At 36.7% G+C, this 72,089-nt stretch overlaps 1 protein-coding gene across 1 annotated transcript; it reads left to right on the top strand.

The window, feature by feature from the left end:
- Nucleotides 1–14,579: 14,579 nt before the first annotated feature.
- LOC145734950 (uncharacterized) lies at nt 14,580–35,827 on the top strand. The gene is made up of 3 exons (XM_081988625.1): nt 14,580–14,733; nt 14,853–15,041; nt 24,747–35,827. The coding sequence occupies exon 3, from the start codon at nt 30,851–30,853 to the stop codon at nt 35,825–35,827; it is 4,977 nt and encodes a 1,658-aa protein (XP_081844751.1). The 5' UTR covers nt 14,580–14,733; nt 14,853–15,041; nt 24,747–30,850.
- Nucleotides 35,828–72,089: the final 36,262 nt, after the last annotated feature.

The following is a 72,089-nucleotide window of genomic DNA, read 5'->3' as shown; positions in this document are numbered from 1 at the left end:
ACTCAAACTGGCATTATTAATGTCAATTTAGACAAGTAAAATATTAAACAACACACTAGTATGTTATAATCTATAATTCACTATTGATTTATGGATTATAACTTACGTTCATATTTAAAGTAGTATTCTATATATTTATTGCTATTACAAGCAGAATTCACATTGATATTAAAAGTAAAGGAAACCGCTAACGATTTATTCTATTTTGAAGTCATTGTACAATTTGTTATTGGAAGACGCCGACGCTTTATAACCTTGTATTTTTGCAATTTATATTATGTTATGCATCTTTTAGGTATCCTTCTGCCATGGTCGAGAACTTCTATCTTTCGTGACGTTTCAATGTAGTCATGTTAGTCCCTGCATTGGCCAAAAGAGTCGCCGAAGAACTTTTCAGGCAGTGACCGTTGTAGAACGCTGGTTCCTCCAATTTCAAAAACATTACAATTCTTCAAGATATCTTCGACAACGTATTTATTTCCACACACCGGCTGGTACACCTCCCATTTTTATAAAAAAACAAAAAAGGGGATGGAACTAGTAGGTATTCTTTGGTCTCAATAACATGTATTTTTTACATAAATTGATCGGGTTGATTGGAAATACCTCAAATATGCTGAAACGTGAAAATATTTCTCTTTTTCTTGAATATTTTCTTTTTTCAAATTAACCAATTCATCGTGTTCAGGCTGAAGAGTTGAAATAAGTGTGTGTGCGTGTAGTAAAATTGGCCAATTGCCAGACTTATGCAAATGGATTTAAAAGCGTCGTGACAGTTGATAGTGTAGACAGTTGACAGAACCTTAACCTAAGAGACAGAGACAGAACGTTGCGAAGGTTTATTGAGATGCATAAAAAATATGTAATCTAATATGTAAAATTCTTTTTCTTAATTTTCCATGCTAAATATTGTTACGATTTTCCCGTGGGTTTACACAAGTCCATTTAACAACAAGAAATAAATTTATTTACACTTCAAAACACTCTGTACAATAATTAATTCAGCTACAAAAAACACTACTACAATTCCACAATTATTCTACTATTTAAACTTTACCGCGTTTCCAAATCCACTACTCTTCACCGTCGAAACTTCACCGCTTCTTTTATATTCGGTAAACCACGTTCTAGAACTACTACAAAATGCTTCGCGCTTTGCGTCGAACATCGAAGATGCTTCTCGGTGCATCGCTTTCTAACGGTGGCCTACTTTAACACGCGCCCGGCCAGATATTGCGGCGCATCGAATCCATCCCGAATCGAGTGCGCGTTCAGTAAGTATCGAGCATAGTAGGCCCAAACCGTAACAATATACTTCCTATGCTTATATTCATCTAATCTGTTTCATTTGAAGTGGTACCAGCGAATTATCTATACAGGGTGTCCCACGACGAAAGACATCGATTGATATTGGAAAAAGTATAAACGGGAGAGTTTTGAAAATTTGGCAGGATACTAATGTGGGCATGCCCAATCCAACTAAAATATTTTCAAGATGGTTGCACTTCCGTTTATACCGGAAGTCGATCACAACTTTCTTATTTTAAATAGAACACCCTATATATTATTACATATTTGGATTCCTCACAAAATTCTGACCAACTTTTGTATAGAATGCCCTATGTCTATCTCTAGCCGTTTTCGAAATATTTGATGTTTTTCCAAAAAAGTGACAGTTGCAACGCTCAACATATTTTTGTACTATGTTAAAACCGTATTTCATTTTGCAATTAAACTTTGGGTTATTGTAAATAAAGGATCGTTTTATTAAACTGAGGGTGCGTAATGACTCATTTGTATACAGGGTCGTCAAAAAAAAATCATAAACTTGCCACTAAAAAAAATGAAAAATCTCAAGTTTTTTAAATAGAATTAGACCCACATTTTTTACGACGGAATCATTTTGAGCATTAAAAATTACTATAAGTTTCAATTTACTTGCCTATACCTAAATCCAACCCATTTCGTTTTATTTGAGAATAAACATTTTTTATTATAAAAATTCCAGATTTCTTGAAAATTTCTCTCTCTAATTAAGTGTGGATTTATGTCTATTGAACATTCCATTTTTAGTGAATTTGGCCTTGTCGCTCCAAATAATATTATTCAAAAACAATTCATCTCCATAGTGACTAGTCAGCAAAAACTCACTAAAAACAATTCTCTTCGGAAAGTCAACCTCTTTTAAGTGTTGCACTAATTTAAATGAAAAAGGGTGAAATTTATGTTTCTTCAGGATCCTCTGAATTGAGCTTTTGGATATGCCTGATTCTGTGGAAACTTGTCTTATTGACAAAGTTGGATTTGCAGCAAAATAGCCCAAAATTGCAATTTCTACATTTGTATTATTAAGGATTGGTTTTGTTTTAATAGCTTTTATCTTCACATATCCCGTATTCTTAAAATGTTCAATTATTTGCTTGACAGCTTTTGGTGATGGCTTTGGTTTTTCTGGATAACGAGCGGCAAATACCTCACATGTTCTACTCACAACTTTACCACATTCTCCGTAAATAATAAACAGATTTAAGTAATCTTGGTTTGAATAACGTAACCGCAAGGCATATTTGCAGTTGTCAAAACACTCAAAACTAGTGTTATTAACATGCCCTGCAGGTCTCCAATATCACCGTGTGTCAAAAGCATGACCAACTAGAACACCACAGAATCCCAACCGTGCAGCATAATAAAAAAATGTTTATTCTCAAATAAAACGAAATGGGTTGGATTTAGGTATAGGCAAGTAAATTAAAACTTATAGTAATTTTTAATGCTCAAATTGATTCTGTCATAAAAAATGGGGGTTTATTTAAAAAACTTGAGATTTTTCATTTTTTTTAGTGGCAAGTTTATGATTTTTTTTTGACAACCCTGTATACAAATGAGTCATTACGCACCCGCAGTTTAATAAAACGATCCTTTATTTACAATAACCCAAAGTTTCATTGCAAAATGAAATACGGTTTTGACAGAATACAAAAATATGTTGAGCGTTGCAACTGTCACTTTTTTGTAAAAACATCAAATATTTCGAAAACGGCTAGAGATAGGCATAGGGCATTCTATACAAAAGTTGGTCAGAATTTTGTGAGGAATCCAAATATGTAATAATATATAGGGTGTTCTATTTAAAATAAGAAAGTTGTGATCGACTTCCGGTATAAACGGAAGTGCAACCATCTTGAAAATATTTTAGTTGGATTGGGCATGCCCACATCAGTATCCTGCCAAATTTTCAAAACTCTCCTATTTATACTTTTTCCAATATCAATCGATGTCTTTCGTCGTGGGACACCCTGTCAGTCCACCAAGAAATAACCTACACATCGCATCTACAAGCACCGCTAATTCCCATTATCAAAGCCATTTTTATCAACAGGTATAAACTTCTTAAACTCGTATTAAACTTCTCTATTTCACGTCGTTCTAATGTCCTGGACTTCTCTTGGTTTGTATTCCTGTGATTTGCTTTTCAAAAATCTCGTTAGTTTGCCATATTTTGAAATGTCGATTTTTTGATAAAATCGAGGAAAGCATCGAGTATTTGGTACATAGTGACGATGGGGCTATTTTTTTGCAAATAAAAAATAAGCTAATAGAACATTTTTATCGATAACTGTTATCTTCCGTAAACTCCTTGTTGTAAGCATCTCGGGACTTTTCTGGCAAAATATGCATCGTTGCTTCTTCCGCTTCTGTAAGGATATTCTCAAGAACGTAATTTTCATATATATATATATATATATACAGGGTAATTCAAATTCGACCCTCACCATTGGGATCTCGGAAACTATAGGAGATACGAGAAAGTTTAAATTGGGGCAAAGTTGCGCAATGTAGAGCTCAACCAAATGCAGTTTTAAAAATTTCGATTTTCCGAGTACTTCCGAAGATATCCGAAAAAAACTGAAAATTTGATTTTTTGTTTTTATTTATTTCTAATCTTATTTGAAGAGATATTCCAAAACTAAAAGCACCTTTTCATTGCCACTTTTTCTCAGCTATTCGATGATGGATTCAAAATTGCCACACGACGTTTCGTTTTTTGGCAGCCATCATCAACTTTCTTTTTTCTTATGGGCGCCATATTGGATTTTTAGCCCACCAAATAGTACGTTTTATTCTGATTTTAGTGATGTATAATAACTTATGATTTGCTTCATAAATAACAAAATAATTCAATAAAAACTATTTTTACTTTAGTTATTGGCTTTGAGTTAATGGGCCGTTTCATAAAATATCATTATTTGACAGTACTTGTCAAACACGATAATTCGGACGATCATTAGAGCTTTTAGAGATTTTAACTTAGTTAGCTTTGAGTTAATGAGACGTTTTATGAAGATTACTTGGTATAGTCAAAATTTTACCCTTTGGGAATGACGTCAAGCAGGTGAAAAAACACGCATGTCTGGAATTAGATCACAAATTCAAACCTACAAATGCTTTGAAAAATGAGTGATCATGAGAGTTTCAGTTGACATCTGGAAACTGTTTCTTTTCGTACTCGAAAAAAGCAGCACATTTAGAATTAGCATTTGGGCCTTTTCATTGTAGCACAGCATTTTTATACCTTTGATATTCGTTTAAATCAAAGTGACAGTAAATGTCAACGTTTTTAATTTGACAGGACGACAAAATTAACAACGTGCCTTTTTGGCTAAAATTGTTTATTTCATATGTTTGATATGCGATAAACAAAGATGTAAAAAGATGACGTCATTCTCAAAAGGTAAAAATCCAACTATAGTACTTGTCACACGCAATTGCCCTGAACATACTTAGTCACAAAGGTGTACACGTGACTTAAACCGGTTTATTCAGTCGAAGAGCTTAGGCCACTCGCTACGCTTGTGGACCTAGTTGTTCTTTTCGTGAATAAAAAATGGTTTAAGTCACTTGCTGCAAAGTAACTATTAAATCACTCTGAATGACATCCGCCTATTTACAGATGTAAACAAACAAACATCAATGTTACATCTACGGGGCGCGGTGCAAGTTTAATAGAACTGTAATTTTAGTTTTTTTTTAATATAAGAAGTCGAAATTGAATAAAATACTGTATAAGACACGTGACTTAAACCGGTTTATTCACTCGAATAAATATGAATGAATAAAAAATGGTTTGTCACTTCCAAAATAAATAACTATAAACTTGCACTTAACATTATAAAAAATTGAAATTTGGCAAAAAATTAAGTTCCTAAAATGATGATCTTTCTCTTGGAAACATAAATAAGCCTTTTAAGTTAGAGATAATGCTAACAAATCTCTTTTTCTGATTAACCTAAATAGTTCAGCAATGCTTGTATAATAATATTTTCTGCGGGGGTTTATTTTCTAGATACATTTTTAACTATGATTGACGCTCTAATGGTCGTCCGAATTATCGTGTTTGACAAGTACTGTCAAACAATGACATTTTTTAAAAGGGCCCATTAACTCAAAGCCAATAACTAAAGTAAAAATAGTTTTTATTGAATTATTTTGTTATTTATGAAGCAAATCATAAGTTATTATACATCACTAAAATCAGAATAAAACGTACTATTTGGTGGGCTAAAAATCCAATATGGCGCCCATAAGAAAAAAGAAAGTTGATGATGACTGACAGAAAACGAAACGTCGTGTGGCAAATTTGAATCCATCATCGAATAGCTAGGAAAAAGTGGCAATGAAAAGATGCTTTTAGTTTTGGGATATCTCTTCAAATAAGGTTAGAAATAAATAAAAACAAAAAATCAAATTTTCAGTTTTTTTCGGATATCTTCGGAAGTACTCGGAAAATCAAAATTTTTAAAACAGCATTTGCTTGACCTTTATATTGCGCAACTTTGCCCCAATTTAAACTTTCTCGTATCTCTTATGGTTTCTGAGATCCCAATGGTGAGGGTCGAATTTGAATTACCCTGTATACCAGGTGTCCAAGAGCACCCTGGACATAGGAGATTAACATGGAAAAACGGTTTTTATTTTTTTGCGCCTGTACGGTTGATTTGATTGAAAAATCGTATTAATGAAAGTTGTAGTACCTATCACGGATTAGTTTTCTGCATTTTTTTCAGATCTCTAACTTGAGCCTTTTCGTCGTAAAACACGAACAAAAATGAGAAAATTGAAACTTTTTACCAGCACACAAAGAACTTTTATCACTAAGAACGGTGTATGCAGATGACACTAACCTCTTAGTAAGCGGAAAAAATTTAGGGCAGTTATGTGATCGCGCTGAAAACCTTTGTTTCGTAGCAAATTCGTGGTTCAGTAAAAACAACCTATATCTAAATAGCGAAAAAAACGAGTGCTATTTTGTTTAGAACCAAACTAAATAGAATGGTAGTACCCGAATCTCTCAATATTAATGGAAATCAGATAGAACTTAATATTGCTACAAAGTTTCTAGGTGTCACTATTGTCGAATTCTTAGATTGCAGTGAAAATATTGAGAGATTAGGTGGGAAAAAGCACACCCTCAGAACATTGTATTTTGCAAACTTCGAAAATATAATGAGACATGGTATAATTTTCTGGGCGTCAAACAGTTCAGCACAGAGTATTTTCGTAATTCAAAAACGAACTATCAGAGTGATTTATTACATGTCTCATTTGCAATCCTGCAGAGTGTTTAAAGCAAATAAAATACTAACTACTTTTGCGTTATATAGTATATTTGAGGTAATTTTGTTAACTTATAGGAACAAACATAATGTTGCAAAGCGAACTTTTGATTATTAGTTAGGATTTCTTTAGTTATTTGTTGTTACCCCTGTATGTTACGTTGCTTTGTTTACGTTCTACATTCTTTTGTCTGTGTTCTAGAAAATCCTGGCTCCGTTGCTTATATAGAGAGAGATTTATGTTATAGCTTAATGAGTGTGAGAGAGAAAGTCAATTTCATGAATATTTGGGAATTTTCTAGAAACCATGGAAGCCTATATAAGCAGCTGAACCAGGCCTGGTAGTTAGTTGTTGAGTTGATGGTTGTAGTGAAGTCGAAGTTGACAGTTAGCGAGGTTAAGTGTCAGTGTCAGTTTATTGTTTGTAAACAATATACAGTGTTGTGCAAGAAGTGTGTTATTAAGGAGTACGACGGTACATTTGGTGTCAGAAGTGGGATTGGAGAATCGAAGAAGAGATCCAGAGGAAGACAGAAGCAGAAGGTGTGTTGAATGTCTGTGAGTACACGACAACAAAGCGCCAAAATGGATGAAGGAATGAAACAACTTATGGAGATGATTCAAGCGATGAAAGCAAGTCAAGACCAAAAGTTCGAAGAAATGAAAGCGAGCCAAGACCAAAAGTTCGAAGAAATGAAAGCAAGCCAAGACCAAATTAAAGACCAGTTTCAACAACAAGATGAAAAATTAGACCGAGTAATAAATGAAATAAAAGGAGAAATGGACAACAGGATGGAAATTTTGGAAGAAAAGGTAAATGAGAGGATAAGCGGTATGGAGGAGACCGTTCAGACCTTGCGAGAGGAATTTGACAAACTACAGGAAAAGTCTTCAAAGCCAACCGTAGTCGCCAGTTCTAGTGTCTGCTCAAATATTAAGCCACCAGTTTTCGACGGTAACACCTCATGGCAGGCTTACAAAAAACAGTTTGAGGCTGCCGCAGAGGCCAACAATTGGACATCAAGTGACAAAGCCACTGCCTTGGTTTTGTCACTTCGAGAAGAAGCACTGGAGGTTTTGCAGACTTTGGACGAGAGCCAGTACAAAAACTACGACGACTTAATCCAACATTTGGAGATGAGATTTGGAAATAAGCACCTAGAACAAGTATACGAAGCTCAGTTGTCTAGTAGGACCCAAAGAAGCACGGAAACACTTCAACAGTATGAAGCCGACATTGCTCGATTAGTTTGTCTGGCCTATCCAACGGCCTCTCACGACATTAGAGAGCGAATGGCAGTACGGGCCATTCGCTCGAGGTCTTAAAGATTGTGACACAGAGCAAGCAATACGATTAGCGAGATGCCAAACATTGCATGATGCTCTTGCCTACGCTTTGGAGTTTGAGGTGGTCAAGCAAGTATCACGAGGACATACTCGAGTGCGTCAAGTCAGAAGCCTTACACCGGAACCGAGAAACCGATATTCCAATTCAGATCACACAACTCAGTCAGACTTGAGTCGTCAGCTGGAGACATTTCGAAAAGAACTAATGGGAGCGTTAAATAGAAGAAGTCAGAACAACCGAAACGCTCAAACCACCACGTTTACTCGGTCATTGGAATGCTGGAACTGTGGAGAAAAGGGGCACATTCAATCGCAGTGCCGCAAACCTAGAAGAATGCAGAACCAGGAAAACGAAGAGTAGCCAGTTTTCCGGGGCAAAAGCTGGCTATCCAACACTGTCAAGCTCCACCAACCATAATTAAAGTAGCCCGTCTTCAGCACGAAAACACCAGCTTAATAGTGACCGGTAAGATTTGCGGCCGGGATTGCCAAATGGTTGTTGATACCGGTTCTTGCCATACTATCGTAACGCCGGACATAGTGAAACACTGCAGGATTAGCGACACTGGTACAAAGTTTATATTGGAAACTGCCGCTGGTGAGTCAATGCCTGTTCTGGGAATCCATGAAGCTGAAGTGGAGCTTGGGCGAAATGTCTTCAACCATACCGTTTTTGTGGCCAACATAACTGATGACGTCTTAATGGGCTTAGATCTTATGGAGCAACACAAGTTCCAGCTGGATTTGGAGAATAGACTGATCAAGACTGGACAAGACGAGATTGTTATGATGACACCCGAACAAGATATGCGTGTGAGGAAAGTCACGTTGCAGGAAGATGTCAACTTACCTGCAAGATCAGAGACCATCGTTAAAGTTAATTTGGACAGAAAAACGGAATTGAGCAAACTTCAGCTGATATAACCGAGTTATGAAGAGGAAGATGATGCTGTGAAGAAGGGAGTTCTTGTAGCCCGCACCCTAGTCCAGCAGAAAAACGGCCAAGCATACGTAAAAGTCGCCAATTTGAAAGAATGTGGTCAAAGATAAAAAAAAGGCGATATAATAGCCAAATCCGAACGAGTACTTATGGTGACTAAGGAGTCGCACGAAACAAAACCAAACCCCGACAGTGACCTTCCTGAGTGTTTGGTGCACTTAATGAAAAAGACGAGCTCAATTTTGACTGATCAAGAAAAACAGACTTTTGGCCGTTTGCTTCACGACTACAAGGACGTGTTCGCCTTAAATGAAACGGATTTTGGAAGAACTCATTTAGTGAGGCATAAAATTGAAACAGGGGATTATTTGCCCATTAAACAAAGACCCAGACGGCTCCCGTTGGCTAAGCAGGCAGTAGTGGAAAATCTTATACAGGACATGGCGGATCGCAGCGTCATTGAGCCATCCACCAGCCCTTGGAGTTCTCCTGTGGTACTTGTTACTAAGAAAGATGGGTCGACAAGATTCTGCGTGGACTATAGAAGACTAAATGAAGTTACTAAGAAAGACAGTTATCCCTTGCCCAGAATAGATGACACCATAGACACTCTGGCTAACGCAAAGTGGTTTTCCACCTTGGATCTAAAAAGCAGATACTGGCAAGTGGAGATGGATCAACGGGACAAAGAGAAAACTGCCTTCTCAACTGGAAATGGCTTGTGGCATTTTAACGTCATGCCTTTTGGACTTTGCAATGCTCCGGCAACCTTCGAAAGATTAATGGAAACTATTCTACGAGGATTGACTTGGAAAACCTGTCTTGTTTATTTAGACGACATCATTATTATGGGCAAAACATTTGAAGAACACCTGCAAAACGTTGAAGAAATCTTCAAGAAGTTCAGAGGGGCAAACCTGAAATTAAATCCGAAGAAGTGCAGCTTTTTCCAAGAAGAAGTCGAATACTTGGGACACGTTATATCGTCAAAAGGAGTAAAAACCGACCCGAAGAAAACTGAAGCTGTAAAGAATTGGCCTGTTCCGAAAGACAAGCACGAATTGAGAAGTTTTCTGGGATTGTGTTCCTATTACAGAAGGTTTGTTCGTGGATTTGCTGATATAGCCAGACCCCTACACAAATTGACGGAGAATAACCAGCCCTTCGAATGGACTACAACATGTCAGGAAGCCATGGAAGAACTGAAAGTAACCCTTTGTTCTCCACCAGTTTTGGCTTTTCCACGACCTGGGGAAGAGTTTATTGTGGACGCAGATGCTAGTAATATTGGTTTAGGCGGAGTTTTATCTCAAATCCAAGATGGTGAAGAACGAGTGATCGCCTATTTCAGCAAATCACTATCAAAGCCAGAGAGAAATTATTGCGTAACCAGGAAGGAGCTGTTAGCCGTAGTGAAAACAGTCGAGCAGTTTCACAAATACCTGTACGGACAACGATTCAGACTAAGGACGGACCATGCCTCTCTGAAATGGCTATTTCAATTCAAAAATCCAGAAGGACAAATAGCTCGATGGTTGCAAAGACTTCAAGAATATGACTTCCAGATTGAACACAGGAAGGGACGTTTGCACGGAAACGCGGACGCAGTGTCACGAAGACCTTGTGTGGAAGGTTGCAATCACTGTAAACGCCTGGAGATAGCTGAATTTGGAAAGCCTTGTCGAAGGATCGCTCTGAAAAATGACATCGCATGGGATCGGGAAAACTTGGCTGCCGATCAACGAGAAGACCCCGATTTAGGACAGATAATTAACTGGAAAGAGCGTGGAGAAAGACCAAATTGGGAGGAGATTTCCGCTAAGTCTCCAACATTAAAGGGATATTGGGCATTATGGGAGTCCCTTATTATTGATGGAGATTTACTAAAAAGAAAATGGGAAAGTCCGGATGGGAAAGAAGAACGACTACAGGTAGTTCTGCCAAGAAACCGAGTTAGTGACGTACTGAAAGAAGCCCATAATGGAATTGGTGGAGGGCACTTTGACATCAACAAAACTTTAAATAAAGTTAGGGAAAGGTTCTATTGGCTACAAAGCCGCTCAGATGTAGAAGATTGGTGTCGGCGTTGCGCAGACTGTTTCAGTAGCAAGGGTCCCAAAACTCGAAGCCGAGGATGTATGAAGCAGTATATTGTCGGAGCTCCGTTTGAGAGGATTGCCGTTGATGTAGCTGGACCTTTTCCCAAAACTAATTCCGGAAATCGCTATGTCTTGGTCGCAATGGACTACTTCAGTAAATGGCCAGAAGTGTACGCAATACCAAACCAGGAAGCCGCTACTGTAGCAGAAGTTCTGGTTGACAACTTCTTCTGCAGATTTGGAGTACCGAGGGAGCTGCATTCGGATCAAGGGCGTAATTTCGAATCGGCAGTATTCACGGAAGTGTGTGACCGATTGGGAATTAAGAAAACCAGAACTACTCCATTACACCCACAGTCAGACGGAATGGTGGAACGTTTCAACCGGACACTAGACAACTACCTAAGGACAGTCGTCGATAACAATCAGACAGATTGGGATCAGCACATTCCGTTGTTCCTGATGGCTTATCGATCGGCAGTACATGATTCCACTGGCAAAACACCAGCTAGTGTTGTCTTTGGAAGGGAGCTTCGTTTGCCAATGGATCTTCTTTTTGGACGACCGGAGGAACCCCCAGCCTCTTGTGATAGCTATTCAGAAAAATTGGCGCAACGCTTGCACGTGATCCATGAGGAAGTCCGGCAGAAGTTGAAATTTGCAAGCGACCGACTAAAGACAAGATATGACAAAAGGGCCAACAGCAGCGGATTCCAAGCCGGTGATCAGGTCTGGTTATACAATCCTGCTCGAAAGAAAGGAAAGTCACCGAAGCTACAGAGGTCATGGGAGGGACCCTACGACGTTATAAAGCGTCTGAACGACGTCGTCTACAGAATACAGCGAGGACATCGGGCGAAAATGAAAATAGTTCACCTGGATCGACTTGCACCTTACCGACCACCCAAAGCTGGTGGAGTTGATGATCGGGACGATCAACTCTAGGAGGGGGGCAGTGTTGCGAAGCGAACTTTTGATTATTAGTTAGGATTTCTTTAGTTATTTGTTGTTACCCCTGTATGTTATGTTGCTTTGTTTACGTTCTACATTCTTTTGTCTGTGTTCTAGAAAATCCTGGCTCCGTTGCTTATATAGAGAGAGATTTATGTTATAGCTTAATGAGTGTGAGAGAGAAAGTCTATTTCATGAATATTTGGGAACTTTCTAGAAACCATGGAAGCCTATATAAGCAGCTGAACCAGGCCTGGTTAGTTAGTTGTTGAGTTGATGGTTGTAGTGAAGTCGAAGTTGTCAGATTACGAGGTTAAGTGTCAGTGTCAGTTTATTGTTTGTAAACAATATACAGTGTTGTACAAGAAGTGTGTCATTAAGGAGTACGACGGTACAATATGGTTTGATACCAATGTATTTGTGTACAAACTAAAGAATGAATTATTGCCTGATTACATTTATACAAAGGTAGAAATTTTTTCTGACGTACATAATTATAATACAAGACATTGTAAAGATTTCATAATTAGTAGAAAATGTGAATTAAATTTAGGTTTCAATTCATTACTGTATAGGGGACTTCTTCGATTTAATTGGTTGTCAGTCAATATAAAGGAATCGCCTAATGTACCGGGTGACCCAATAAGACTGTTCCTCGACCATATCTCGGGAACCGTTCGGCGTATGACTTTGGGATAAAACATTTTAAATCGTCCATGAAGAATCGCTGGAACATATTTTAAAGTTCTAAAAATGACCACCAGAGGCCGTAACTGCAAGCTTAAATTTTTAAATTGCATTTTTTATAAATTTTGCACAATAAACTAGAATTTTTTTTCCACATTTTTAAAGCGAACCAATTTATCTATCATTTTTGTAAAATACAATTTTCTGTTATTTCAAAAACAAAGATGGCGTGGGGTGTTCAATTGTTTTTGCAATAACCTGCTTTAACTTCTTAACGGTTTGACCAATTTCAACAAATTTGGTATTGTCGAAAAAAGCATTTTTTGGGCAATAAGAATCAACCAAAATATAGTTAATTTAGTTGAATATTTCTCCGCCAGGGGGCTAGCTTTGACACCATAACTCAAATTCCAAAAAAGATAAAAAACAAATGGTATGATATGACTTTTTCTTTATGAAAAAGTAGCCAAAGAACATCCAAATAGGCCAGTGAAAGCCGTTTTTCAAATTCTCGTTCCTAACCTGAAATATTGAGAAAATGAGATTAATGGATCTTTGAAGGCCAAAGATCGCGCGGTAAATTTCATAAAACTATCAAAAATTTAGCTACATAATGAATAAAATGTTATAGAAGCAATTGTAAGTCTAAATTGAATTGATTTAGGCATTATTTAAAAAATACCATATATCAGAACATTCATGTGGTTCCAAAGGGACCAAACCTTATACCTTAAGTTAAACCTTCTTTTTAAGTTATACCTTATACTTTTTAATTTTCAAACGTATTATATATTGTTTGGCAGAAATTGACTCCAAAAATCACACAAAAACAGGAGGACATTACAATGCAATAGACAAATTCCGAGTGTAACATTAAAGTGACTTAATAAGTTCAGGATGCATTTAGTCGCTTTGGAGCAAGATGAATGTTCTGACGATATGTGGTATTTTTTAAATAATGCCTAAATGAATTTTATTTAGACTCACAATTTTATTCACTTTTATTCATTATGTAGTTAAATTTTTAATAGTTTTATGAAATTTACCACACAGATCTATTAATCTCATTTTCCCAATATTTCAGGTTAGGAACGATAGTTTAAAAAACGGTTTTCACTGGCCTATTTGGATGTTATATGGCTACTTTTTCATAAAGAAAAAGTCATATCATTCCATTTGATTTTTTAATCTTTTTTGGAATTTAAGTCATGGTGTCAAAACTAGCCCCCTGGCGGAGAAATATTCAACTAAATTAACTATATTTTGGTTGATTCAATACCGAATTTGTTAAAATTGGTCAAACCGTTAAGAAGTTAAAGCAGGTTATTGCAAAAACAATTGAACACCTCACGCCATCTTTGTTTTTGAAATAACAGAAATTTGTTTTTTACGATAATCATTGATAAATTGGTTCGCTTTAAAAATGTGGAAAAAATAATTCTAGTTTATTGTGCAAAATTTATAGAAAATGCAATTTAAAAATTTAAGATGGCAGTTACGGCCTCTGGTGGTCATTTTTAGAACTCGAAAATATTTTCCAACGATTCTTCATGGCCGATTTACCTAAAAAAATGTTTACCCCAAAATCATACGACGAACGGTTCCCGAGATATGGTCGAGGAACAGTCTTATTGGGTCACCCGGTACAAATATTTAAAATAGAACTGGGAAAACACTTTCGAGAAAAAATGTATATGCAATTTGCTAGTGATTTGCTTGTTGGTTAATTTTTGGGACATGTGTGCATTGTATTGTTTTGTTTTTCATGTAGCATTATCGCTAAATAAATACTATTATTATATAAATACTGTGCACCCGAGCACCCACTGCCCACTGTGACGTCACGCGAGGTAGCGTTTTGAGAAAACAGGTTTTGCTGATAGGGCCGCACTCTTGGATCTGTTGTGTTGTCAAGTAAAATTCCCACTTGTCAGTCTTGTCACTTTGCTTTTGTTTATTTGTTTTAGCATGCTGCTAAAATTAATTATATTTTTATGACAAAATCTAACAATTTAATTGGTGAAGATTATGCACTAAAATCAAGTAAATGTATATTTTTTGATTGACATAATGGATACAACAGCTGCTGGCCCAGGTAAGATTACAATGACAATTTCATACCTAACCTATGTAATAAACCATGCTATTGCTGATGCATCATTATTACACATTTTTTAAGGGTGCTTCTAGTAACTAATTCGGCTAGTCTTACAGATCTGCAACTGGTATATGCTGCATACATCACTACTTTTCCATGTGGATGAAAAAGAAAATACTTTTATGAAGAAAGTGACTACATTTCCCAGGGACTGCAATCAAGTCAAGTTGAAAAAGAAAAATTGTGTGCAATATATCAAACTATCTACATTAGGTGGAACCGTGGATTAAAAAGCAAGTTTTAAGGTGAGTTAACTGAAGTTTAAAGCTAAATTTGTAGTTCTAATTCTGCAAGAAGTAAGCAGCAAGCAGTAGTAGCCATGTCAATTCATGGTTCCACTTTAGTAAGAAGGAAATAACATAACCCCAAAGTCTTATAAACCATCAAAATTTTATTTATTATCTTGTGGGTTGTCATTTTTTGGCAAAAGCAAAAGAAAGTATTTGTCAAATGATATTCCAAAAATCTATGAATGGGGGTTATGAGTGTTACAAGTATATTATTTATTTTTACTGCAGCTTACTGATTACTTCTTCTTGCAGAACTAGAACTATGAATCCAGCTTAATGATAGTAACATTAACAAAAATAAAAAGCAATGCAGTTTTCATTATCATTTTACCTTTAACACAATAAATCATTGTACACTAACACTTTGTAGACTGCATTGTTCAACTTTGAGTTAATATGTATTATATGTAGTATATGAGGCAGGGTTTACCCAAGTTTCTAGTTGAAGTATTAATCATAAATTTAATTCTTGTCCATAACAACCCAGAGTAAACAAGTAACCTGGACTACTTTGTTTACTATGTGTTGTTATGAACAAAAATTAAGTTAATAATTATGTCTATGTATACCTGCTAATTAAAATTAAACTGACTTTTCACTAAAGTCAATCAAAAGTTTTCTATGCAAAAGTTAAAGCTACACATTTGTATATGACCATGCTATACTTAAAAATTACACTAAAATAAAATTAATTTTACCTAACTTAAAAGTAGACCAACTTTCAACATTAGGTGAATTTCAGGCTTTTTTGTGAACCCTTTGTCACTTTGTGTTGTTATAAAATGTGAAACTTTATTTATATTTTTTCTTGTTTTTTGTTTTGGTCTTACTCCATATCTTCAATTTCTTTTCCGTTGTTTTATCAAGGAGACACCAATTCCAACTAGAGCAGTAATCACAAACTATGTCACAGCCAAAGAAATCTTAATCCATTGTTAATTATTTTTAATTTTACAAATGATTATTTTATAGCTGAACTTTTTTATGAATGAAATCATGAATCTTTCACCTTCTTTAGGTTAGAATATGTCCAAAGTTATAAACACATGTATGCTATCTAATTTAACATAACTTGAAAAGTATTTTGCCCGGTTTATACTTTTAAATTAAAAAATTTAATTTGATTTTAATTACATGTAATGCCCGGTTTATACCTCCAAATTAAAAAATTAAATTAAACTTAAATTAACTTAAATTACGTACATGTAAAATTAAATGAAAATTCATGTGGTTAATGCCCGGTTTATACCTCCAAATTAAAAAATTAAATTAAATTTTAATTACATGTAAAATTGAATGAAAATTATTATGGTTTATACTTTTCAAGATATGCTAAATTAAATGACATAGATGTGTTTTTGGTTTTGACGTATTTTAGACATATTCTAACCTAAAGAGGGTGAAAGATTCATGAAAAAGCTCAGCTATAAAATAATCATTTGTAAAATTTAAAATAATAACTACTGGATGAAGTTTTCTTTGGCTGTGGTTACCACACTAGTTGGAATCGGTGTATCCTTGACAAAACGATGGAAATGAAATTGGAGATATGGAGTAAGACTGATAAACAGGGAATGAAGGAAAAAACATATCAAGTTTCACATTTTATCACAACGAAAAGTGACGAAGGTTTCAAGAATTTGCCCGAATTTTACCCTTAGCTTAAAGTTGGCAAACATGTGGCTTTAACTTTTTAAATTTAAGTTAAAACATAACTTTTTAGTTTAATTCGTTAATTTGGAGGTATAAACTGGGTGATAAAATTGTCTTTAATGAACATTTACTTTAATTGTTAATTTGGAGGTATAAACCAGACATTGTCCCCTGTTTATACCTCCAAATTAACAATTAAACTATATTTTCGTTAAAGTCAATTTAATTTTATCAACGTTAAAGCTACACATTTGTATACAAAACTAAAACTAATGTTAACTTAAAAGTGAACCAACTTTCACCATTGGGTGAAATTGAGGCTAATTTGTGAACCCTTTATCACTTTTCGTTGTGATACAATGTGAAACTTTATTTGTTTGTTTTTTCTCATTCTCTGTTTATCGGTCTTACTCCATATCTCCAATTTCTTTTTCATCATTTTACCAAAGATACACCAATTCCGACTATTGCGGTAACCACTGCCAAAGAAAACTTCATTCCTTGTTTAATATTTTTAACTTTACAAATGATTATTTTATAGCTAAACTCTTTCACCCTTTTTAGGTTAAAATATGTCTACAATACGTCAAAGTCAAAAACACATCTATGTCATTTAATTTAGCATTTCTTTACTTATTACAAACCACAATAATTTTCATTCAATTTTACATGTAATTTAAATTAAAATTAATTTTTTAATTTGAAGGTATAAACCGGGCATAAACCGTATAAATTTACATTTATTTTAAATTAAATTAACTTTAATTATTTCTTTTAATTTGGGTGTATAAACCAGGCATTAGTTTTTTTTAAATAGAACCTTATATTTTTTAATACATTTGTAGATACTAGGTAGAATTTGAAAAGTTTTATGTTGTCTATACTTCAACCTGATAGTTTTCCTCAAGGTTTTACTAATATTTAATTTTTTAAGATATTAGTTTTTACTTTGATATAAAATTGGTTGTATTACCAATTACCATTGTTTGCACAGGGACCACAAATTAGATTTACGCAAATAAATTTGCGTTAGATGCTACAGGGCGTTCAATTTTTTACATTGTTTTGATTAAAAGTAAAAAAATACCCTAGTTTGCTAAATAAACCATGGGCCAAAGATGTTCCATTATGGATATACAGAGTGTTAAAGTTTGAATAAAAAAAACTAAATTTATCTATTTCTTCAAACCGGTTTCAGATATTTTTATACAACTTTGTAGGTGTCAACTGTCCACGATAAGGCACGTTTTGCAATAAAAAACACAATTGTTAATTTTGCCAGTAGCGTTCAATCAAACACGTTCCGTGTTTTTGCAAAAAAAAATATGTATACACCACTCTTTTTCCATTAAACGCAAATCAATTTCGAATTCCCCATTCAATTTAGAACAGAAAAGCTATCTAGTAACTTTTCGGTACACCTTTCTGTTTTCCAATAAAAAATTGAAAATCATAAAAATGTACCCATAAAATCAATACTAAATCGTCGACTGTTTATTTTATTAATCAATATCTAAATTTTTATTAATTTACTTTTTTTTTTAATTTTTATTCGATAGGAACAAGCAGTATCTTCCTATTTTATCATTAAAAAACTGAATAAATCAAAATTTTAAAATTGAATAGAGGCGAAATTCGAAGATTTAGTATTAATTGTAATGGTACTTTTGCAGAATTTTTTATTCGAAAACGAGATGACGTACCAAAAAGTTACTAGATACCTTTTCTGTGTTAAATTGAATAAGGAATTCAGAACTGATTTGCATTTTTTGGAAAAACAGTGGCGTACATATTTTTTTTGCAAAAATGGTCAATAACTTGTTTGATTGGACGCCACTGGCAAACATAAAAAATATATTTTTTAATGGCAAAACGAACTTTATCGTTGACACCTAAAAAGTTTTACGAAAATATCTCTTATTGTTTTGATGAAATAAGTAAATTTAGATTTTTTTACCCAAACTTTAACACCCTGTATCTACATAACGAAACATCTTTGGACCATGGTTTAGCAAACTAGAGTTATTTTTTGACCTTTAATCACACCCTAAAATATGACGCATTTATCGTGAAACATCCTGTATAACGCATTTACCATGAAACACCGTGTTGACTAATTCAGCTTAAGTAATTTCGACTTTTTTAAATGGAACAGCCTGTGTATTACTTATTTTTCTGATATCTTTTACAATTCAACTTTTGTGAAGTATGTCATATACCTACCTAATTTAAATGTCTGCGATTTATTTATATGTTTTAACTTTTACCTGCATTTTTTGTTATCTTAACTAAACTATAATCTGAAAATTGTCTTTAACAATTCAATTGAACCATAAACATTTTAAATTGTTGTTAATGACATACAAAATTAAAAGATTTGTTTTTCTTATAAATTATACAGGGTTATTCACGTTATTCGACACGGAAAATTGTGACTAAAGTATTCACCTTCAACAAACTTTTGATTCTGGAATGGATATAGACCCATTTTAGGTATCTTTTAAAAATATTTTCAAGATGTACCGGTTGTCCCAAATGCAGAAAAAGTATCAAAGTTATATTTTTTCAAATGGAATACCTAGTATTTTATTTGATTTTCAGAATCTACGTTGAAAATAAAAGGTAATGAATGACATTGAGGTTTGGTACGTCTAAACTTTACAGTTTCTCAGATATTCGTTATTTTGTAAAAGTTTAGAACAAATTTTAATGTTGGGACCTACTAAGAGATCAAGTTTTAGGATCCATGGGTGAGAAATTGTCTAGCTCATACAGGATGTCTCAACATTTTTCTCCCAATAATTGCAACCTTTAAACTTTAACAACTTGTCAAAATCAAATTGAACACCACCTATTTTATGGTTAAAGTAGATACAAAATTTAATTATCTATCGAAAATTATTGAGGTCTCCTATGGCTAAATGTTCGCGTTTTCTTGGAAAGTCAATTCATCATTCATTTCTCGAACTCGCACCGATTTTGAGTCATTTTTGATACCCTTGAGAAATGACCACAGATTAGCGAATTAGCGAAATTTTTAGGAGTATATCCATTAAGATACTTAATAATGTTGCTGAAGGACTCAAAAACGGAGTAGTTGGATGTTTAGTTTAGTTCTAGTAGTTTGTAGTCGAATTGTCGCCGTTTTAAACATTTTTATGAATTATTTTTGTTTGAATGATTTATTTAATTATTTTTATGAATTACTTGTATAGCAAATTTACAAAGTATTAAGCCACTATTTTATTCTAAGCTTTACTTAGATTAGAATGATAGATATGTAATTCGAAAAGATACCAAGTGATCTTTGAACGATATTAAAAATCAGTCAGTCAGCTCTACTTTAGGAAATGTCGATTTATCCAAGAAAACGTTAACAATTAGAGGTATGAAACCTTAATAATTTTCGATAGGTAATTAAGTTTGCATATACTGTAATTGTGGTTCCATTTGATTTTGACAAGTTTATACTACTTCAAAAATTTAGTTTTTGATTAAATAATTTTTTGAGACCCCCTATATGAGCTAGACAATTTATCACTTTTGGATCATAAAACTTAATCTGTTATCATCGCCCAAACCAATTTTGGTCAATTAATCTCAAAGGAAGGTTGAATGTTTAAATGTTAATATTTGTTCTACATTTTTACAAATTAAGGAATATCTGAGAAACTGTAAAGTTTAGACCTATCAAACATCAATAAAATTAATTTTTATTTTCAACGTAGATTTTGAAAATAAAGTAATATACCAGGTGTTACATTTGAAAAAACATGACTTTGATACTTTTTCGGCATTTGGGACAACCGGTACATCTTGAAAATATTTTTAAAAGATACCTTCAATAGGTCTATAACTTTTTTGAAAGTGAATAGTTTAGTCACAATCTTCCGTGTCCAAATAAGGTGAATAACCCTGTATAGGGTGGACCATAAGTAATGGGACATAGAGCTACAGCATTACTACTACTATTTTGCAGTAGCTGATAGGAGGCGCCTATCTGCAACTATTTCAGCTGCTTAAAAGTACTTAAACTTTTTTTTACGCATCGAAACGGACATATGACTTCAAAATATTATTCTAATATGTTTTCTATTTAAAAAAAATTACTAGTTTTAGATCTTAAATGTTGACCGTTTTCGAGATATTTAATGTTTTAATATTGCATTGCTAATACGGTTAAATGGTTAAAGGGTAAAGTACATTTACGTAATTTATACACGCCTTAAAAAAACTAATTTGTATATCTTTTAGCTAAATCACACAACAAAAAGACTGATAAAAATAAATGAAAAATCCTTACGTATTTTCAGTGAATTTGGTGAAACAACTTACACCACAAACCACTGGAAATTAAAGTATTAACATTAAAAAAGGTTTCTTTTGGACAACAAGTATTCTACAAAGGCAAAATAAAAACTTACTTTCATAAAATAAATATTTACCAATTTGAAAGTTGCTACATGCAATATCAAAATAGTGGATATCTCAAAAACGGTCAACTTTTAAGCCTTAAAACAAGTATACCTTTTTCACGTAGAAAACATATTAGAATCATATTTTGAAGTCGTGTATCTGTTTCAGTGGCGTAGAAAAAAAGTATTAGTCCTTTTAAGCAAATAAAAAAGCTGCAGGTAGCGCCCCCTATCAGCTACTGCAAATATATGAAACCATCATATTTACCGGCTGTCAAAATCCCCTTATACACATTTTTAGTAATTTATATCAAAATACCTAGATAATATGATAAAAAAACAAGAACAAAATTTCAACTTTCACACCCTGTATCTTTCTTAATATTAACTTTCGGTATAGGACAATTTAGCTAAATCGTTTTATTTTGATGTCTGGAATATGCTGTAACTCTACCAACGGTTGACAACACCTGCATTTTTAGTTTGTCGTAAGCTAGTTATAAACTTAAATTAAACTAAACTTAAACTTCAATCGAAGGTAAAAATTAAAAACCATAAATAAATTGCAATCTACTCAAATTAGGTACATGGCATACGTAAAACCTATCAGACAAAATAAATAATGTACAGGGTGTTCCATTTATAAAAGTCGAAACTGAATTAATGAAAATATATTTTAAAAAATTGCACGTCCTGTAGCATCTAATGCAATTATTATACGATTTATTTGCATAAATCATTTTTGTCGTTCCTGTAGAACGTTCATACCAAATATGAGTATTCTACTTTTAGAAACAATGGCAATACAGTCAATTTTACATCATAGTAAAAAGTAATATTTGTATAGAAAAATTAAATAATCTGACATTATTAACAAAAAAGTTTTAAATTGTTATGAAGAATTTAATAGTTATTTAACGAACGAGTGTATTAATGAAAGCGATTAATAATCGAAATGGTTTAACGCAGTGAACGCGTTACTAAAATTGAGATTATTAATCGCTTATTAATATAAAAGTTGGTTACAACATTTTTCCGTCATCTGTAGTTTATAATAAACGTTATAAAAGGATTATAAAATCCTACAAAGTTTTTTTTTGTCAGTAATGGTGGATGTCAACTAAAGAATGTGTGTTTATTTCTCTTTGTTTCATACAAATAAAAAAGGATAGAACTATACTATGAGCGTATTTGATTGCCTGATAATCTGAGCTGATCATGCATTAAAGTAAAACAATTGAAAAATCATGCATTAATGGAACTCAATATTGATTCGTTATCGTCCATCAAAAAAGGCTGTCAATACATAGTCGACGGAAAAAATGTTAAAAAAATTATATTTAAAAAAACTAATGCTTTCTGTCATGTCTTTAAGAACCTGTATATTCAAAAGTAATTTTAAACTATAAATATCAATATTCTCTAAAACTTTTGTATTTAACATTATTTTTCTATTTCTCAAATCAAACGAGATAATGAACTTTATCATTGAATCACCTGTACAGGGTGTTAGGATTTAGAGTGTTTTGACAGGAAAACCCCATTTTTCAGCTAGATACGGTGTTATGGCAAAAACCGTATTTCGATATCTTGTCAGATTGAGGCGCTAGAGGCCGTTTTTCGAATTTCGCCCATTTTAAAAACTTTACCCAACTTTTTTGTTTATTAAAATATCGGAGTAACACACAAACATTTTTAAGGCACTTTTTCGATGTGATTTCAGTTTCGTGTTTAGTTTTTAGCTACTGCGTTCAGTTTTCTCAAGAATTGACATAACTTTCTTCTTTTAAATGGAATTCATAATCAAATATAATTTTAAAAAATGTCTATTTTTAATATAATATGTAAGATACAGGGTGATTCACGCTGATGGTATATTAGAAGTATCTAGAGAACGACTTAATATTTTTCGTTTAAATTTGTAGCCTATCCAAACTCTCTATGTAAAATATTTTGGACTTTGAAGTGTTGCCATATCAGTCGGAAAGAACACCAACTTTTAATTTTCAAATGGAATACACTGTTTCTAATCTAATTTTTGAATTCCTCGCAAGAAGCCTAGTAATTAATGTTAATACTTCGCTATCCTATTCTATTCCCTATCTTGCACCGTTTCTTAGATATTTCATAAGAGTGGTGGATTTGGCAGCAAAATGGTAGTCTAAATATTTATTAAATTTTTAAGTCCTGAAAGGTTTGCTGGTGTGATCTTTTGTCCTCAGTTAGACAATACCACATGGTTGAAAAGCCCAGAGACGAAAAATGTCAAAAATTTATAGGGTGAAAAAAAGAACATTAAATTTAGAACAAATCTATGTGTACTCTTCCTCTACCTAACTTCAACCGTTTGTGACTTAATAACAGTTTTTCCTTAAAGTGCGTATAAAATCGTAATACATACTAATCTGAATACGGACCCCTGCTTGTGCTAAAGTTTCAACCAGTTTTGTATTTGACAAATATCTGTCAGAACATGTCTTTATAGAAACGACAACTAGTCATTAAGGCCAAGCAGGTGTCCGTATTCAGGTTGGTATGACACGATTGTATGCACCCTTTAAGGAAACACTGTTAATAAGTCAGAAACGGTTGAAGTTAGGTAAAGGAAATGTTTACATGGATTTGTTCTAAGTTTAATATTATTTTATTACAAACCATAAAACACCGATGAATCATTTTAAAAGAAAACGAACTTTTGGCAGTTTTTATATCTGTGTGTAGGTCCGGTAGGTTTTTTTCATTTTCTGTGTCTGGGGTTTCAACCATATGTAGTATTGTCTAACTGAGGACAAAAGGTCACATCGGCAAGCCTTTCAGGACTTGAGAATTTAATTAATGTTTAGACTACCGTTTTGCTGACAAAGCCACCATTTTTATGGAACATCTAGGAACCGGTGCAAAATAGGTATAGGGAAGTATTAAGAATAATTACTAGCCTTCTTGCGAATAATTAAAAAAAAAGGATTAGAAACAGGATGTTTAATTTAAAACTTTTCCTCCCTAGGGAAGAAAAGTGCCACCCGTAAAAGTCACGCTGTCTAAAGACAGTTTGTCACTTTCTTGATAAATTGACAAACATATCTTTGGTAACAACACCTTCTTCAACCTGGTATTAACATAATATTTAACGGCTGCTTTTAACTATGCGCAAATAACTATTTTCTACGACCTCTATAGAAAATAAAAGTTTTCTCCCTCATTTGAGAGATGAAAATATCACTTTCACTACCTAGGGAGTAATTAAAAACTATCTATTTTTTGGTGGATTTGTTTAAAAAAATGTACCTTTTCCGTGAGGACGCTGGAAAGGGCCCATTTCCCGTGCGCTGTTTTTAACTGGTGGGTTTTCTCGTACGCTGACAAATACGTGTTTTGCATATAATCTTTTTTTTTTCAGTCAGTCAGTGAATTTCTGACATTATACGTTAAGTTGTGTGCTAGATTACCATTCAATGTATAATGAATTTTTATACTGATTTTATGCTACAATATAAAATCAAGCTTCAGCTAACATTGGTTAAAACCGAGTTCAAACTTAAAACACATTGACATTTCTTATATTCTCGTGGTAATATTATTTTTTTTGTTTCAGATATTCTCCCGGTGAAGCGAGAAGCAAAAAAAAAAGTCATCCAGGTCAATCTTGGAATTTTTTTTAATTTTAATAATAAACTAAAGATTGGGGCGCGGGTGGTGTGTAGTTTTATTTGCGATTTTGATTTGCTGTTATGCTATATGCAGCATTGTTCTATCCACAATATCTGGCCGAATAATTTTCCTTTAATTTCCAACTAAATGCAGAAGTATTAGAAATATTGTTATTCCTTTAAATGTCAATCTATGCATGGCGAACTGAGTAACTGTGCAGAAGTTGACATTGGGAGTGAACAAGGACCAGCAATCAGTCATTCATATCTATCTAACGTACAATTTATTTTCCAACTGATTAACATCCTACAGCAAATTTAACTTTTTGTGTCTGCTCAGCTCCTATTTATATCGAAGAATTAATGCTAATCACGTGTGTTTTCTAAGAACTATCCATAATGCCCAAACGGCATTTGGACGTCTCGTCTAGCCAACGTACGATTACCCGACGCAACGTCAGGTACCGACGTTGACCCATCAAGGCATTAGCAGTATCCACCCCTCCCATATGTTTGTTATAGTTTTTCACAATTGCCGGACAGTGTACATCTATCTTTGCTTTAGCAGTTTTACTGTACCTTTTCACGGATTCCTTAGGTTCTATACCATATAAAGTGCTACCTAATAGAACCGCTTTATTGTCCACCTATTTTACTATGATTACACCCTTGCCTTTGTCTGTCTTATAATCATATTGACCCCTTCCTTGCTTGAGTAATATTTTGTCTGTTTCGATTGGACATCCAGCAATTCTATTGCTGCGTAATGTTCCTAAACTGTATATATTCATGTTATTCTTCAAGTATGTGAAAAGTGGCAAACTAGCAAAGTAGTTATCAAAGAAGACAGTTGCTTTGTTCGCATCATGAAGGGACTTCGACAAGGCAATGACAATTCCAGCTCCAACACCCATGTCGCATTCAGATTGTGAGAGTTCGTTTCCTGTTCCCTTTAGTTCCCTGAATGTACCGGCACCGGAAACACCCGCAATAACAAAATATTTGTACCCCCACTTATCAGGCTTACTTTTTATGTATTGCCTAAGATTTCCAGCCCGAGTCCCTTTATAGGAGATCATTGTTTCATCTATGGAATATTGATTTTCGGTATGGTGTCTCCGAAAATTTTGCCTCACTTTTTCAATAAATGGGCGAATCTTGAAATATCTATCTGTGGTATCTTCTGTTATATTATCGTTATTGTTGAAGTGAATGAGCCGTCTTAGACGTTTGAAGCGCTTCACTGGCATCAACTCTGCTATTTGCTCAATTCTAGTGTCACTTGCCCAATAATCTTCATAAGATGGCAGATTTATGACTCCCATAAAAAGCAATATAGAAAAAAATCTGTAATTTCTTTAGGATTGGTGTTAAGGCACCTACCCATTGCTTGGGTGCTGTAGATGTTAGTCTGATCAACAATATCATTTATTATATCTAATGATAGAAATTTTGTGAAGTATTCTAGTGGGTCCAATACTTCACTATTACTAGAAGGCTCAAAAGTTGTATCTCTATTTATATGTGGAATGTCTTCTTTTGTCCAATTGTACGTCGTAGAAGGCGTTTTCTTTTTCCTTTTTGGAGTTGGTTCATTTTCTGGTTTTGACGGAATTTCGCACTCCACTTCAGATTCAGATTCGTCGCTATCTAAAAAGATAATAATATAAGGGAAATAGAGATAAAATTCGGATTTACTGAAAAAGTTTACCTATTTGATGATTCCTATTTTGTAACAACTTTTTCCTAGTTTTATCCAAAGTCATATTTTCCTCATCATCGGAAATATCAGAATGGTCTGAAACTGCAGGAGGGGGTGGTAACTTGCATTTACTGCGAGCATAAAACGAGCATGAAGGTATTTCATCAAATTCATTCATATTCGCGAAACTTTTGGCAGTTTTCATATCTGTCTGTAGGTCCGGTAGGTTTTTTTCATTTTCTGTATCTGGGGTTTCAACCATATGTAGTATTGTCTAACTGAGGACAAAAGGTCACATCTGCAAGCCTTTCAGGACTTGAGAATTTAATTAATGTTTAGACTACCGTTTTGCTGACAAAGCCACCATTTTTATGGAACATCTAGGAAACGGTGCAAAATAGGTATAGGGAAGTATTAAGAATAATTACTAGCCTTCTTGCGAATAATTAAAAAAAAAGGATTAGAAACAGGATGTTTAATTTAAAACTTTTCCTCCCTAGGGAAGAAAAGTGCCACCCGTAAAAGTCACGCTGTCTAAAGACAGTTTGTCACTTTCTTGATAAATTGACAAACATATCTTTGGTAACAACACCTTCTTCAACCTGGTATTAACATAATATTTAACGGCTGCTTTTAACTATGCGCAAATAACTATTTTCTACGACCTCTATAGAAAATAAAAGTTTTCTCCCTCATTTGAGAGATGAAAATATCACTTTCACTACCTAGGGAGTAATTAAAAACTATCTATTTTTTGGTGGATTTGTTTAAAAAAATGTACCTTTTCCGTGAGGACGCTGGAAAGGGCCCATTTCCCGTGCGCTGTTTTTAACTGGTGGGTTTTCTCGTACGCTGACAAATACGTGTTTTGCATATAATCTTTTTTTTTTCAGTCAGTCAGTGAATTTCTGACATTATACGTTAAGTTGTGTGCTAGATTACCATTCAATGTATAATGAATTTTTATACTGATTTTATGCTACAATATAAAATCAAGCTTCAGCTAACATTGGTTAAAACCGAGTTCAAACTTAAAACACATTGACATTTCTTATATTCTCGTGGTAATATTATTTTTTTTGTTTCAGATATTCTCCCGGTGAAGCGAGAAGCAAAAAAAAAGTCATCCAGGTCAATCTTGGAATTTTTTTTAATTTTAATAATAAACTAAAGATTGGGGCGCGGGTGGTGTGTAGTTTTATTTGCGATTTTGATTTGCTGTTATGCTATATGCAGCATTGTTCTATCCACAATATCTGGCCGAATAATTTTCCTTTAATTTCCAACTAAATGCAGAAGTATTAGAAATATTGTTATTCCTTTAAATGTCAATCTATGCATGGCGAACTGAGTAACTGTGCAGAAGTTGACATTGGGAGTGAACAAGGACCAGCAATCAGTCATTCATATCTATCTAACGTACAATTTATTTTCCAACTGATTAACATCCTACAGCAAATTTAACTTTTTGTGTCTGCTCAGCTCCTATTTATATCGAAGAATTAATGCTAATCACGTGTGTTTTCTAAGAACTATCCATAATGCCCAAACGGCATTTGGACGTCTCGTCTAGCCAACGTACGATTACCCGACGCAACGTCAGGTACCGACGTTGACCCATCAAGGCATTAGCAGTATCCACCCCTCCCATATGTTTGTTATAGTTTTTCACAATTGCCGGACAGTGTACATCTATCTTTGCTTTAGCAGTTTTACTGTACCTTTTCACGGATTCCTTAGGTTCTATACCATATAAAGTGCTACCTAATAGAACCGCTTTATTGTCCACCTATTTTACTATGATTACACCCTTGCCTTTGTCTGTCTTATAATCATATTGACCCCTTCCTTGCTTGAGTAATATTTTGTCTGTTTCGATTGGACATCCAGCAATTCTATTGCTGCGTAATGTTCCTAAACTGTATATATTCATGTTATTCTTCAAGTATGTGAAAAGTGGCAAACTAGCAAAGTAGTTATCAAAGAAGACAGTTGCTTTGTTCGCATCATGAAGGGACTTCGACAAGGCAATGACAATTCCAGCTCCAACACCCATGTCGCATTCAGATTGTGAGAGTTCGTTTCCTGTTCCCTTTAGTTCCCTGAATGTACCGGCACCGGAAACACCCGCAATAACAAAATATTTGTACCCCCACTTATCAGGCTTACTTTTTATGTATTGCCTAAGATTTCCAGCCCGAGTCCCTTTATAGGAGATCATTGTTTCATCTATGGAATATTGATTTTCGGTATGGTGTCTCCGAAAATTTTGCCTCACTTTTTCAATAAATGGGCGAATCTTGAAATATCTATCTGTGGTATCTTCTGTTATATTATCGTTATTGTTGAAGTGAATGAGCCGTCTTAGACGTTTGAAGCGCTTCACTGGCATCAACTCTGCTATTTGCTCAATTCTAGTGTCACTTGCCCAATAATCTTCATAAGATGGCAGATTTATGACTCCCATAAAAAGCAATATAGAAAAAAATCTGTAATTTCTTTAGGATTGGTGTTAAGGCACCTACCCATTGCTTGGGTGCTGTAGATGTTAGTCTGATCAACAATATCATTTATTATATCTAATGATAGAAATTTTGTGAAGTATTCTAGTGGGTCCAATACTTCACTATTACTAGAAGGCTCAAAAGTTGTATCTCTATTTATATGTGGAATGTCTTCTTTTGTCCAATTGTACGTCGTAGAAGGCGTTTTCTTTTTCCTTTTTGGAGTTGGTTCATTTTCTGGTTTTGACGGAATTTCGCACTCCACTTCAGATTCAGATTCGTCGCTATCTAAAAAGATAATAATATAAGGGAAATAGAGATAAAATTCGGATTTACTGAAAAAGTTTACCTATTTGATGATTCCTATTTTGTAACAACTTTTTCCTAATTTTATCCAAAGTCATATTTTCCTCATCATCGGAAATATCAGAATGGTCTGAAACTGCAGGAGGGGGTGGTAACTTGCATTTACTGCGAGCATAAAACGAGCATGAAGGTATTTCATCAAATTCATTCATATTCGCGAAACTGATATTATTTCCGAATTCTAAAAATTATATCATAGGTAGGTAATATTGATTAAAATACCGGGCATTGTAACCAAATGGTTACATATAAATTTTCGAACAAAAATATATCAAACTACACATATCTATGCTATAACAATAACATCATAAGTTACCTGATACTCTTCAAAAGCTCTTGTATAAAATCAACAATTTCGTTTATACACTTTTGTCGTCAAGTTCACTATTATTCACTGGCTTATCACATAACCTAAGAAACACGCCGGTTTGAACTGCAAATTCCTTGGAACTAAACTTGTATTTGGCGCATGCGCAAAGTGTAGTATATGCCAACCAATAAAGTAAGACTGTAGCCACTCGGTTTCATTGCCTGGCGACGTTTGAACTACAAGGAACTCGGATAAATGACTTTTGAAATCAATGTAACCCTATGGTAACACCGTCTATTGTACAATATAGTGACGGTTCGACAGTTGCCCGATACTGGGTTAAGGGCACCGTAGGCTAGGTTATAATTCGACTGTGAGATCATGTGCAAAATATCACAGTCAAATTAAAACCTAGCTTAGGTGGACCCTACGGTGCCTTTACGTCGGTGTAATCCGCCATTTATACTTAATTAAGAATGGGAAAATTATATTGAAATAAAACTTCAAATCATGTAACTGGTTAATTAACTTGGATTAAGTATTACTGTTTAATCTTCATTTAAACAAAAGGCATTGACATGACATGATTTAAGTGTTTAATTACTTTCAATATGGCTCAATCGAAAACCATTAAGAAATAGTAAACATCCGCATAATGTGTTTGTACAAGCTATATTATGTAGGACGATCAGTAGGCAGCATTTGCAACATCAGGTTTACAGCGACCACTAAACTGTTTTGTTTGTGAAACCAGTAAATATATTGTACCTTATGTTTGTACAACAGTTTGAACATCACTGGTAATATTGGTTAGTTTTAAGTGATTGTAGAAGTAGATAGAAGAATAAAGTTAGTATTTGGTTAAAGCACAGTCTTATCATTACTCAACTAAACATGGTCCTTCGAGCAAAAAAGGAATAAGTCATGGGTAACTGAAGAAAATAGCGTTCGGGATTTTCTTCATACGGTAATCGCGTTAAACCGGATTACGAACAGTAAAAGTGCGCGTTTTGTTAACAGGAAAAGGAAAAACGCGTAGTGACTAACTTAACCTAACCGCTGTGAAGTAAAGCAGTGAACCAAGTCACATTAATACGAACAGTTATACTACATTAAACAAAACCAAACAATACTGTCAACACAAACTACAAAGAAACTACTACAGACATGCAACAATTGAACAAAATTGTAGAAAAACAGGAGCAGCTAGCAGAAGAACTTAACAAAAAGTTCATAAACATTAAAAAGGATCCAAGGTCCAGAAAAACGGAAGCTTACCTGCTGGAAAAATTGAAGGAGGTTGACGACATATGGCAAGAGTTTAGTTCTCAACATCAGGAGATCGCAAAAATTACTGGTAAGAGCACCGAGAACCCTTACATAAAAACAAACTACTTTAATCAAGTTGAGGTAATATACTTGAAAGCAAAGGCATACTTGAAAGAACAGCAAGAAATTCTAAGAGACAGAAGTAACGATGCACAAGTGCAGAAAATTTGTGACCAGGAAAGAAGAATTGATCTCCTAAGAGCTGACATAGAAAGCTCAAAAACGGCCACTGAAGGATATGAGCAATATCTGGAAGACATAAAAAAGCAATTTATGATAGTTGTAGACAAGGATATAGAGCTAAGCCGCATAAGGCACGAATATTCTGACCGTCAATACTATACGGAAGATACATTTCATAACATTAAAAGGGAGTATCGAACTGCAACAATAGCGCTAGACAGACAAATTAAACAGCAACGGTGTTTACCTAAACACACCACCAACACTATGGCATTACCTAGGCTAACAATACCATTTTTCAATGGAAAATATGACGAATGGCCTACCTTCCAGGACATATTTGCAACAATGATCGACACGAACGTCAACATTAACATGGTTGAAAAAATGCAATACCTTAAAACGTACGTGAAAGGAGAAGCAGAGAAAGCAATTCAACATTACGAGATAACAGAAACAAACTATACTAGTGCCTGGAGTGAACTTAAAGAGAGATATGACAATAAAAGACGAATTGTCAATAAGCTCATTAACAAAATACTACATATTCCACAGACGCAAAGAGAATCAGCCAAACATTTGAAAACCCTGTACAATACAGTAAAAGAGTGTTTGGAAGCGTTAAAAATGCAAAAAATTGACATAGCATCATGGGATCCTATTATAGTATGCATCGTCAGCAATAAATGGGATGCCAGAACCAACGACTTGTATGAGTCGACGGTTGACAACATCTTCGAAGTGCAATCATTGGAGAGTGTATTGAAATTTATACTGAGGCGATTTCAAACCATGGAGGCGTCAGAGACGAAATCAAGTGAGAAAAGAGGCGCACCCTCAGGCTACAGGGGCTTTGAGGAAAGAGGCGCACACTCAGGCTACAGAGGCTTTGAGGAGAGAGGAGGCTACAAGGGCACTTACGAACGAGGGCTCCAGGCAAACTCCAGAGATGTCGAGGACAAGAGAATAGCAGTAACTAATTGTAAGTATTGTAATCGATCGCACTCTATTTATTCATGTGTAGATTTTAAAGGGTTAGACAATGTACAGCGTCATGAATTCATAAAAAAACAAAAATTATGTTTTAACTGTTTAAATCATGATAGTAGTAAAAGATGCGTTTCTCGTTTTCAATGTAGAACTTGTAACAAAAACCATCATACGCTGATTCATATAGATAACTACAGAAATTTAAAAAATAGCCACAATTATAATTCAGACAAGGCAAAGGGCCAAGAAAGAGTTGCACGGGTTGCAAACCACATGACTGTGCAAGGCGAAACGGTGTTATTAGCAACAGCTTTAATTAAAGTTAAAAACGTGAACAATACATGGGAATATTTTAGAGCGTTAATTGATCCTGGATCTCAGGCGGCATTTGTTACCGAAGAGGCAGCAGTACTGTTAGGTTTGCCACGCGAAAAAGTTCGAGCAGAAATTACCGGGTTAGGAGAAGAACAGCCTAAGTACAGCAATAATAAAATAAGAGTAGAATGTAAAGCGCGAGCTTCAAGTGCGTACTCGCTAAGTACAGAATTGTTAGTGTTACCAAAACTAACAAAAAGTTCACCGGAGCGTGAAATTGATTACGACGAGAATTATTGGAAAAACGTAATGTTAGCAGACCCACTATTTTACAAGCCAGGTCCGGTAGACATTCTCTTAGGGGCAAAGGAATATCAGGAAATTTTGTTGAATGGTATAAAGAAAACGGATGTTGGACTAACAGGACAAAATACTGAATTCGGATGGATTTTACTTGGGTGTAGCCCAGGAAAAACTAATGGCACCATAGAAATTGCTAGTATGATGACAAGAACACTGCAAGAAGAAGACATAACGAGATTTTGGGAGCTAGAAGAAGTAACGTCAAAACCAGCTGTAAATAACCAAGAACAAGAATGTGAACGTGACTATAATCAAAATACAATGAGAAACGACGATGGGACTTACACGGTCAGCATTCCATTTAAAAACACAGACCTGACCTTAGGTGAGTCAAGAACTAGGGCAATGGCACGGTTATTGCAACTAGAAAAAAGATTACGTCAACAAATGAACGAAAACATTGCATATAAAGAGTTTATGCAAACTTATATAACGTTAGGCCACATGAAACTTGTCAGCCAAGCAGACGAAAAGAAAGGAAAATATTACATACCACATCATTATGTAATAAAAGAAGAAAGCACAACAACTAAATTAAGAGTTGTGTTTGATGCATCATGCAAATCGTCAAACGGAAAAAGCTTGAATGAGTTAATGCACACTGGACCACGCATCCAAGAAGAGCTTTGCGACATCTTAATTAGGTGGCGGAGTTACAAGATAGCGTTTACAGCTGACATTGAAAAAATGTACAGACAGATAAAGATCAAGGAGTCTGATCAAGAATACCACAGAATTCTTTGGAGGGGTACAGAAGATGAGCCAATTCGTGAATACAAATTAACGACAGTCACATATGGTACTGCGGCAGCACCATATTTAGCAGTAAAGACTATCCAAAGACTAGCTGAAGATGAACAAGATAATTTTCCTAATATGTTAGAGATCGTAAGAAAAAACTGCTACGTAGACGATGTTCTCGCTGGAGCTGGCTATGAGGTAGAAGCAACAAAACTGCAGCAAGATTTAATAAATATGTTTAAATTAGGAGGATTTAACTTGAGAAAATGGAGTAGTAATAATTTTGCGATACTTACGAATATCTCAGAAGAACTCCGAGAGATAAAACAAATAGATTTGAATGATAATGAACTTCAAAAAACATTAGGCATATTTTGGGCAACTAACAATGACTCAATTAAATTTAAAGTTAATTTAACGGACTTGAACAAATTAACAAAAAGAGGAATAATGTCAAGTGTAGCAAAGCTGTTTGATCCATTAGGACTTTTATCACCTGTTGTAATTACGGCAAAACTCATCATCCAAGAATTGTGGAGAGAACAAAATTCATGGGACAACGTTTTGTCAGAAGTGATTTCAACCAAGTGGAAGGAATTTTACAAAGAACTTAACCAGTTGGAAGAAATACAAATTCCGAGGTGGAGTTACACTTCAAACTCCAGAAGGACAGAAATACATGGATTTTGTGACGCGTCAGAAAAGGCGTTAGGAGCTGCAGTATATGTGAGAACCATGAACGAGTTAGGACAAATACAGATCTCGTTGTTGGTGTCCAGATCAAAGGTTGCACCAATAAGAACTAAACCTACACTACCTAGGTTAGAATTATGTGCAGCGGTGCTACTGAGTAAACTAATAAGGAGAGTCAAGGAAACACTTGGGTCACCAAGTTGGAATATTCACGCGTGGTCGGACTCGATGATCACCTTGTCATGGATTCAGAGCGACGCAAGACATTGGAAGACGTTTGTAGCAAACAGAGTTTCAGAAATTAAACAACTGTCTTCAGAAGTACAATGGCATCATGTTGGGTCTAAAGACAACCCAGCAGACCTAATAACAAGAGGAATTAAACCGTCAAAAATTAAGGACAATCTACTATGGTGGAATGGACCACATTGGCTAAACCAAAGTGAAGACCAATGGCCACAATACAACAAAAATTACAGCACTGAGGTGGAGCGTAAAAAATGCTTACATGTGGGAGTAAGCATAGAAGTCGACAAAATCAATGTTCTAGAGAAATTCTCATCTTTACATCGCGCAACACGTGTGATAGCTGTATGTTTTCGGTTTATTAACAATTGCAGTCCCAAAACCGGGAAACTAGTAGGTCCATTCACAGTTCAAGAGCTACAAGATGCGATGAATAGAATTATCAAATTAGATCAACAAGATTCATTTTCAGAGGATATACGCAAACTAAGACTCAAAAATAGAGTATCAAAAAAGAGCAAAATTCTAAATTTACATCCATTCGTAGATTACCATGGAGTACTTAGAGTGGGAGGCAGGCTTCAACACTCATTACTAAGTTACAGTGAAAAACATCCGATCATAATTTCTGCGTCAGGTCACTTAGCAGGATTGATTGTAAGGAATGCACATGACAGAACCCTACACGGCGGAAATCAACAAACAATGGCCTTTGTAAGAAGAAAATATTGGATAATAAATGGAAAAAAGGTTACAAAGAAAATAATTAATAAATGTGCAAGGTGTATAAGATTCAAGGCTGAGACAGCTGGTCAATTGATGGGTCAACTACCACCAACAAGAGTTAATCCGGCGTCAGCGTTTTTAAATGTAGGAATTGACTACGCTGGGCCCATTCAAATAAAAACTACTAAAGGCAGGGGACATAAGTCCTACAAGGGCTACATTGCAATATTTGTATGTATGTGTACAAAGGCCATTCACTTAGAAGTGGTGAGCGACATGACGTCAGAAACCTTTCTTGCCGCACTAAAACGATTTATGGCAAGAAGAGGGACGTGCGCAAATATATTCTCCGATAATGGTACGACATTTGTGGGGACAGCTAATGCATTAAATGTTGAGGTAGCAAACACGATAAAAACGTCCAGCATTGTGGACAAATTAGCAAACATTGGAACTCAATGGCTTTTTATACCGCCATCAGCACCACATTTTGGAGGGCTCTGGGAGGCAGGTGTGAAATCAACCAAACATCACCTAAAAAGGGTGATTGGAGAGTGAACCCTAACTTATGAAGAATTAACTACATTAACACACCAAATTGAAGCATGTTTGAATTCGAGGCCTTTGTGTAAACTAACAGAAGAAATAAATGACATTTCAGTACTAACGCCAGGGCATTTCTGGATAGGGAGAGAACTATTATCACCAAGTAGTCCAATTATTAGCCATAATGATACAGGTTTAGAAGGCAGATGGAAAATAATACAAAAAATGAAAAAAGATTTTTGGAAAGTGTGGACAAATGAATATCTGCATGAACTTCAACAACGAAACAAATGGAAACTGGAACAAGAAAATCTAAAGGTGGGAGAATTAGTACTTATAAAGGATGATCGAATGTCACCAAGCAAATGGCCAATGGCAAAGGTGGAAGGAGTTCAAGTAGACGACAAAAATTTAGTGAGAGTCGTCACGTTGAAAAAAGCGGAAGGAGCAGAAATTAAAAGACCAATCCATAAACTAGTACCGCTATCGATAATCCACAATGAAAACAACTCAAAACCACGTAGAAAAACAAGTAACATTTGGAAAATTTGGACATTGGCAATTATTTTTGCACTCCAATTGTACAGCGGGAAAGCACATGCAGCCCACATAAAAACAAGTACAGCACAATATCACGTGGAATATCCAAAACCTGGATTCTACATAGAACATCTTGGAACAGCCAAAATTGATCGAGGTTTTTTAAGAATCGAAGCTAAAATAGGAAAAGATGATTTAGAGGCACACATAAAGTCTATACAGGATGTAATATCAAAGGTAGACAAGATGTGCAATGAGGTTAAAAAAACCACTATTCACGTGGATTGCCAACCACTGATTGATCATCTTCACGAAGAAGAAAGGCGAATCAAATGGATACATAAAGGTGTGTCAAAAATTGTTTTAAATAGGACAAGACGAGGTTTATGGGGAACCCTACTAACTTCAATTTTTGGCGTGAACGATGAAGTATACAGGGAAATCGATGATCTTGATAAAAATCAAAAAGAGTTGATTCAAGCGTCAAATCACCAAACCAAGTTTATGCTTAAAGCACTATTAAAGTTTAACGACACGGAGGAAAGAATATCTAAGAAGCTCAACCAATTTACAATAAAAATTAAGAAAGGCATGGAGGTGATAGAACAAATGCAAAATTGGTACTCCGAAGTTGACAATAACAAATTGGAAATTGAATTACTAAATCTGTACGATGTAGCAAAAGGGTACATCGACGAATTGATAGATTACTATCAGAATATATTAAATATACAAACCAGTAAAGAAAACATTTATGAGATAGTATCTCCAGTACATATAGAAGAAATTGTCAACGAAGCATCTATAAAATTACCTCATAACATAGAAATTCAGTCACAGCCTATAATTAAAACAGAAGTTAACACAAATTGGCAACGACACGTACATTTACGTTTACCTTGCAATGACGGAAGGTACACAGTTTGACCTAATTAAGGCAAATGTACTTCCACTAAAAATGAAAACAAACAACTACTGGATATATGATATAAGCACCGACATTATCGCAATAGACTATGATAATCAGCGATATTTTCAACTAAATGATGCGATGCTAAAAAACAGTGTAAAATTGAATAAGACAGTTTACATCTGTTCTCCATCTATCATAAGGAATATTGAGAACAACCCGAATTGTTTGATAGACGAATTATACCAGAGAACCGAAAATATGACGTGTCCAGTGAAAGAAATGAGACTAACGAGTACTATCTGGAAAAAGGTATACACAAGCAATACGTGGATTTTTGTGGCACCTGCAAGGATTAAAGTGGCAATCACTTGCAGTGGGCATAGAGAGGAGGTAATGTTACATCAATGTGGCATTATTACAATATCACAGAATTGTGTGATAGTAACTAGAACAGCGACACTATCACCGGTGAGAATACAGAGCGTTCCAGTCATTGCCGGCTATATGAGGCCGGTGGAAGCAAATTTGACGTTGTCAAAAACACCCACACCTCACAGCAAACCATCTCACTCTACAACGGAGAATGAGGACATTATAGAACCCGACGAAGAAATTAATGATCTCTTTGAGGAACAAGAGAAGATCCAAGAAGAACTTCAACATACAGTTTGGAAAAACTTAAGACATCACGCATCAATATCAAGTGTGATTACTACACTAGTACTCACGGCAGTAGTAGCTATAGTAGTGTTTGGAGGTTGGCGACTTAGAAAGCATATCGTCGCTAAAAGAGGATTAAAACCAAAAACTCCTAGGGCACCAACTGAGGATGAAGAAGAAGAAATCGAACTACGCCCGTTAAGAACCACAAGACAACAACTGCCGTCCTAAGATCAAGGTCATAAAATAAATACGCCTAGTCATAGAATGTGGTCAACCATTTTATTAGCATATCATTGGTCCGACTATAAGTCTTGACTTATAATGTTGGCTTAATATACGAAAGTTTAGAGTTGCACTATTTAGTTAGATTTGTGCGTAAGGAACAAAATTCCTTTAGTTAGAATTATACTACATTAACCAGGGTAAATTAGGGGATAAGATATCTTTATAATTCAGTTATTAGTAGTCTATTGCACTGAAACGATTAAAACAACATTAAGCTGTATTTAGGATAAGATCCATGTGAGCATCAAACTGCTGCGGTTATACTGTTACAGAATCAATTTGCCGTCACTACAGTCATCAGGCAAACGACACCCATGATTAACACTGCAAAGCTGACCTAAGGAAAACACCTCGACCACTCACCTCTCAACTTGAGAGTTGCCAGCATGTTTAATCTTCATTTAAACAATAGGTTATTGACATGACATGATTTAAGTGTTTAATTACTTTCAATATGGCTCAATCGAAAACCATTAAGAAATAGTAAACATCCGCATAATGTGTTTGTACAAGCTATATTATGTAGGACGATCAGTAGGCAGCATTTGCAACATCAGGTTTACAGCGACCACTAAACTGTTTTGTTTGTGAAACCAGTAAATATATTGTACCTTATGTTTGTACAACAGTTTGAACATCACTGGTAATATTGGTTAGTTTTAAGTGATTGTAGAAGTAGATAGAAGAATAAAGTTAGTATTTGGTTAAAGCACAGTCTTATCATTACTCAACTAAACAATTACATATAGCTATAACAAATACGACTCGGTAATAAATAACGGGTGTTCTTTGTATGTGTATGGGTGTAATAATTGTTATGTCGTATAGTTGGCTGTGGTTCTCTCGTTCTAGCATGAACATAGGGCGGAGATAAGTTCGTATATGGTTTGAAATCAACTTGTAACGAAGTTACGAATATTTTTTTTGTTTTGTTTACTAAGCCGTCCGTTAGTGCCGTTGGTTTTGCGGCGATATGCAGATAAGGGAACTATTGTTTAATATTGAGGAGGTTGAAGGTTTAGATTGGGTGGGTAGAGTTATTGAGAGTCTTGAATGCCATTTCAATACTGATTTAATCCTACGCATGTAACTAACAATCTTACTAAACTATTAACCATACCAGTGGCTCAGAAACAATTAAACTCTATGGTTTTGACATGGTTGTTACAGTCATCATTTGTAAACATTATACAGTGTGGAACAGCCAAATGGAATAAATTCGATCACGAATAAATGAGAGCGTGTTGGGAAAAACGCTTGGACACGTCGATTTGTATTTTTAGATGCACATTTATTAAAAAAAATAAAAATTATATAGGGTGTGTCATGTGACAGTGGCCGATACCAACTTTCTTATTTTAAATACAACCCCCTGTATATTTTTAGTTTTTTGGATTCTTCAGAAAATTCTAGACATAATTCATGTACAATGTCCCATACCTATCTTCAACTGTTTCGGAAATATTAAGTGTTTTCAGATGTATTACAAGAATTAACATTAAAAAAAGAAAATTATTTTATTTCACAAATTCGCTACATTACACTCAATACTTATTTTCACGAACATTTTGAACATCTCTTACATTGAAATTAATGTTTTTTTGTTTTTTTTACATTATTTGTGAAATAAAATAATTTTCTTTTTTTAATATTAATTTTAGTAATACATCTGAAAACACTTAATATTTCCGAAACAGTTGAAGATAGGTATGGGACATTGTACATGAATTATCTCTAGAATTTTCTGAAGAATCTAAAAAACTATTAATATACAGGGGGTTGTATTTAAAATAAGAAAGTTGGTATCGGCCACTGTCACATGACACACCCTATATAATTTTTATTTTTTTTAATAAATGTGCATCTAAAAATACAAATCGACGTGTCCAAGCGTTTTTCCCAACACGCTCTCATTTATTCGTTATCGAATTTATTCCATTTGGCTGTTCCACACTGTATAAACAGTTTGGTGGCTGCTGAACTATAATTATTGCAACCACTGTTAAATAATATAGAACGCTATGTTACGCTGTTTTGAATATAGTTAAACAATTATCGTTTTGCTTACTAATTGTAATTATGAAATGTTAAAAACTCATAAACTATGATTGTCCTTAATTACCCTGATTATTTATATAACATTAAGATATATGTTTAGCTGAAGACTAAACAACTATTAATAGAAGCCGTTTAGTAAAGTAACCAGTGCTAGTACTTTGCCAAAATACGATAAGCCGTATTTTTAAGTTATTATATTTTCTCAGGATTGGCCAGTCCGATTGTTACCGTTCTTCAGTATGATAGCGCGTAATAGGAAATTAGTGGTTTACGACTTTCCTTGTAATTATAATTCGCGAGGCCGCTAGGTTGGCCGAAGCGTACCGTTTTCCTGCAGTACACTTGTGACTGTTGGGTTTCGCCTCCCGCCTCGCGGCTTTGGCCCCATCGTCCCACCCACTAAATAGCGGAAACACTACCAAGGCAACCCACCATCCCAACGCAGCACCTAAAATGAGCGGGGAAGGAAGGACCTTTTTTTTCTTTATTTACGACCATATATATATAACAAACACAACCTTACGCTATGTACAATTAACGCCACAAACATATATACAATTATCAGTCAGGTAATTTGGCCTGCCGTCAATCCAGCTCAGTATCTTCTATCATTAAATCTGCCAGCTTGTTCCACTCTCTTATCAGCTCAGTATCAGTCTTCTCGCTGTTAGACCGAAAAACCCATGTTCTTGACTCATAAATCTGTCTACTGCTAGCCCGATTTGCGAGGGGGCAGTTGCGCAGAATGTGGTCCAACGATTCCTGCCCAAGACCACAGGAGCACGTGTCGCTTTCCTCAGTTAGCTTAAAGCGGGTTAGGTAGGCCTTAAAGTTTCCGTGTCCGGTAGCTAGCTGAACACCCTTAAAAGTGAGCGGAAACCGGTCGAAACCCACTTCCTTACACCTGGCGTACAACTCTCGCCCTTTCTCAACTACGTCCCATTCCTCTTTCCATTTTGTTATGGTCCAGTTGCACCAGCGCCGCTTTTCGGACACTGTTGTTATAGGTTCAGCTGCTATCGGCGTCACCCTGTTTCTGAGTACGCGGTCGGCCGGGTTTTCTTTTGTGCCGATCCAGCACACTCTTGCACTGCCGTGTTCTGCCTTCTCCCTTAACGCTGCTTGAATCCTTGCGACTGCGAGCGATTTTGTCTTGCCCACGTTTATTGCCGTTATGGCTTCTCTGTTGTCCGACCATATTGTTAAGCTCGATTCATGCCCCGCTGTGCTCATGATGCCCTCGTATATTGCCCACAGTTCGCCATCAACTGTGCCTTTAGCCGCTACTGTTTTGTGCCCCGTCCTTATTTGCCCCTCGTGTTTAATGGCCCATGCGACTGCACTCCCACTCGAGCATCTAGCGCAGCGCGCCCACGCCTTGCTCCATTCTGCTTCAATTTTCTTGACCGATGTGCCATGCAAAACCAGACACTGATCGTCCGCGTACGCTTGTACTTTAGTGCTTTCATGTCTGTCCTCGAACAGACGGAACCAACTCTGCATCGCCACTATCCACAGCGTGGGGCCCATGCTGGAGCCCTGTGGACAGCCTATGTCCATATCCATTTCAACTGTACCAGAGTAAACTATTCTGTCTGTAAGAAAAGAGGCTACTATTTTTTGCAGGTAGAAGGGCGCCCGCAAGGTCCGCAGTTGCTCGCTAACTTGTGGTGGCCAGGCCATGTTAAACGCATTAGACAGATCGAGCAGAACTATCAGTGCGTGGTGGTTTGGTGGTTTCCTATTTATTGTTTGAATTAGCTGCTTGATGGCGCTAGTGGTATCCCGGCCTTCGCGAAAACCAAACTGATTATCGCTGATGGCGCTCTTCTTTTCTATGTAGTCCCTTAGCCGGTTATCTAGGAGCTTGTCCAGCACTCTGCCAAATGCCGGGAGCAAGCTTATGGGCCTGTAACCACCCTTTGGCTTCGGGATCCACACCACTTTCGCCCTTTTCCACACCTTCGGGAAGTACCCGAGTTTGACGCAGCAGGTATAGAGTGTGTCCAGTTTCGCTATCATTGCCTGTGCCGTCGCCTTTAGGGCCTCGTTGGGAATCGCGTCCCCACCGCATGCCTTTCCATTTTTCAAATTTTCCACCACAAAACTAATCTCTGCTCGTGTAGCTCTTAAGTACGGTCCGTCTGCCTGTTCGTTAACTGATCTCGCCCACTGTTTGCGCCAGTCCTCAAGCAGGGCTCGATCGTCTCCGATGCAGCCTGGGTGATATTTTCTCAGCAGGCTATCATCGATTTCCTACTGCTCTGTAGTGTAGGTCGCGTTTTCGGACCATAGTCCTACGTCGCCCTTGCCAGCTCCAAGTCTTCTGAGCATTTCCCACACTTTACTCCAGCTGTCGTTTTCACATAGTGCGTCGATCTTATCTGTGAAATGTTTTTTTTTAGCCTCGCTTATAAGCTTTTTGTAAAGTGCCCTCCTTTCTTTCCAATCATATCTCAGTTCCAGCCTTCTGACGTTATCCCTTTCAGATTTAAATCTTTTTCTCGCTCCCCTTGCTATGGCCCGTGATCTTGCGATGTCAAAGTTCCACCAGTTGTCCCTGTCCGTATGCACAACCTTTCTCGGTATATACTTTTTGCATGCCACACCCATCAATTCTTGCAGTTTAACGGCCTCGGCCTCCAGGTGCTCCGTTTCGTTCATTACGCCTGGCTCCCAGTCACTCAAGGCGGCTTCTACCGCCGGCCAGTTCGCTCTTGCAAAGTCAAAGACCGCTCTATCTTTAAGTCTCAACAGGTTGTTCACGCAAACGTGATGTAGGCGTGATCGCTCAGGCTCTCTTCTGTTTCTACTTTCCAGCTATTTAAATTGTAACCCCGATAGAGTGTTACATCCACCCAGCCCACGCCCATTGGTCCGACAAAAGTCGGGTCCGAATTCGGGTCGTTTGCAACCAGGAGGCCCTCGGCAGGACAGTCATCCATAATTTCGTTTCCTCGAGCGTCGTCCACACGCGACCCCCATGTCGTATGCTTGGCGTTCAGGTCGCCAGCCACAACAAGAGAGTGCGGTTGTTTCAGTTGCAGAGCACTGATCACGTTTCGCCAGCGAGACGGCTGCATCGCTCGATAGAAAACTCTTGCCCGTTGTTCCATATTGCCACAAAAGTTAAATTGTTTGTGGACGGACTTTCGTTTAGCGTAGCCTTTATATTCGATCTGACCCACGTTGTTGTTTTTGTTTTGCCATTTACCCTGTACCATTTCCAGTTTGGCCACGTGTTCGTTCTACCGAACGGCTCTTGAACCAAAACCACCTGTATGTCGTTATTATCTGCCCACGCTCTCATGGCGTCCTCTGCTTCTCTTCCCTTACCACCATTCCATTGCAGGAATTTTAAATTAGCCATCGCTGTACGTGTTTGTTTTTCTTGCTTCGCTGGCTGCCTTTCTAACGTACGGGCATGCCATGCTTCTTGCTGTGTGCCTAGTCTCTGTCTTGTCTGCCTTTTTGCAGTTTGGACAGCTTACTTGTCTGCTCGAGCAGTCTTTTCCCTCGTGCGCGCCCCCGCATCTGATGCAGATGGGTTCATTTTCACATTTTTGTGCTCTATGGCCAAATTGACTACACTTATAACATACCGGGATGTCTAAGTATTCCTCTACCCTGCTCGAGATCAGGCCGAGATTAGCCCTGCCTTTCCTGATAAGTGCTTTAAAGATCGCCGGATGTAATTGCACAACTATGTTCTCCCTGTCCCCTCTTCGTGACGGTCTTCTTATGACAATACGCTTCAGCATTCTACGTATCTTGTAGTTGTTTACTACCTCCGACACCGTGGTGTCCTCCGACAGGTCTCTTTCGATTTGTTCGTCGTCTAGGCCTTTTTCACAGTTGAGCAACCGTAACAAAGGCCACTCTGAGCCAACGGAACGCTTATCGAGCTTATTTTCCTCGCACAGCTTAAGGATAAGGTCCTTTTGGGTTTTGTCCCTACACGTCAGTGCTATGTCCCCATTTTTGGTCTCTCTAATGTTTATCAAACCTTTGACACTCTTTCTCCTTAAAAGTTCCTTGACCTCGGCCATTGGGTTTCGCATGCTCACTTTATTAATGATCACTTCCATCTTCTGTGCGGTTTTTGGCGGGGTTAGCCAGTCCCTTTTTCTTGCCGGTTCCACCCGCTTTCGCGTCTGTGCCGGCGTTTGCAGTGCCTTTGCATAGCTCTTTTTAATTTCTGCTATGTCGGTCTCTTTGCCTGTTTCAGAGTCAGACAAACCTGTAGTTTCTTGCGGTTTTGTTGTTTACCACCCCGTGTCTTGTTTGACGTTTTATTCTGCTTATTTCTGTCTCTCGGTGCCGCGGTTATTGTCTCCGGGCGTGCTACTGCGCCTCGGTCATTCACCGCGTCCCACAGTCTGCCCAACTCCTCTCGCATGTTTTCTGACCTATCAAGTCTGGCCTCGACCATGTCCAAGCGCGCGTTTAAATTACGATTTTCTGCGAGTTGCAACTGATACTGAGCCAACAAGGAACTGTGTTCCCTTTGAATCACCAACAAATTACGCTGGATGGACGTCAGGCCTTCCGCGCATTGCGCCAGCTGCTCGGTGTTAAAAGCCAGTTTCCCCTCTTTCCATTTAGACGTGGCGGCGGAGACAATCTTGATTTTCTCGTCGATGCTCGCCATGCACTCGCTGACGATCTTACCCCCTTCACTCGCTCGACCTGCGTCCATGTCGTGTTGGTCGCGCTCGGTTTCACTTGCCGTGTGTTCGCCCCGTGTTCTCTGTGTTCCACTACGCGTTGCGGGGTGGTTGCTTTTCCCTTTTTTGTCCGTACAAATCGCCTGCCTCATCTTGTCGAACAAATTTTGCTTGGCTAAATTTTCCTTGCCATATTTTTGGCTTTGCGTGTCGGACCCTTTCGTTGATACCGTCACGCTTGGGCCGGCTTGTTGCACGTCCCAGTTTCCCAGTGGCGACAAAAAGTCTTCACTCACTGATTCGAGTGGCGATTTGTCCGCTGATCTTCGGCGTTCCATTTCCTCAAACGATTTGTTGAGTATATTTTTGACGTTTGTCATGCAATTGGCTAATTGCTCGCCTACTTTTGCCTCTATTATTGTTAGGGCCTCTTGCGCGTGTTTCGCCGGTGTTCTGACTAGCACGCGTTTGGGTTTGTGTGTTTCGGACTGGCTCGTTGAGTCCAGCTCCGAGCACCCCGACTCATCTGCAATGTCGCCCCTTTTCGCTTTACAGCGCTTGCGGACTCGTCTGTGGACGAATCTTCTTGTGATGCCACATTAAATGGAATTTTGCCGCCCCCATATTCCGTGCGGCAGCCGTCTGATTTCTCAGACGGACGGGATTCCCCGGAGTTTCCGGGACCCGCCTGGGGATTTACCATCTTTTTAAATTCCATCGTCATGTTTTGGTCTTTTTACAGAGAAGACCGCTCTGTTTTGTAGAAAAAAGGGAATTTTGGAAGGGATATGTGGGTTTTGTTGCGGACGACGGCAGCATGAGCCCGTCGCAGAGTGGACGAGTGAAGAAAGCTGCCGGCTAGCTACCGGGAGCCTCGGGTTCGGCAGGCCCGTGACCACAATAGTGACCCCCTGCGGTCGCGTTTGCCTTCGGGACTGCCTCCTTAGTCGGACTGCCCCACTGGGCTTGGAGCTCCGACTCCCCGTGCATCTTTTGGTGTTTCTGAAGACCGCAAGCAGTCGAACAGAAACCTTCCCCCGGGAACCACGTGGAGGTAGATGCAGTCTTGGATTGCGGTCTACTTCAGTTGTGGGCCGACCCGCATGCTCATCGACTCTCTACTCCCGAAAAACGAGACATAAAAAAGGCGGACGATGACTCCGCACCTAAGCAAAGCCGCCGTCCGCCCCCATGACCGCTCTTCAGTTTCGAAAATCGAGTCATAAAAAAGGCGGACGACAACTCTGCCACATGCAGAGCTGGCATCCGCCAAAAATCGTCTGGTGGATTAGAGGGACTGCCGGGCGGTTCTCGGTGCCTTTCGACACTTTCACCACGCGACAAATCCCCCATGAATCCGTCATCGACGTCGTGTAGGCCCACCCCATCAGAGAGTCGCAACCTCTCTCGTGCGAGCTTATCTACTCGCTCGAGAGACTCGCTCGAGAGAGTGTTCGTTCCTTGTTCACTCCAACCCTGTACCGCCGTTTGTTGTAGCGTCGTGGTTCGCTAGACCGGGCGCTGCTGTAACGTTCACGTCACCAGTTTCCATTGCAAACGCTACATGGTTCGCTAGACCGGGCGTTTGCACCGTTAGTCCCAGCCCGGCCATTTTTCCGGCCTTTTACTTCAGTAGCATCGTGGCTCGCTAGACCGGGTGCTTCGCCATAGATCCGGAATTGTAGGTTTCTATACAAACACTACATAGTTCGCTAGACCGGGGTGAAAAGTCGCCAACTCTCTTCATCCACTTTTGCACTGTTTTTTACCGCCCAATTAAATTTTTCCCGACCCTTAAATGGCGGCCAAAAAGCTTCACGCTTTAATGGCGTCAACCATGCTTGACTTATTACTGCAAGCCCGCCTGTATCACCGTTGTCTGAGGGCTTAAATTCGACGACCGAAAACATATTGAAAATTTGATAATCGCCACTCATCTAGAACTATCAGAAGGTAAGATACCATCAACCATCAACCAGCCACCCACAAAGCACCGACACCGATCGCAAGCCCGGTAAGCCCAAGATGAAAGGACTCTGTCGATTGTCAAGTCGCCGGTGCGACGCGCGTCGGCCGTCAGCTTATACAAGTGACATGACAGTCATGACATTAAAGACATGTCGACAAACGATAGTGATCACATAAATATTTTTTAGCGTGTTTGTTTTAGTTCATCACATGACAAGCCAATTAGTAAATACAAGCAGTGTAACATGACTAATAATTATGTGTGAATGAGGGATGAACAGGATTCGATCCCCGGTCTCAAAAAAAAAAATGTTTGTTTTAAATAAATTCCGCCTCCATTATTTTTTTCGACTTACATATTGACACATATATTGACGTCGATAGTAACGTCAACAAAAACTTTGCGAATCACGTTAATTGTCAACGTAATCTAACGATTGGAAATGACGTCCACAATCGTCATATAAAACCACTTGACGATAATTAACGTTAAATAACGTCGATAAAGACGTTAACATTGAACGTTATTGTGACGTCTACAAAATGACCTTAGCAGACGAATTTTTTGCGGTATTCAATAAATTAGACGTCGTAGGACGTATCTATGACGTAATTGGTCATTTACTTGTTGGCTGGGTGGTATTATTGGGCTTGTCATCATATAATGGATAATGATCAACTCCATCTAGTTTTTTTTCAACTTTTTGCCGTTTTGGAGAAGGTTCTTCAATGCCGTTTTGTAAGCTTGACCTACCTCGTTTGGATGACTTTGCGCAATATACAAGTTTCTCGGCAACTTCATGACGAAACTGAAATAGAAAGTTTTGCTTCTTCTTATACCGAAAGATTCGGCTTTTTTCCTATACTCTAGCCAAAAGTTAACAAGTACAACGTCACATGCATGGGAGATCATTCTAAGGGTCCATTTTCTAGATCTTACATGGGATCGATACAATGACAACAAAAAGTCGGCCTTATCCACACCTCCCATATTTATGTTATATATTCTTACAGATTCGGGTCTGGGTACTTGTATGTGAGTGTTTTGTTTTTTATTCCAACGCGTGCAGTCGTTCTGTATCCCGACTCCAACAAAATTTGAGGCTAAATACTCTAGCTTGTTATAACAATTCTATCTGTGCTAACTGCTGTGTCGTGGGAGACACGGCCTTTTTTCCTAAGCTCTTTATCGTCCAAAAGCGGAGGATTTTGAAATCGTTTGATTCTTATGGTCCCGACTAAAAACAAAAAAAAAAAATGTAGTAACTTCCATAATTTTGATTTTAGCAAAAAACGTTAAATACAAAACTAGTAGATATTTAGGTCTACTTTATTCCTAGCTGAACAGTTATTATACAGGGTGTCCCAAATTCGAGTAACGAACCAAACTTATGCTTTTTTAAATACAATGACCAACTTTTTATGCGATATTTGAATTCTACGTCAAATTCTAGACCTAATTGGTGTGAAATGTCTATATCGATATTCAACTGTTTCCACAGCGGCGTCCTTGATTGATTGAATTTTGACCACCCCCTTAACTTCCTTAATTTTGATTTTAGGAAAAAACGTTAAATACAAAACTAGTAGATATTTAGGTCTACTTTTTTCTTGGGTAAACAGTTATTATACAGGGTGTCCCAAATTTGAGTAGAAAACCAAACTTATGTTTTTTTAAATACAATGACCAACTTTTTATCCGATATTTGAATTCTACGTCAAATTCTAGACCTAATTGATTTAAAATGTCTGTATGTCTGTATGTAAAATGTCTGTGTAGCAGCATCTGTTATAACACTGTTGCCTCGACTATGTGATAAAGGTTTAATTTAGTTACTCAAATTTGGGACACCCTGTATAATAACTGTTTATCTAAGAATAAAGTAGATCTAAATATCTACTAGTTTTGTATTTAACCTTTTTCCTAAAATCAAAATTAAGGAAGTTAAGGGGGTGGTCAAAATTCAATCAATTAAGGATTGTATACGCTGCGGAAACAGTTGAATATCGATATAGACATTTTACATCAATTAGGCCTAGAATTTGACGTAGAACTCAAATATCGGATAAAAAGTTGGTCATTGCATTTAAAAAAACATAAGTTTGGTTCGTTACTCAAATTTGGGACACCCTGTATAATAACTGTTTAGCTAAAAATAAAGTAGACCTAAATATCTACTAGTTTTGTATTTAACGTTTTTTGCTAAAATCAAAACTATGGAAGTTAAGGGGGTGGTCAAAATTCAATCAATCACCCTGTACACCTTTTACATTTTTTGGCCTCGGAAAATTTTCAATTGAAACTAATTTTGATTTATCAGGAAAAATTCCATCTGTCGAAATTGTATAACCAAGAATATTAATTTTTTCTTTTAGATATTCACATTTTTTAGGTTTTAACGTTAGGCCTGCACTTCGAAGTCTATTGAAAACTTTACGTAATTTTTCCAAATGTTTATCTATTGTTTCAGAAAAAATTATAATGTCGTCCATGTAAATTAAAACTTCTTTCCATTTTAAATCTCTAAACACTACATCCCCTAATTGTTGGAATGTTGCCGAGGCATTGCACAATCCAAAAGGCATTACATTAAATTCCCATAATCCGTGACCTGGCGCTGTAAAGGCAGTAAGTGGCTTACTTTCTTCTTTTACTTTGACTTGCCAATAACCTGAATACATGTCTAACGATGAGAAATACTGGGCGTTTCCTAAGTAAGTCAAAATATCCTCAATATTAGATCCTGACCACGAATTTTTTACTGTTACATTGTTTAACTTGCGATAATCAACACAAAATCGCGTCTCTCCAGACTTTTTCTTTACTAATAGGGTAAACAGTACAGTTGTTGGCACCCCGCGAGTTATTGGCACTTGTACGAATTTTTCACCAATTATAAGCGTTCAGCTCAATTTATTCGATTGCTGGAATTTTTCCGCAATCCGGCAACATGCTTACTACTTCATCTGTCATTTACTTTCGCGCGCTTTTGATCAGTTGTAACATGGTGGTATCGACTTGTGTTGCATAGGTCGTGCTGCGAATTAAAGGTGAGTTTCTAATCATTTTCTTTAGATCACAGCCACCCAAAACAATGACAAAATCATGTATGTAATGTATTTTATAGTGTTCTTTATTTTTTTATCTTTTAGTTGTTATATTATGTCTTAAATAAACACAGAATACCCATTTTTTTCCTGAAAAAATACAATATTTTGGGGGTGTCAACAACTGTATGCGCAAAATGTCTCATTTCAGTTATTGGCCCTAGGGGGCCAATGACTGTAATTTATTAATTTTGAACATTTCACCATTTTCTTTGGTTACTGACATGTTTGCGGTCAACGTTAATGAATAAGATACCTACAATAAAGCACTGAATTAAGTATACAGTTGTTCGCACCATGCCAATGACTCAAAAATTGATATGCCAATTACTGTATCACACTCTGCAAATAATCTGTTTATTGCATTAAATAGATGCAAAACTAATAATTTTAAACAGTTTATTGGATAAACTGATAAACATGATACATGTAGGTATCTACGCAGCTTTTCACCGATTTAAAAAGGGTCTGAAAAATATCTAGCTAGCGTAAAATGCACTTAGCGATTCCATTTAAGGGAGGCACCAGGAAGGAGTCTTGACCGAGTCCACCAATAACGTTTTACTGAGAAATTTTGTATCCAGTTCATCGATAATTTATTGCAGTTACTGAATTAAGCGAAGTAAACAATTATTACGTTAAACATAAATTATAATGTGAATCAATTAAATTGTATATTACCAATCTAAAAGTTAGACTCATGTGCGTTAATATATCAGTCTGTAAAAGTTTTTTTTTGTTTTTAGATGCCTAAAGTGTCATTCAATGAGAAATATAATAAGAAATATACTGAAGAATCCCTCCGACAGGCTCTAGAAGAAATTGAGCATGGAGCATCGAAAAAAGCGATTTCAAGAAAATACAATATACCTCGATCTACTCTCCAGTTCAGATTAAGTAATAAACCTAGTAAACTTACTCACGGGCCCCCACCAGTTCTTTCTGAAAAAGAGGAAGGCATATTAGTGGATTGGATAAAAGATAGTGTCCGCAAGGGGTTTCCACAACGAAAAGAAGATGTACAATCCAGCGTTCAGAAATTTCTTGAAGAAAATCCGCGTCCGAATCCCTTCAAAAACAACTATCCGGGAGACGGCTGGTATAAAAGTTTTCTCCGGCGACATCCAACCCTAGTTGAAAGGCAACCAGAAGGTGTGACTTCGGCCAGTGCCAACGTCAGCGGAAAAGACATCGAAATGTGGTTTAAACAGATTGAAAATTATTTACAAGAACACGAATATTTTGATATTCTCCAAGATCCTACCCGCGTATATAATTCGGATCAGACGAATTTCCAATTGTGTCCCAAAACAAAAAACGTAATAGCACCAAGAGGAACCCGTAACGTCTACGAAGTTGACAGAGGACAAGCTAAAAGTACTCTAACTGTGTTATTTACATTCTCTGCTTCCGGCGAAACAACTCCACCAATGGTGGACCACCAACACCTTGAGGCAACAAATGTTACATTTCCCGTAATTTTGTTTGTCGATGGACACTCTACTCATTTGAATTACAAAGTAAGCGAGTTGTGTAAAAAACTGGGTATCATTTTAATTTGCTTATATCCGAATTCTACCAGAGTTCTACAACCGGCAGACGTCTCCGCATTCAAGCCATTAAAATGTTTATGGAAAAAGGCTGTTTTAAATTGGAGACGGGAGAATTCAGCTGCAGCATTGACAAAAGACAAATTCGGGTATATTCTAGAATCGGCTCTAACACATCTAAAGCCACAAGTTGTGCGAAACGGATTTCGCGCCTGCGGACTATATCCCTGGGATAAAAATGCTGTCGATTATTCAAAGTGCTTGGGAAAAAAAAAATGTTTAACTGATAGCCAGATACAATCAACAATCGCAGTAGAACCTAGTGCATTTGAAAAAGTGTTAAACTACGAGGATTTTAAGCGAATAGTGGGTGAAGAAAGAATAAGTATATTTAAACAATTAAGTGAACTGATAACAAATACCGATGATAGCGACTTTACCGTTTTATATAGACTGTACGAGGAATTTCAGGACAATACAAATGAGAAAGAAAACGCGCACGGTCTAGGAGCTGATATTGAAATATACGAGAACGCAAATACTGAAGAAGTTGTCATGGAATCCTCTAATATTTTTAATATTGTAGACATACCAATTGTATTCGCAACCAGGGGATCGGCAACAGATCTTAATAAGGAAATAATTATAGAAGAGGTGGTTGTAAGTAAAAATAATAATGAGGCACTCTGTAGCCACCAGGTACTCGAAATAGAGAAGGAAAAAACCTTTGAGGAAGTGATTTCACATGACAAAAAGGGATTCAACATAGGAGACGTGAAAAATGATAGGAAAATTGGGTGGACATTAAACAACAGTGAAACAGCAATAAATGGACAAGCATTGGAAGACTACTTAAATTACCCAGAAACACCACAAAGACAAAACAAAAGACAGACCGAGCGGATGTCATTTGTCTTGACTGCTGAAGAATGGTAGAATGCTCAAAAAGCTAAAAGGCTTAAAAAACAAGATCTCGAAAGACAAAAGGAGGAGAGAAAACAAAAAAGACTGGAAATACTTGCCGCTAAATCAGGACAACCAAAGAAAGTTTTAAAGACTACAAAAAAACCTAAAATCGAAACTAAAACTAAAGTGAAAGACGATAATGTACCAATTATAACATCAAATTCGAGCTGTGTTGTAGATCTAAAGACCCCAGAAAACAAAATAAAAGTTCTTTCAGATATTACCGTTAAATCACGAGACTATGCCAGAAAGTTGTCATTCGATTTTGAACCAATCAGAGTAAAAAAATATGTTTTACCTGAAGATTTTCGAGACAATGAAAGATCAACAAATGGGATATGTTTCATTTGCACCTTTAATTTGACTAATTCCAATGCTGGTATCAAATGTTTAACTTGTTTAAGGGTATTTCACCCAAAATGTATTCGCAAACACAATCCTATGCCTCCAATCGTCCATTCTTACATCTGCAATGCATGTAATCGGGCAGCTAAAAATCAAAATTAATTATGTTGGTTTTTGCAGTTTCAAATTTTTTTGCTTAATCTAGTTTTCGTTTTTTTTGTAAAATATGTGATTTACTTTTATATAGGTAAACACAGGTACTAGGTATTTATCTAGTTACTTTATCTATCTCCTAGTTAGGTATAAGTAACGCTCTCAGAGTGTTTGTGCCAATAACAGTGTTCCTTAGTGCCAATGATATGTGATAGGGTGATCTATCACTAGATTTTCTGAAAGGTTTACAGAAATGTGATATGTTAATAAAAGTTTAACTTAAAAACGTAATATATATTATGTATTTTAATAAACATACTCTCATTATTCAGCTACTTTAAAAATAACACAAAAAAAAATTAATTTAGTATTTTCTGTTTATGTTTCACACGAATGTACTCTAAAAGTGCCAATAACTGTGCCTTTTACCCTACGACGGGACTTGCCCAGGGCGAGTTACTTTGCCTTATTATATCGTATTGTTCCATTTCCCTTATTTGCTTATCTATTATCTCTCTTTCTTTTTGTGCTACTCTGTAAGGTTTTTGTTTTATAGGTTTAGCATTTCCTACGTCAATTTCGTGTTCAATTACATCTGTTCTCCCCATATATTTTGGTGTTTTTGAAAAAACGTCACTATACTCCGCAAGTAGCGTTTGCAATTTATTCTGTAATCCTAAGTTTGTTATATTACTTAGATTATGGTCATTCATGGTAATTATTTCTTCATCATTTTCGGTTTCATTAATACAACAAACTGGAATTTTTGTCATGTCCATTTTAATTGTTTTCTCGAGATTACCAATCGTGGAATTTTTTATTACAAAAATTCTACGATGACCGACATTTTTAAGCTTAATATAAAAATGTCCATTCTGCAAAAACGGTAATCCTACGCAAATAAGACCTCTCGGTCGTAAAAAACTATCTTTCTCAATAAAACAATATTCCGCTAAGTCAGACGGTCGTAGGTTCAAGTTCAATCGGGTAATTATATCATTCCCGGGCTTCAACACGTAATCGTTGGCGACGGTAATTTTCAGGGAATTTACTGTTGGCTCGTTTGCTATGTTTACGAACAAATCTTGCTGTGGCTCGCATTCTTCAGTTGAATCATAATCTCCAAAATTTAGGATTAATTTGTCCGAACCATGCTGCAATGTCACTTTATTGTTATTATAGTCAATGACTGACTTTGTCGTCGTCAAAAAGTTATGTCCCAAAATTAGAGCTTTGGACAAATTTTTTACCACTAATGCTTCAACGCGTATCTCTTTATTATTAACTTCAATAGTCACTTGTAAATTTCCAATAGGTGTAAGAGGGTAACTGCCTGCAGTAATTAATTCAACATCATTTTTCAAAGGATACATGTTATTAATATAATTTAAATCCACAATATTTTTACACGCTCCGGTGTCTAGAACGACATTCATATTTTCTTGATTATTTACTTTTAAATGCACATACAATAACCCTCCTTTGACGCCCTTTGATGACAGGTGGACAATCTCGTTAGGGCTTCCTATTGACGAAATTGTCCTCTTTCGTTTGGGTTTTGATATGCCCGATCATTTCGACGGTTATCTGAACTATTTCTGGAACTGTTTGCATTCCAGTTGCACGATGCATGCCCAATTCTTTTGCAATTAATGCATCTAATGCGTCCATCGTGAGTTCTTGTATTAGGTAAATAGCTATTACCTTGATTTCGGTAAGGTGCTCTATTTCCATAGTTTGGACCTCTGTACTCATTATTTCTATTCCCTTGCATATTCCGATTTTGGTAATATGGCCGTTGACCGCCATTATTTGAATCATTATTAATGGCATTGTTCCTTGGTGGCGTATTTCTTGTAAAATTTCCACGATAATTGACAAAATTCCTGTTCGGACCGTTACTGGCGACATTCCTGTTATCTATGAAATTTCTCCTTGTGCTATTACTATTATAATAGACTCGATTTCTATTTGGATTGCCATCTCTGCGTGGAAAATTTGTTGTATTTTCCGGTCCGCTCCTGACTATTTGATTCTCGTTATTTAACGCATCGGACACGGAAAGCAGTGCCGTATCACGTGTCATCTGATTCACCAAGGTTCTCTCTTTAATGTCACTTAGCTTTAACACTAGCTGTTTTAAGTCATTAAAATTTTGATTACCTGAACTCAGCAAGTAATACATTTCATAGTAGGATGGGTGTAAACCATTTTCAAAATGGTCCCTAAACATGTCGAAAGACATTGTCGGGTCGATTTCTGTTGCCAACGCAAGTAAATCAAAATAATATTTTTTAACATCCTCATTGTCTTGATGTTTTCGTGTATTCAGTCGAAACTTTAATTTTCTTAGTGGCTGTTCACCAGAAAATTCTTTTAAAAAGTCCGTTTTTATATTTGTCCATGTCTTTGCCTGGTTTGCCGGTTCGTTAATATAACCATCAAACCAAGTCTGAGCCGGGCCTTCCAAGAAATTTGCTAAGTAGGAAATTTTGTGGTTCTCCGACCAGCTGTTTGCAATCGCAGCTTTTTCATATTTATTCACAAAAATAATGGGAGAGTCTATAGATGGGTTAAATGTAGGTGGGCATGTAAACTTTGGTGTGGCTGGAGTTTTTGGCTCAGCCAAAGCTACCTGTAAAGTCATGTTAGCCATTGCTGCAGGATTGTTAGGACGTATCACACTGTTTCTCTCTCGAATTACAGGGGGTGGGCAAGGATTATTACAACCTTGTAATAAATCTGTGGGGCGGGATGAGGTAGGCTCTGGCACTACCACTTCTAAGGAACTTTCTTCCCAAGACTCTTCTGATTCTCGCGGTTTAGGCGGATACTACCTACTCAATGAAGCTCTTGGCTTAAAAAACTGTTCTGGGGATCGTGATCCTGCTTTGGAATCTTTAGTTTTCTGAACTTGGGAAGTCGAAGCTTTGGTTGTTCGAATTCGCGGGGTTTCAATTTGAGCACTTACGACAGTTTTTTCGAAAGGGCTATTTTCGTCCTCACTACTTGTAAAACTGACAATAGAAGCTGTTTTGTCAACTTCTGGGGCACCTGCAGATATCGATGCCTGTACAGAAGCAGAGGAACCGACAGTTGAGCTATGATGCGCGGGTTTAAACTCTCTCAACTCTTTTAAGACTTTTTCGGGGTTTTTCCCTTGGGCTAGTGCTTGTTGCAAAACAAATTTTTCTTTGTCTGATACACTTTGAGCTCTACTGCGAGTTCGTACTCGTGATTTGTCACTTGGTTCACTCATGTAAAATTAATACGAAATGTTTGCCAGTATTTTTTAATTATTTCGATTTTTCAAGTTTTCGGACAAAATTTAAACGATTTGATTATTCCTAGCAATTTCTTTGCGAATTTGCTTATTCATCAAACTAATAATCTTTCTAATGCTAAAATACACCAGCATTAATACCCCCATGAACAAAAAAATAATAATCAAAATTTCCTTAGCTGACCATGAATTATCTTTTTCTTGAGACGCTTTATTAGAAATACCTCCGCTATTACCCGCTTGAGAAATAATAATTTCTTCTTCTTTTGATGAAGAACCCCCCATTCTAAGTAGAACGATTAAAATTTAAAAAGATGAAAATTATGTTTTTTCCACCCTGAAACGTAGGCGCCTCCACCATATGTCACGACTAGCGTGACGTGTTGAATTTAATTCAACTTATTTGCCTGGAATCTCGTTTCAGCGTGAAAATAAAACACAGTTAACTCTACCATCAAGTTCTATTGAATAAGTACCTTAAATAACTAGCTAATAAAATAACAGGTTTCCTAACCCAACGAAAAGGTTACTAACTCCCAATAAAATTATAATAAACCAGGCGTAAATTAACACACAACATAGAAGTACAATAATAGTATATTATTCAACGAGGTTTTTATGATAGCCATTAATCCCTAAGGGGGATGTTTACGTCACGAGCCGCAGGCGAGGGACGCAAATCTCCCGTGGGATTAATGGCCATAAAAAACGAGGATAATACTATACTTTGTCCACGACCACTGTCTATTACCACTAATGCCAAGTGCAGGCAAATTAGAAGTTGATACTCTTTTATGTAGATACTGTTTCTTTCTTATACTAGTTGATTTAACATAATAAAATAAATTTTCTTGTTGATACAAATATTTTTTATGCCTGTATAATTTCTGGTGGAGTGCAACCTGGTTCCGTATCACTATCCGAACTCATTTTTAACAAGAATTACTGCGAAAAAAGCAAATATTTCTTATAAAATTACCAAATTAAAACTGAAATCCGCCATAACAACTGAAATGTCAAACTCGATACGATTAGGATCGCGTTTAGAATGGCCGTCGGTGTACAAGTCGTGACAGAATTTGGGAAAAAAGTGGATCACGTGAACAATTTATTTACATAACTATATGGTGGCATGTGACAAAGGCCACGGTGCGCACACCCGCCCTTTTTCTGAACGCACCCCCAGCGTTGCCGCCTACGACCACAAGTGCACTGACGTTGTCAATGTCAACTTAAAAAACCACAGAACTATGGACGGTCATACACCAAAAATATTTCAAATATAAATTATGGAATTTACCTAATGATTTGGCAAACTCCTGTACTGTGTTATTGCGGTGTATTTGTTAAGAAAATGGTATTCTGAATTAGCAGTAATTGCAAAGACATAAGTGGATGTCTACATGCAAGAAATACCGCATATCCCATCTTTTATGCTTGGTGTGCAACCACCTTTAGGTCGAGAGGGAATAATGATCATTATTCCTCTTCATTAATCACTCTGACGCTATATGGCCTTCATTTAGCTTCTGTCAACACGCTGAATATTAGTACATTATTGGTTGGACGTGGACAAACATACTTACATCTCTATAGAAGACAGAATCTTGGAGAGAGGCTGGTCACTTTGAAGCGCGTTCACGATTAACTTTACTTGAGCGTTACGGACATGTCTAATTGACATTTGCGATTCGGTCACTAACGTGGTGCACAGCAAAACTGGACTGGCTGGAAAGAACTGGACTGAACTGAACTGAACTCCTCTCTAGGGTGCAACCTCTTTTTTATAGCATTCCAGACACTGGTTCCACCAATCAAAACTCCCAGACCTGGCCTCGTCTAGCCGACAACTCGTGACGACCTTTCGACCCTCGGTACTTGGAAAACATTCCACATTATTTCGCAATTCAGCAAATGCATCATAATTGCAGTTGCACTCCGACCGCATTCCACAATTTTAATGTTTCCGCTCAAGTAATATAAATTCCACATTTTTTAATGTTTCCGTTCAAGTGAAATAAATTTGATTTATTATCCTTCGTGACAGTATTACAACCCCTTTGGTACGTTTATAGAGCTCATAATGAAGTATCTTTAGAGGGTAGTGAGAACTCCTTACACCCCGTCAGGGGGGCGGCAATTTTGAATTCACTACTCTAGCAAGCCAGCGCATACGACATTCAGATTCAAATTAATCCAAAACTAATCATAGTATCACAACCCCCTTTGGTACATTTATAGGGCTCATAATGATGTATCTTTAGAGGGTAGTGAGAACTCCTTACACCCCGTCAGAGGGCGGCAATTTTGAATTAACTACTCTAGCAAGCCAGCGCATACGACATTCAGATTACAAATTAATCCAAAACTAATCATAGTATCACAACCCCCTTTGGTACATTTTATAGAGCTCATAATGATGTATCTTCAGGGGTAGTGACAACTCCTTACACCCCGTCAGAGGGCGGCAATTTTGAATTAACTAGTCTAGCAAGCCAGCGCATACGACATTCAGATTCAAATTAATCCAAAACTAATCATAGTATCACAACCCCCTTTGGTACATTTATAGGGCTCATAATGATGTATCTTTAGAGGGTAGTGAGAACTCCTTACACCCCGTCAGAGGGCGGCAATTTTGAATTCACTACTCTAGCAAGCCAGCGCATACGACATTCAGATTCAAATTAATCCAAAACTAATCATAGTATCACAACCCCCTTTGGTACATTTTTAGGGCTCATAATGATGTATCTTTAGAGGGTAGTGAGAACTCCTTACACCCCGTCAGAGGGCGGCAATTTTGAATTAACTAGTCTAGCAAGCCAGCGCATACGACATTCAGATTCAAATTAATCCAAAACTAATCATAGTATCACAACCCCCTTTGGTACATTTATAGGGCTCATAATGATGTATCTTTAGAGGGTAGTGAGAACTCCTTAAGGCGGATTCACGTTCGTACTTACAAAGTCATTGTCGTAAAAAGTCGCACACGTAAAAAGTTAAATTGCATGTAGTTATATGAGGCAGTTTTCAGTAGTGCGTGGAACGGCGCAACATAGAAGTTCGTAATACGGCGTACTTCTACGTGACGTAAAAGTATGTACGATTTCAACTTTTGATGTAGAAATCGGTACGTTTTTACTCTTGATTGAAGTTGACAATCGACTGACAAGTGGTAATGAATAAAAATTTAGCGGCGTCGGCCGGAAATCTGTCGCAATTAAACCTAAATTGTTTTATTGTTTTTTGAAATGAATGTTATGTTTATACAGTGTGACCCATTTAGAATGGAAACACCCCTATAAAATTTTAGGTTATTAACCGATTTCAATGTTTTTTTTTTTGAAATAATTAGGAATGAAATGTCTATTACGGGAGAAAATTTTAAATATTTATTTCAGTTTTCAGGTCATATTACGATACTTTTTCTTGATAGAAAATGGAGAATTTTATTAGCGATTTTTTTATTGAAAAAATTACTACGCCACTGGATCTATAGTGCTTTCAAATAGCTGTGACCAAAATTAAAAAATTAACTTTTTTTTTTTTTTTTTATAAATTCTTTTTTTTTTTTTAGAAATTAATCAATTAATAATTAATAATTAATAATAAACAAGTAAATAATAACACCATTTCTATGGCAACAGTTGATGCAGGGTGTTCTTTTGTGACCGTTAGCTTAGAGGATTTTTGAATTTTAATTTGTCATAACTTTGTTATTAATGAATGGATTTTTATGAAATTTTGGTCACAGCTATTTGAAAGCACTATAGATCCAGTGGCGTAGTAATTTTTTCAATAAAAAAATCGCTAATAAAAATTCTCCATTGTCTATCAAGAAAAAGTATCGTAATATGACCTGAAAACTGAAATAAATATTTAAAATTTTCTCCCGTAATAGACATTTCATTCCTAATTATTTCAAAAAAAAATCATTGAAATCGGTTAATAACCTAAAATTTTATAGGGGTGTTTCCATTCTAAATGGGTCACACTGTATGTATAGTGAAGGGCAGTGTTCATTGTTTAAAAAAATTTTACTTGGCACATTTCATGACTTGTGCGACAGACGTTCCGCGTACCAAGAGAAACTCCATTTGTTGCTTTAATAATTTCTACGCATATCTATGTTATAGTGTTATACGACTTTTTACAACAGAGAAGTCTCAAGTGTGAACGTTAATCCGCCTTAACACCCCGTCAGAGGGCGGCAATTTTGAATTCACTACTTTAGCAAGCCAGCGCATACGACATTCAGATACAAATTAATCCAAAACTAATCATAGTATCACAACCCCCTTTGGTACGTTTATAGAGCTGATAATGAAGTATCTTTAGAGGGTAGTGAGAACTCCTTACACCCCGTCAGAGGGCGGCAATTTTGAATTCACTAGTCTAGCAAGCCAGCGCATACGACATTCAGATTCAAATTAATCCAAAACTAATCATAGTATCACAACCCCCTTTGGTACGTTTATAGAGCTCATAATGAAATATCTTTAGAGGGTAGTGAGAACTCCTTACACCCCGTCAGAGGGCGGCAATTTTGAATTCACTACTCTAGCAAGCCAGCGCATACGACATTCAGATTCAAGTTAATCCAAAACTAATCATAGTATCACAACCCCCTTTGGTACGTTTATAGAGCTCATAATGAAATATCTTTAGAGGGTAGTGAGAACTCCTTACACCCCGTCAGAGGGCGGCAATTTTGAATTCACTACTCTAGCAAGCCAGCGCATACGACATTCAGATACAAATTAATCCAAAACTAATCATAGTATCACAACCCCCTTTGGTACGTTTATAGAGCTCATAATTATGTATCTTTAGAGGGTAGTGAGAACTCCTTACACCCCGTCAGAGGGCGGCAATTTTGAATTCACTACTCTAGCAAGCCAGCGCATACGACATTCAGATACAAATTAATCCAAAACTAATCATAGTATCACAACCCCCTTTGGTACGTTTATAGAGCTCATAATGAAGTACCTTCAGAGGGTAGTGACAACTCCTTACACCCCGTCAGAGGACGGCAATTTTGAATTCACTACTCTAGCAAGCCAGCGCATACGACATTCAGATACAAATTAATCCAAAACTAATCATAGTATCACAACCCCCTTTGGTACGTTTATAGAGCTCATAATGAAGTACCTTCAGAGGGTAGTGACAACTCCTTACACCCCGTCAGAGGGCGGCAATTTTGAATTAACTACTCTAGCAAGCCAGCGCATACGACATTCAGATTCAAATTAATCCAAAACTAATCATAGTATCACAACCCCCTTTGGTACATTTATAAGGCTCATAATGATGTATCTTTAGAGGGTAGTGAGAACTCCTTACACCCCGTCAGAGGGCGGCAATTTTGAATTCACTACTCTAGCAAGCCAGCGCATACGACATTCAGATTCAAATTAATCCAAAACTAATCACAGTATCACAACCCCCTTTGGTTCATTTATAGGGCTCATAATGATGTATCTTTAGAGGGTAGTGAGAACTCCTTACACCCCGTCAGAGGGCGGCAATTTTGAATTAACTAGTCTAGCAAGCCAGCGCATACGACATTCAGATTCAAATTAATCCAAAACTAATCATAGTATCACAACCCCCTTTGGTACATTTATAGGGCTCATAATGATGTATCTTTAGAGGGTAGTGAGAACTCCTTACACCCCGTCAGAGGGCGGCAATTTTGAATTCACTACTCTAGCAAGCCAGCGCATACGACATTCAGATTCAAATTAATCCAAAACTAATCATAGTATCACAACCCCCTTTGGTACATTTATAGGGCTCATAATGATGTATCTTTAGAGGGTAGTGAGAACTCCTTACACCCCGTCAGAGGGCGGCAATTTTGAATTCACGACTCTAGCAAGCCAGCGCATACGACATTCAGATTCAAATTAATCCAAAACTAATCATAGTATCACAACCCCCTTTGGTACGTTTATAGAGCTCATAATGAAGTATCTTTAGAGGGTAGTGAGAACTCCTTACACCCCGTCAGAGGGCGGCAATTTTGAATTCACTATTCTAGCAAGCCAGCGCATACGACATTCAGATTCAAATTAATCCAAAACTAATCATAGTATCACAACCCCCTTTGGTACATTTATAGGGCTCATAATGATGTATCTTTAGAGGGTAGTGAGAACTCCTTACACCCCGTCAGAGGGCGGCAAATTTGAATTAACTAGTCTAGCACGCCAGCGCATACGACATTCAGATTCAAATTAATCCAAAACTAATCATAGTATCACAACCCCCTTTGGTACATTTATAGGGCTCATAATGATGTATCTTTAGAGGGTAGTGAGAACTCCTTACACCCCGTCAGAGGGCGGCAATTTTGAATTCACTATTCTAGCAAGCCAGCGCATACGACATTCAGATTCAAATTAATCCAAAACTAATCACAGTATCACAACCCCCTTTGGTACGTTTATAGAGCTCATAATTATGTATCTTTAGAGGGTAGTGAGAACTCCTTACACCCCGTCAGAGGGCGGCAATTTTAAATTCACTACTCTAACAAGCCAGCGCATACGACATTCAGATACAAATTAATCCAAAACTAATCATAGTATCACAACCCCCTTTGGTACGTTTATAGAGCTCATAATTATGTATCTTTAGAGGGTAGTGAGAACTCCTTACACCCCGTCAGAGGGCGGCAATTTTGAATTCACTACTCTAGCAAGCCAGCGCATACGACATTCAGACTCAAATTAATCCAAAACTAATCATAGTATCACAACCCCCTTTGGTACATTTATAAGGCTCATAATGATGTATCTTTAGAGGGCAGTGACAACTCCTTACACCCCGTCAGAGGGCGGCAATTTTAAATTCACTACTCTAACAAGCCAGCGCATACGACATTCAGATACAAATTAATCCAAAACTAATCATAGTATCACAACCCCCTTTGGTACGTTTATAGAGCTCATAATTATGTATCTTTAGAGGGTAGTGAGAACTCCTTACACCCCGTCAGAGGGCGGCAATTTTGAATTCACTACTCTAGCAAGCCAGCGCATACGACATTCAGACTCAAATTAATCCAAAACTAATCATAGTATCACAACCCCCTTTGGTACATTTATAAGGCTCATAATGATGTATCTTTAGAGGGTAGTGAGAACTCCTTACACCCCGTCAGAGGGCGGCAATTTTGAATTCACTACTCTAGCAAGCCAGCGCATACGACATTCAGATTCAAATTAATCCAAAACTAATCACAGTATCACAACCCCCTTTGGTTCATTTATAGGGCTCATAATGATGTATCTTTAGAGGGTAGTGAGAACTCCTTACACCCCGTCAGAGGGCGGCAATTTTGAATTAACTAGTCTAGCAAGCCAGCGCATACGACATTCAGATTCAAATTAATCCAAAACTAATCATAGTATCACAACCCCCTTTGGTACATTTATAGGGCTCATAATGATGTATCTTTAGAGGGTAGTGAGAACTCCTTACACCCCGTCAGAGGGCGGCAATTTTAAATTCACTACTCTAACAAGCCAGCGCATACGACATTCAGATACAAATTAATCCAAAACTAATCACAGTATCACAACCCCCTTTGGTTCATTTATAGGGCTCATAATGATGTATCTTTAGAGGGTAGTGAGAACTCCTTACACCCCGTCAGAGGGCGGCAATTTTAAATTCACTACTCTAACAAGCCAGCGCATACGACATTCAGATTCAAATTAATCCAAAACTAATCATAGTATCACAACCCCCTTTGGTACCTTTATAGAGCTCATAATTATGTATCTTTAGAGGGTAGTGAGAACTCCTTACACCCCGTCAGAGGGCGGCAATTTTGAATTCACTAGTCTAGCAAGCCAGCGCATACGACATTCAGATACAAATTAATCCAAAACTAATCATAGTATCACAACCCCCTTTGGTACGTTTATAGAGCTCATAATGAAGTACCTTCAGAGGGTAGTGACAACTCCTTACACCCCGTCAGAGGGCGGCAATTTTGAATTCACTACTCTAGCAAGCCAGCGCATACGACATTCAGATTCAAATTAATCCAAAACTAATCATAGTATCACAACCCCCTTTGGTACGTTTATAGAGCTCATAATGAAGGACCTTCAGAGGGTAGTGACAACTCCTTACACCCCGTCAGAGGGCGGCAATTTTGAATTAACTACTCTAGCAAGCCAGCGCATACGACATTCAGATTCAAATTAATCCAAAACTAATCATAGTATCACAACCCCCTTTGGTACGTGTATAGAGCTCATAATGATGTATCTTTAGAGGGTAGTGAGAACTCCTTAGACCCCGTCAGAGGGCGGCAATTTTGAATTCACTACTCTAGCAAGCCAGCGCATACGACATTCAGATTCAAATTAATCCAAAACTAATCATAGTATCACAACCCCCTTTGGTACGTTTATAGAGCTCATAATGAAGGACCTTCAGAGGGTAGTGACAACTCCTTACACCCCGTCAGAGGGCGGCAATTTTGAATTAACTACTCTAGCAAGCCAGCGCATACGACATTCAGATTCAAATTAATCCAAAACTAATCATAGTATCACAACCCCCTTTGGTACGTGTATAGAGCTCATAATGATGTATCTTTAGAGGGTAGTGAGAACTCCTTACACCCCGTCAGAGGGCGGCAATTTTGAATTCACTACTCTAGCAAGCCAGCGCATACGACATTCAGATTCAAATTAATCCAAAACTAATCATAGTATCACAACCCCCTTTGGTACGTTTATAGAGCTCATAATGAAGGACCTTCAGAGGGTAGTGACAACTCCTTACACCCCGTCAGAGGGCGGCAATTTTGAATTAACTACTCTAGCAAGCCAGCGCATACGACATTCAGATTCAAATTAATCCAAAACTAATCATAGTATCACAACCCCCTTTGGTACGTGTATAGAGCTCATAATGATGTATCTTTAGAGGGTAGTGAGAACTCCTTAGACCCCGTCAGAGGGCGGCAATTTTGAATTCACTACTCTAGCAAGCCAGCGCATACGACATTCAGATTCAAATTAATCCAAAACTAATCATAGTATCACAACCCCCTTTGGTACGTTTATAGAGCTCATAATGAAGGACCTTCAGAGGGTAGTGACAACTCCTTACACCCCGTCAGAGGGCGGCAATTTTGAATTAACTACTCTAGCAAGCCAGCGCATACGACATTCAGATTCAAATTAATCCAAAACTAATCATAGTATCACAACCCCCTTTGGTACGTGTATAGAGCTCATAATGATGTATCTTTAGAGGGTAGTGAGAACTCCTTACACCCCGTCAGAGGGCGGCAATTTTGAATTCACTACTCTAGCAAGCCAGCGCATACGACATTCAGATTCAAATTAATCCAAAACTAATCATAGTATCACAACCCCCTTTGGTACGTTTATAGAGCTCATAATGATGTATCTTTAGAGGGTAGTGAGAACTCCTTACACCCCGTCAGAGGGCGGCAATTTTGAATTCACTACTCTAGCAAGCCAGCGCATACGACATTCAGATTCAAATTAATCCAAAACTAATCACAGTATCACAACCCCCTTTGGTTCATTTATAGGGCTCATAATGATGTATCTTTAGAGGGTAGTGAGAACTCCTTACACCCCGTCAGAGGGCGGCAATTTTGAATTAACTAGTCTAGCAAGCCAGCGCATACGACATTCAGATTCAAATTAATCCAAAACTAATCATAGTATCACAACCCCCTTTGGTACATTTATAGGGCTCATAATGATGTATCTTTAGAGGGTAGTGAGAACTCCTTACACCCCGTCAGAGGGCGGCAATTTTAAATTCACTACTCTAACAAGCCAGCGCATACGACATTCAGATACAAATTAATCCAAAACTAATCACAGTATCACAACCCCCTTTGGTTCATTTATAGGGCTCATAATGATGTATCTTTAGAGGGTAGTGAGAACTCCTTACACCCCGTCAGAGGGCGGCAATTTTAAATTCACTACTCTAACAAGCCAGCGCTTACGACATTCAGATTCAAATTAATCCAAAACTAATCACAGTATCACAACCCCCTTTGGTTCATTTATATGGCTCATAATGATGTATCTTTAGAGGGTAGTGAGAACTCCTTACACCCCGTCAGAGGGCGGCAATTTTGAATTCACTAGTCTAGCAAGCCAGCGCATACGACATTCAGATACAAATTAATCCAAAACTAATCATAGTATCACAACCCCCTTTGGTACGTTTATAGAGCTCATAATGAAGTACCTTCAGAGGGTAGTGACAACTCCTTACACCCCGTCAGAGGGCGGCAATTTTGAATTCACTACTCTAGCAAGCCAGCGCATACGACATTCAGATTCAAATTAATCCAAAACTAATCATAGTATCACAACCCCCTTTGGTACGTGTATAGAGCTCATAATGATGTATCTTTAGAGGGTAGTGAGAACTCCTTACACCCCGTCAGAGGGCGGCAATTTTGAATTCACTACTCTAGCAAGCCAGCGCATACGACATTCAGATTCAAATTAATCCAAAACTAATCATAGTATCACAACCCCCTTTGGTACGTTTATAGAGCTCATAATGAAGTATCTTTAGAGGGTAGTGAGAACTCCTTACACCCCGTCAGAGGGCGGCAATTTTGAATTCACTACTCTAGCAAGCCAGCGCATACGACATTCAGATTCAAATTAATCCAAAACTAATCATAGTATCACAACCCCCTTTGGTACGTGTATAGAGCTCATAATGATGTATCTTTAGAGGGTAGTGAGAACTCCTTACACCCCGTCAGAGGGCGGCAATTTTGAATTCACTACTCTAGCAAGCCAGCGCATACGACATTCAGATTCAAATTAATCCAAAACTAATCATAGTATCACAACCCCCTTTGGTACGTTTATAGGGTTCATAATGAAGTATCTTTAGAGGGTAGTGAGAACTCCTTACACCCCGTCAGAGGGCGGCAATTTTGAATTCCCTAGTCTAGCAAGCCAGCGCATACGACATTCAGATTCAAATTAATCCAAAACTAATCATAGTATCACAACCCCCTTTGGTAAATTTATAGGGCTCGGACATCCTCCATTAGAACAGGCAAAGTATTCACTAAAAATTCAAGATAATTTTCACCATTCAAGCGATGGGGCAGGATATAAGGACCCAGAAGATTGTCTCCGATGATACCGGCCCACACATTTATGCGGAATTCCAGCTGAAAGTGGTTAATACGCCACACATGAGGGTTTTCTTCTGCGTAATGATGGAAATTATGTGAATACAAAACACCACTTCTAGTAAATCCAGCTTCATCAGTGAAGTGCCCGCGCATCTTCAATAAAGTGGCAAAAGTCTTCTATCGAAATCGCGTGGTAGAAACTCCTAAACAGGCCTTGCATGATATGGATGAAGGAGCTGCCGTCTTGTGATGAAATTTACTGTAGTTTTTGGTGGCGACTACTAATATTTGGGTCTTCAGCGACCCAAATATTTTAAATTAGTTTAAAATGTCCTCTTCAATAGCAGCATTACGAACTTGAGGACAACCCACGCGATTAACGGCTCTAACACCAAATTGCCCATTTTCCCGTAAACTTCTTTCAATCTTTGCAAATGTCCGGTAATCTGGAACTCGTTTGGATATCGCGCAGCGTAGACGCGAACACTCCCACGCAAGTTGTCTTCGCAAAACCCTAAGACTTTCCCATGGTGGTATTCTGTCGCATTCACTCCATCTCCATGTAACCTTATGATCCACTTTACTTCCTTTTGAACTGTAATCTATTGGAAGTGGATTTCCACTCCATCTGTTCTCCATTCTTCTACTTTCTTCTTCTTCTTGTCGCCTTTCAATTTCCCTTTCCCATGGTGGGATTCTGTCCCATTCACTTCATCTCCATGTAACCTTATGATCCACTTTACATCTTTTATACAGTGTCTTTGTACAGTAGGTACTGCATAAATTTGATGAAATGGAAGGTTATATAAACTCATTCCATGAAATTTGAATGAAATTTCATGGAATGAGTTTATATAACAAAATTTAATTTTAGTAATAGTATTAATATTAGCACCAAGAACAGAATCAATGCTTATGACCAAAGGAATTTATAAAAAAAATAATTTAAATTTAGTATCAGTAATAATTGAACACTTAAAAACCAAATTTTTTTAGGGCTAATACCAAAATTAAATCTCTTTTCACACCTGTTGTATGGTTAACCTGGCATTGACAGATGAATATTATCACAAAAATGACAGTTTTTAAGGACATGATTTTATTAACTTTTTCATTTTTGTTTTGGGTTCCTGCTTAAAGAAAGTGGTTTGCAGTTACAAGCTACAACTTTTTATTTAATATTTACTATTTATGTACTGGCACTTGTCAGTCTATATGTTATGTAATAACCTCCATACACTTATCATTTATAATCACCTTCAATTTTTACAGTGAATACTAATACTTGAACTAAATTTCTCCACTGGTACACCCACTCTATAAAGTGGGCTGTACTTTTTCCAAAAACACTTGGAACCTTGTTTTTATAGGAGGTTTTGGATTCTACAAACAATTCTTATTTCATGCAACATACTCCATACTGATATTCAATTGTTTTTAAACAAATGCCAAATACACTTTTCAAAATTATAGGTCCCACAACTTTTACTTAAAAAAATAGAAAAAAATTAAAATCAGCTTTTATTTAATTATTTAAAGGCGACAAACAATCTTCGGGAAAACTAAGTTAGTACTGAAAGAGATACAAAGAGCACCAAGCAAGGACCTTCTTCACCTCGTACGGGAAACAGGGATAATGGACTGGTGTAACTAAAGTATCACAAACATGAGGACAGTACAATAAGCCATTAGGCTTACGTGCTATCTGGAGCTGACAGCCGACAGACCCATGGAGAAAGAAAGAAAAAAAAAAATCAGCTTTTTAAAATGAACTCTATGGGCTGTTACAATAACCAAGAAGATCTTTTTACATTTTTTTTTTAAATGTTATCAATCATTTTTGGGGATGTTAATCTGATTTATGGAAAATTATTGGTTTCAAATTATCAATATTTACAGAACAATTGTGGTACAAGTTGCATGGAACAATACTTAGAATTGTTTGTTTCTAGATTCCAAATTATACAATAATAAAGTAGTGTTGCCATTTAAAAGATCAAAAATATTTTAAATACGCAGTTTTTGGGCCCTGTATAATTCCAAATTCATATAACACAAGCAGCGGTTAATAAAATTACAAACATAGAGTTCTGAGAGTTTTTGTGAAAAGTTAGTCTTTTTAATTTTATTGGACTTAGGCAGTATGCATGTTACAAAAGCACTGTATGTATTCACTGTGTTATCTAAATGCATGTTTGAAGGAACAGTCATAATCTAATTCATATAAGTGTCAATTCTTCAGTTCAAATGATGGCTATAAAATTACTTACATGATACAACATTTGCTTATCTAGTACCATGATTGTAAAGCAAACTCGATGCATTGGCATTGCTATCTCAGAAAGTGTTGATAGAGCTTTAGTTAAATGGAGGCAAAGTTGCGCATTTTATTGCTAAATAATTTGGTAAAAAAAAATTCATAAAAGTTTCATTACATCCGGATATATCGGACAAAAACCGGAAAACTCAAATTTCTATTTTATTTATTTACCACTTTAATCAATGGCACCTTCTGGAGGCACCTTTTTATGCTCTTCAAGAAAATAGTTTTAGTTTTCAGCTCAAACATTACTTTTTTATATACCAACATCAACTTCAAATTATCAAATATGGACCTCAACTTTTTATTTCATTTTTTAGTAGCCACAGACCTTGTGGAACTAATAATGTGTCACATTTGTCAAAAAACTATACCTAGTGTACTCGTATTATGTACTTGGTATTTTAAGATTTTTTAAAAAATTAAGCAATTGAAATTGATATGTTGTCATAATGAGTAGATAATTTAGTTTTAATTAATTTAATAATTAAGTTCATTGCTCCTTCGAAAAAGAGAGAGAGTTTCTTGTGGTACTTTTCATTTATTTTAAAAAAAATGTTTTTGGTTAGTTATTTATTTTTCAGATACTCACATGTTTGAATTCGAATGTTGAGTTTTGATGAAACAGCTTAATCATATCAAACTAAATTATTTACTCATTTTGATAACATATGAATTGCAAATGCATATTTGAAAAAAAAAACAAATACCTAAGTACACTAGGTATAATTTTTTGACAAGTGTGGCACATTATTATTTTCGGGAGGTTAATAGCTACTAAAAAACGAAATCAAAAGTTTCCGTCCGTTTTTTAAAATATTAAGTTGATGATGGTATCTAAAAAACGAAACGTTGTAGCTAAATACAAACATTATTTTCTTAAATAGCATAAATTATTGCCTCCAGAAGGTGCAATTGATTTTCCAAAATAATCAATAATAAAGTGGTAAAAAAATAAAATAGAAATTTGATTCATTGTTTTTGTTGGATATCTCCGGATGTAATAAAAATTGTTTTAATTTTTTTTAACCAAATTATTTAGCCATAAAATGCGCAACTTTGCCTCCATTTAACCAAAGCTCTATCAACTATACTTTCTGAGATAACAATGCTAATGCATCTAATTTGTAACACCCTGTATTTGTGCAGCTGCAATGTTTTTTTTAACAATCCAATACTTAATGAAGTTCATTTTTTTTATATTTTGATTATTTGAGCTTACCATTTTCTATAAATATGGTATGTCTCAGATGGAAAGTAGTGTGTACATTCTGTGAAAATAGATTTCTAGTCTCTACTGTTCAATGTAAAAAATAATGTAAAAGGTTTTAAGTGCATATTGTGCAGCCGGAACACCGTACTGTGACGTCACGCGGCTTATCACTTTGAGGAAACAAATTCAGCTGATTAAGCCATCTTGCATCTGTTGTTATGTCAACTAGTTCGAAATTGTCACTTTGTTTTGTTTTTATTTTGTTATGTCAAACAGATTCCCATGCAGCTAAAATAGTTATATTTTTAATTTTAATACAATATTTCAATAATAGTTGAAAATTATACACTAAAATCAGGAATCAAGGACATAGAGCCTGCTGGTCCATGTAAGATTACAATGCCAATTTCATACTTAACCTATGTATTTAACCCTGCTGATGCATCATTACTACCACATTTTTCTTGTCTGGCATTTTTTAAGTATAGTTCAAGTAACAAATTAGGCCTATCTCTCTCTCATCTGTATCTGGTATATGCTGAATACTTTACTACTTTTTGTGGGTGAGAAAGCATAACTTTTATATAAAAATTGACTTAAACAAGGCTCAAATGACCCACCAAGAAGTACTACATTAGAACAGTGCATAAAAGAGCAAGTTTTAGTGTTAGTTAACTATTTTTACTGAAATTGACATTAAAATGAAAAGCATTCCAGTTTTCATTATTGTTTTACATTAACACAATAATCTCAACAATAATCATCATTATTTACTTTGGTAAATTGCATTATTGAACGTCAAATCAATATGTATTATATTTAGTGTTATCTAAAAGCATGTTTAAAGTAATAGTAATAATGAGGTAGTTTACAGTGAGTACAAATGATGAACTCAAGACACCACTTGTATGAAACATCTTCTATCTTATGAGTACTATGATTATAAAGCAAACACCTTTGTGCAGTTGCAGTGTTTTTAAAATCAAGTAAATTCTTCTGAATTTTTAGATAATGTGATTGTTCAAGCTATTCCATTTCTATAAATAAT

Source organism: Ips typographus, linkage group LG10 (genome assembly GCF_016097725.1).
Source record: "Ips typographus isolate SLU linkage group LG10, UJ_Ityp_2.0, whole genome shotgun sequence".
Taxonomy (NCBI): Eukaryota; Metazoa; Arthropoda; class Insecta; order Coleoptera; family Curculionidae; genus Ips; species Ips typographus.
This window is presented reverse-complemented; position numbering and strand designations above follow the sequence as displayed.

Coding starts and splice junctions, on each gene's coding strand:
- LOC145734950 (XM_081988625.1), top strand. CDS start 30,851: ATGCAACAATTGAACAAAATTGTAGAAAAACAGGAGCAGCTAGCAGAA.